The following is a 68224-nucleotide window of genomic DNA, read 5'->3' as shown; positions in this document are numbered from 1 at the left end:
GGGACTGGGAGGGCAATGGTGCAGAACCTGGTTAAGGGGAAGAGGTTCCACAAGCAGATCAACTACAATGAGGCCACCCAGGAGGACCAAGGTGGGCACTGGGAGGGCACTGGGATGAACTGGGAGACACTGGGATGAACTGGGAGGGCACTGGGATGAACTGGGAGGGACTGGTGAAGAACCTGGGCAAGTGTGTCCACAAGTAGGTCAATTACAACGACACTGCCCAGGAGGACCAAGGTGGGCACTGGAAGGGACTGGGATGAACTGGGAGGCACTGGGATGAACTGGGAGACACTGGTAGGGACTGGGAAGCATTAGGAAGGGACTGGGAGGGACTGGTGAAGAACCTGGTCGAGGGGAAGAGGCTGCACAGGGGGATCAATGACAATGAGGCCGCCCAGGAGGACCATTGTGTGTACTGGGAGGGACTGGGACAAACTGGGAGGGCACTGGGATGAACTGGGAGGGACTGGGAGACACTGAGAGGCATTAAGAGGTACTGGGGGAGACTGGGAGGGACTGGTGAAGAACCTGGTCAAGGGGAAGAGGCTGCACAGGTGGGTCAATGACAATGATGCTGCCCAGTAGGACCAGGGTGGGCACTGGGAGGGACTGAGAGGCACAGGGTGGGCACTGGGAGGGACTGGGAGGCTCTGGGGGGGCACTGGGAGGCACTGGTCCGAACTGGTGTGACCGGGAGCCCGCGCTGCTCTCCCCAGACAACCAGTCCGAGTACTCGGTGGGATCCGAGGAGGAGGACGAGGATTTTGACGAGCGGCCCGAGGGTCAGTGCCAGCGGGAAACCCTGTCCCCGTGTCACCCGTGTCACTGTGTCACCCGTGTCACTGTGTCACCCGTGTCACTGTGTCACCCGTGTCCCCATGTCCCCCTGTCCCCATGTTCCCATGTCCCAGTGACCCCAAGTAACCCCCAGGTGCTCCCAGGGTCCTAGAGCCCCCCAGTGACCCCCAGGGTCCTAGAGTCCCCCCAGTGACCCTGAGTGATCCCCAGGGTCCTAGAGTCCCCCCCAGTGACCCTGAGTGACCCCCAGGGTCCTAGAGTCCCCCCCAGTGACCCTGAGTGACCCCCAGGGTCCTAGAGTCCCCCCCAGTGACCCTGAATGATCCCCAGGGTCCTAGAGTCCCCCCAGTGACCCCGAGTGACCCCCAGGGTCCTAGAGCCCCCCAGTGACCCCGAGTGACCCCCAGGGTCCTAGAGTCCCCCCCAGTGACCCTGAATGATCCCCAGGGTCCTAGAGTCCCCCCAGTGACCCTGAGTGACCCCCAGGGTCCTAGAGCCCCCCAGTGACCCCGAGTGACCCCCAGGGTCCTAGAGTCCCCCCCAGTGACCCTGAATGATCCCCAGGGTCCTAGAGCCCCCTCCAGTGACCCTGAGTGACCCCCAGGGTCCTAGAGTCCCCCCCAGTGACCCTGAGTGACCCCCAGGGTCCTCGAGTCCCCCCAGTGACCCCCAGGGTCCTCGAGTCCCCCCAGTGACCCCAAATAACCCCCACGGTCCTAGAGCCCCCCAGCGACACTCAGTGACCCCCAGGGTCCTAGAGTCCCCCCCAGTGACCCTGAGTGATCCCCAGGGTCCTAGAGTCCCCCCAGTGACCCTGAGTGACCCCCAGGGTCCTAGAGCCCCCCAGTGACCCTGAGTCACATCCCCATGTCCCCATATATGCCCCGGTATATGTCCCTCCATGTGTCCCTGAGTCCCCCCACGTCCCCATTGTGTCCCCTCCATGTCCCCTGGTGTCCCCAAGCCCCCTCCCCCATCTTGGGTGGGGGGCGGGGGGGGGTGGGTGCTGGGGGGGTTTCAGGATGGGGGGGACAGGTGCTGGGTGGGGGGTCAGGGTGGGGGATGGGTGGGGGATGATAGGGAATGGGTTCGGGAGGGATGGGGGGGGAAATGGGTGCTGACTCTGCCCCTCCCCCCAGGCCGCCGTCAGTCCAAGCGGCAGCTGCGCAACGAGAAGGACAAACCCCTCCCCCCACTGCTGGCCCGCGTGGGGGGCAACATTGAGGTGACTTCTGTCCCTATGTCCCCCTGTCCCTATGTCCCCCTGTCCCTATGTGCCCCTGTCCCTATGTCCCCCTGTCCCTATATCCCCATATCTCCCATATCCCCCTGTCCCCATGTCCCCCATATCCCCTGTCCCTATGTCTCCGTGTCCCCATATCCCCATGTCCCAGTGACCCTGAGTGACCTGGAGATGCTCCCAGGGTCCTAGAGCCCCCCCACTGGCCCTGAGTCATGTCCCCATGTCCCCATATCACTGTGACCCCCCCCCTGCCCCCTAGTCCCCCTGTCCCCCCAAGTGTTGGGGTTCAATACCCGGCAGCGCAAGGTGTTCTTCAACACTGGGGGTGTCACCCCATGTCACACCGTGTCCCCCTTGTCCCCTCGTGTCCCCGCAGGTGTTGGGGTTCAACACCCGGCAGCGCAAGGCGTTCCTCAACGCCGTGATGCGCTGGGGGATGCCGCCCCAAGACGCCTTCACGTCCCAGTGGTTGGTGCGGGATCTGCGGGGGAAGAGCGAGAAGGAGTTCAAGTGGGTGACAACAGGGACACTGGGGACCTTGGGGACATTGGGGGCCTTGGGGACATTGGGGTCACTGGGGGCAATGGGGACATTGGAGGCATCAGGGACGTTGGGGGCATTGGGGTCATTGGGAGCATTGGGGATATTGGAGGCGTTAGGGACATGGGGGGTCATTGGGGGCAATGAGGGCGTTGGGGATATTGGGGTCAATGGGGACATTTGGGACATTGGGGGCGTTGGGGACATTGGGACACCAGGACAGGTGGGGACACTGAGGACAGGTGGTCACATTAGGGATGGCTGGGGCAAGATGGGGGGTGCCCATGTGTGTGTCCCATTGTCCTGTGTCCCCATGGTGTCCCCATATGCCCATGTCCCCATATCCCAGTGACCCCCAGGGTCCTAAAACCCCCCCAGTGACCCTGAGTGACCCCCAGGGTCCTAAAGCCCCCCCAGTGACCCCCAGGGTCCTAAAACCCCCCCAGTGACCCTGAGTGACCCCCAGGGTCCTAAAGCCCTCCCAGTGACCCCCAGGGTCCTAAAGCCCCACCAGTGACCCTGAGTGACCCCCAGGGTCCTAAAGCCCTCCCAGTGACCCAAGTCATATCCCCATATCTCCGTGATGTCCCCACGGTGTCCCCACGATGTCCCCTGTCCCCACCGTGCCACATGATGAGCCCTTACTCAGCCGAGCGCCGTCCCCATCGGGTTCCTGGGGAGCGGCCGAGCCCCCGTGTCCCCCTCGCCCCGACGCACAGTGACCCCCGGGTGTCCCCAATGTCCCCTCGGGGGGTCGAGCTCCGGCACAGGGGACGCCAGAGCGATGGCGGCTCCGGCTGGAACCGGCACAACCAGGACACGGCGCGGTGACATGGGGATGGCTGATGGCACTGGGACAGAGGGACATGGGAATATGGGGACATTGGGACATTGGGATAGGGACATGGGGACAGGGGGATATGGGGACATTTGGAACATGGGGGACACGGGATGTTGGGGACATCAGGGACGTTGAGGACATTATGGGCAATGGGGACATTGGGGTGTTGGGGACATTGGGGACAGAGGGGATGGGGACACGTTCTATGGGGAGAATGGACCTTGGGGACAGGGGACACTGGGGACAAGGACCCTGGGGGTGGGATCTATGGGGATAAGGGACACTGGGAATGGGATCCAGGTGTGCTGGAAGGACATGGGAGTTTTGGGGGGGGCGGGGGAACCAGGAGTTCAGTGGGGACCCAGGAGTCCGGGGAGGGACCCAGGCGTTCGGGGAGTGACAGTGACAGTGTCGGTCGGTGTCCCCAGGGCCTACGTGTCCCTGTTCATGCGTCACCTGTGTGAACCGGGGGCTGATGGCTCCGAGACCTTCGCAGACGGGGTCCCACGCGAGGGGCTGTCGCGCCAGCAGGTCCTGACCCGCATCGGGGTCATGTCCCTCGTCAAGAAAAAGGTACCACGCCCCCGGACGCCTGGGTCCCTCCCCGGACGCCTGGGTCCCTCCCCGGATACCTGGGTCCCTCCCCGGATACCTGGGTCCCTCCCTGGATACCTGGGTCCCTACACAGACACTTGGGTTCCCCCCGAATTCCTGAGTTCCCCCAAGTTCTTGAGTTCCCCTGGATGCCTGAGGCTCTTTGGATACCTGGGTCCCCCCCGAACTCCAGGGTCCCCCCCGAACTCCAGGGTCCCCCCTGAACTTCTGGGTCCCTCCCAACTTCTGGGTCCCTCCCAAACTTCTGGTTCCCCCAAACGCCTGGGTCCCTCCCGAACTCCTGGGTCCCTCCTGAACTCCTGGGTCCCCCCAAACTCCTGCGTCCCCCCCGAACTCCTGCGTCCCCCCCCGATCTCCTGGGTCCCTCCCAAACTCCTGCGTCCCTCCTGAACTCCTGGGTCCCCCCCCGAATACCTGGGTCCCCCCCCGAATACCTGGGTCCCCCCCCGAACGCCTGGGTCCCCCCCCGAACGCCTGGGTCCCTCCCAAATTCCTGGGTCCCTCCCGAACGCCTGGGTCCGCAGGTGCAGGAGTTCGAGCACATCAACGGGCGCTGGAGCCTCCCGGAGCTGCCGCCCGAGTCGCGCCCGGAGTCCAAACGCTCGTCCCGCGCGTCGTCCCCGGCACGAACCGGCCCCCCCAGCCCCGAACACAGCGGCCCCCCCAGCCCACGGCCCCCCACACCCGGTACGGGGACAGGGGGACATGGGGACAGGGGATATGGGGGACAGGGGGATATGGGGACAGGGGGACAGGGGGACATGGGGATATGGGGACCATGGGGACATGGGGACAGGAACATGGGGACATGGAGACGGGGGGACATGGGGACAGGGGATATGTGGGACAGGGGGACAGGGGGAATATGGGGACAGGGGGACATGGGGACGGGGGGATATGGGGGACAGGGGGACATGGGGACGGGGGGACAGGGGGACAGGGGATATGGGGACAGGGGGATATGGGGACATGGGGACAGGGACATGGGGACGGGGGGACATGGGGACAGGGAACATGGGGACATGGGGACGGGGGGACAGGGGGACAGGGGGACATGGGGACATGGGGACGGGGGATTTGGGGACAGAGGGACATGGGGACAGGGGGATATGGGGACATGGGGACGGGGGACATGGGGACAGGGGACAGGGGGACATGGGGACGGGGGGACAGGGGACAGGGGGACATGGGGACATGGGGACATGGGGACGGGGGATTTGGGGACAGAGGGACATGGGGATATGGGGACAGGGATTTGGTGACAGGGAGACATGGGGACAGGGGGACATGGGGACAGGGGGATATGGGGGCAGGGGGATATGGGGGCAGGGATTTGGGTACAGGGGGACGTGGGGACATGGGAACAGGGGGACATGGGGATGGGGGATATGACTTGGGTCACTGGGGAGCTCTAGGACCCTGGGGGTCACTGACATATGGGGACAATGGGGACAGGGGGACATATATGGGGACATGGGGCCATGTTTGATGTGTCCCCTGTCCCAGCCACTCCAGCCCCCAGCGACCGGGGGGACCCTCCGGGGCCGCCCCCCGACAGGGACGACGGTGACAGCAGGGACGACAAGGAGCCCAAAGGGACCGAGAAGATGGAGACTGAGGTGGGTGACGAGGTGAACCCACAGTGTCCCCAAGTGTCCCCGATAGTGTCCCCAACAACGTCCCCAACACTGTCCCCATCTCCATCATCTCTGTCCCTGTCCCCAGTCATGTTTTTGTCCCCAAATCTGTCTCGTCCCTGTCCCCATCCCGTCCCCATTGTCCCCACCTCCTCTCCTCTCCCTCATTGTCCCCCGTGTTTGTCAGTGTCACCCCAGGGGGGACCCAGGCGTCCGGGAGGGACCCAGGCGTCCAGGGTTGGAACCCAGGCGTCCAGGGGGGGACCCAGGTGTCCGGGGGAGGACCCAGGTGTCCGGGGCAGGACCCAGGCATCCGGGCTGACCCCACCGTGTCCCCCCAGGCTCCTGTCCCCGAGGCGCCGCCGTCCCCAAGCGCCACCAGCGAGGCCGAGGGGCCGCACAAGGGGGACGACGAGGGACCCGCGAACCCCGAGGCCGAAGGGGACCCGCCAGGTCAGCCGCTCCCCTGCCCCGCGGGGACCCAGGCATCCGGGGGGGACCCAGGCGTCCGGGGGACCCCCAAATGTCCTCGTCCTCCCCCATAGATCCTGACAAGGGACCCGACAAAGGTGACGAGAAACCCCCTGAGGACGAACCCAGAGAGCGACCAGGGGGGGACACGGACCCAAAACGAGGTGCTGGGGGGTGGGGCTTAGTCTGGGGGTGGGGCCTGGGGCACCCGGGGGCGTGGCCAAGCCACAAGGGGCGGGGCTTAACCAAAGGGATGCACCTGGAGTGATGGGCTCTTAATTGTGGTGCGTTCACTCTGAAGCCTACTGATGGCTTCCAACAGCTACCAATGGCTGCCAATGGCTCCCAATGGCTTTTGTCTTCTTGTGGGAGTGTGGCCAAAGCAGAGGGGGCGGGGCTTAACCAAAGGGGCACACATGGAGCAACGGGCTCTTAATTTTGTGGCGTTCACTCTGAAGCCTACTGGTGGCTGCCAATGGCTTCCAAAGGCTCCCAATGGCTTTTGTCTTCTTGTGGGGGTGTGGCCAAAGCAGAGGGGGCGGGGCTTATCCAAAGGGGCACACATGGAGCAATGGGCTCTTAATTTTGTGGCGTTCACTCTGAAGCCTACTGGTGGCTGCCAATAGCTCCCAATGGCTTCCGGCTTCCTGGAGGGGTCCGGGGGTGGTTTGGGGGGGTCTGAGGCGGGGGGAGTACCAACATATCACTGATCCCCCCAAACCGACCCCCCGCGCAGAGGACCCCAAAGCCGAGAAGGAGCCCAAAGCGGAGCCGCGCGCCAACGGCCGGCGGGACGAGCGGCCCGAGAAGCCGCGGTTCATGTTCAACATCGCGGACGGCGGCTTCACGGGTGAGCGGGACGCGGGGGGGCCGGGGCGGGGGACGCTTTGGGGGGGTCCCCACCCCCTCCTGACGTTCCCCCCCCCAAAAACCCCCACAGAGCTGCACACGCTGTGGCAGAACGAGGAACGAGCCGCCATCTCCTCGGGGAAGCTCAACGAGATCTGGCACCGGCGCCACGACTATTGGCTGCTGGCCGGGATCGTCCTGTATCCGCCCGAACGCCTGGGTCCCCCCCCCCAGGACGCCTGGGTCCCTCCCAGGCTCCTGGGTCCCCTCCCCGGATGCCTGGGTCCCCCCCCGGAGTACTGAGTCCCTCCCGGATGCCTGGGTCCCCTTCCAAACGCCTGGGTCCTTCCCAGTCTCCTGTGTCCCTCCTGGACTCCTGGGTCCCTCCTGAACTCCTGGGTCCCTCCCGAACTCCTGGGTCCCTCCCGAACTCCTGGGTCCCCCCCGGATGCCTGGGTCCCCTTGAACCCTTGGTTATGGGGGTGAGGGGAACACTGGGGACACTGGGGACACAGTGGTGGTGACGCTGGTGACAATAACGATCCTTAGTGCTCAGCCATGGGTACAAGGGATGTTGGGGACATCGGATCCCTGCCCGGACTCCTGGGTCCCTCCCGAACTCCTGGGTCCCTCCCGGACGCCTGGGTCCCCCTGAACTCTTGGTTATGGGGATGTTGGGGACACAATGACAGTGACACTGGTGACACTGGTGACAATGATGTTCTTTAGTGCTCAGCCACGGGTACAGGGATGTTGGGGACATTGGATCCCTCCCAGACTCCTGGGTCCGCGCCCGAACTCCTGGGTCCCTCCCGGACGCCTGGGTCCCCCTGAACTCTTGTTTATGGGGATGTTGGGGACATGGTGACAGTGACACAGGTGACAATGACATTCCTTAGCTGTCAGTCACGGGTCCGTGTGCTGGGTATGGGGGACGCTGGGGACACAGGGTCTGCACCCGAACTCCTGGGTCCCTCCCGGACGCCTGGGTCCCCCTGAACCCTTGTTTACGGGGACGTTGGGGACACAGTGACAGTGACACTGGTGACACTGGTGACAATGATGTTCTTTAGTGCTCAGCCACGGGTACATGGATGTTGGGGACATTGGATCCCTCCCAGACTCCTGGGTCCCTCCCGAACTCCTGGGTCCCTCCCGGACGCCTGGGTCCCCCTGAACTCTTGTTTATGGGGATGTTGGGGACACAGTGACAGTGACACTGGTGACAATGATGTTCTTTAGTGCTCAGCCACGGGTACAGGGATGTTGGGGACATTGGATCCCTGCCCGGACTCCTGGGTCCCTCCTGAACGCCTGGGTCCCTCCCGGACGCCTGGGTCCCCCTGAACTCTTGGTTATGGGGATGTTGGGGACATGGTGACAGTGACACAGGTGACAATGACATTCCTTAGTGCTCAGTCGCGGGTCCGTGTGCTGGCTATGGGGGACACTGGGGACATAGGGTCCGCGCCCGAACTCCTGGGTCCCTCCCGGACGCCTGGGTCCCCCTGAACCCTTGTTTACGGGGATGTTGGGGACACAGTGACAGTGACACTGGTGACACTGGTGACAATGATGTTCCTTAGTGCTCAGCCACGGGTACAGGGATGTTGGGGACATTGGATCCCGCCCAGACTCCTGGGTCCCTCCCGAACTCCTGGGTCCCTCCCGGACGCCTGGGTCCCCATGAACCCTTGTTTATGGGGATGTTGGGGACATGGTGACAGTGACACAGGTGACAATGACGTTCCTTAGCTGTCAGTCACGGGTCCGTGTGCTGGGTATGGGGGACGCTGGGGACATAGGGTCTGCGCCCGAACTCCTGGGTCCCTCCCGGACGCCTGGGTCCCCCTGAACTCTTGTTTATGGGGATGTTGGGGACACAGTGACAGTGACACTGGTGACAATGATGTTCTTTAGTGCTCAGTCACGGGTACAGGGATGTTGGGGACATTGGATCCCTGCCCGGACTCCTGGGTCCCTCCCGAACTCCTGGGTCCCTCCCGGACGCCTGGGTCCCCCTGAACCCTTGGTTATGGGGATGTTGGGGACATGGTGACAATGACACAGGTGACAATGACATTCCTTAGTGCTCAGTCACGGGTCCGTGTGCTGGGTATGGGGGACGCAGGGGACATAGGGTCCGCGCCCGAACTCCTGGGTCCCTCCCGGACGCCTGGGTCCCCCTGAACTCTTGGTTATGGGGATGTTGGGGACATGGTGACAGTGACACAGGTGACAATGACATTCCTTAGTGCTCAGCCACGGGTACAGGGATGTTGGGGACATTGGATCCCTCCCAGACTCCTGGGTCCCTCCCGAACTCCTGGGTCCCTCCCGGACGCCTGGGTCCCCCTGAACTCTTGTTTATGGGGACGCTGGGGACACTGGGGACACAGCGGCGGTGACACAGGTGACAATGACGTTCCTTAGCTGTCAGTCACGGGTCTGTGTGCTGGCTATGGGGGACACTGGGGACATAGGGTCTGCACCCGAACTCCTGGGTCCCTCCCGGACGCCTGGGTCCCCCTGAACTCTTGTTTATGGGGATGTTGGGGACACAGTGACAGTGACACTGGTGACAATGATGTTCCTTAGTGCTCAGCCACGGGTACAGGGATGTTGGGGACATTGGATCCCTCCCAGACTCCTGGGTCCCTCCCGAACTCCTGGGTCCCTCCCGGACGCCTGGGTCCCCATGAACCCTTGGTTATGGGGATGTTGGGGACATGGTGACAGTGACACAGGTGACAATGACATTCCTTAGTGCTCAGTCACGGGTCCGTGTGCTGGGTATGGGGGATGCTGGGGACATAGGGTCTGTGCCCGAACTCCTGGGTCCCTCCCGGACGCCTGGGTCCCCCTGAACTCTTGGTTATGGGGATGTTGGGGACATGGTGACAGTGACACAGGTGACAATGACATTCCTTAGTGCTCAGCCACGGGTACAGGGATGTTGGGGACATTGGATCCCTCCCAGACTCCTGGGTCCCTCCCGAACTCCTGGGTCCCTCCCGGACGCCTGGGTCCCCCTGAACTCTTGTTTATGGGGACGCTGGGGACACTGGGGACACAGCGGCGGTGACACAGGTGACAATGACGTTCCTTAGCTGTCAGTCACGGGTCTGTGTGCTGGCTATGGGGGACACTGGGGACATAGGGTCTGCACCCGAACTCCTGGGTCCCTCCCGGACGCCTGGGTCCCCCTGAACTCTTGTTTATGGGGATGTTGGGGACACAGTGACAGTGACACTGGTGACAATGATGTTCCTTAGTGCTCAGCCACGGGTACAGGGATGTTGGGGACATTGGATCCCTCCCAGACTCCTGGGTCCCTCCCGAACTCCTGGGTCCCTCCCGGACGCCTGGGTCCCCATGAACCCTTGGTTATGGGGATGTTGGGGACATGGTGACAGTGACACAGGTGACAATGACATTCCTTAGTGCTCAGTCACGGGTCCGTGTGCTGGGTATGGGGGATGCTGGGGACATAGGGTCTGTGCCCGAACTCCTGGGTCCCTCCCGGACGCCTGGGTCCCCCTGAACTCTTGGTTATGGGGATGTTGGGGACACAGTGACAGTGACACTGGTGACAATGATGTTCTTTAGTGCTCAGCCACGGGTACAGGGATGTTGGGGACATTGGATCCCTGCCCGGACTGCTGGGTCCCTCCCGAACTCCTGGGTCCCTCCCGGACGCCTGGGTCCCCCTGAACCCTTGTTTATGGTGACGTTGGGGACACTGGGGACACAGCGGCGGTGGCAGCGGTGACAATGACGTTCCTTAGCTGTCAGTCACGGGTCTGTGTGCTGGCTATGGGGGACGCTGGGGACATAGGGTCCGTGCCCGAACTCCTGGGTCCCTCCCGGACGCCTGGGTCCCCCTGAACCCTTGTTTATGGTGACGTTGGGGACACTGGGGACACAGCGGCGGTGGCAGCGGTGACAGTGACGTTCCTTAGCTGTCAGTCACGGGTACGCGCGCTGGACGGACGTGCAGAACGACGGCGCCTTCGCGCTGCTCAACGAGCCGTTCAAGGGCGAGGCCGCCAAGGGGAACTTCCTGGAGATGAAGAACAAGTTCCTGGCGCGGAGGTTCAAGGTGAGCGCACGAGGGTTCGCACGAGGGCTTGCACGAGGGTTTGCACGAGGGTTCGCACGAGGGTTTGCACGAGGGTTCGCACGAGGGTTCGCACGAGGGTTTGCATGAGGGTTCACACGAGGGTTTGCATGAGGGTTCGCACGAGGGTTCGCACGAGGGCTCGCACGAGGGTTCGCACGAGGGTTTGCACGAGGGCTTGCACGAGGGCTTGCACGAGGGCTTGCACAAGGGTTCGCACGAGGGTTCGCACGAGGGCTCGCACGAGGGTTCGCACAAGGGTTTACACAAGGGTTTGCACGAGGGTTCGCACAGCGGTTGCACAAGCATTTTCATGAGGGGTTGCACGAGGGGTTTGCACGAGGGTTTGCACGAGGGGTTCGCACGAGGGTTCGCACGAGGGCTCGCACGAGGGTTCGCACGAGGGTTTACACGAGGGTTTGCACGAGGGGTTCACACAAGGGTTTGCATGAGGGGTTCGCACGAGGGTTCGCACGAGGGTTTGCACGAGGGTTCACACGAGGGTTTGCACGAGGGTTTGCACGAGGGTTCACACGAGGGTTCACACGAGGGTTCGCACGAGGGTTCGCACGAGGGTTCGCACAGCGGTTGCACAAGCATTTTCATGAGGGGTTCACACGAGGGTTTGCACGAGGGGTTTGCACGAGGGTTCGCACGAGGGTTCGCACAAGGGCTTACACGAGGGCTTGAACGAGGGCTCGCATGAGGGTTTGCACGAGGGTTCGCACGAGGGTTCACACAGCGGTTGCACAAGCATTTTCATGAGGGGTTGCACAAGGGTTTGCACAAGGGGTTTGCACGAGGGTTCGCACGAGGGGTTCGCACAAGGGGTTCGCACGAGGGCTCGCACGAGGGGTTCACACGAGGGTTTGCACGAGGGTTTGCACGATGGTTCGCACGAGGGTTCGCACAAGGGCTTGCACGAGGGCTTGCACGAGGGTTTGCACGAGGGTTCGCACAAGGGCTTGCACGAGGGCTTGCACGAGGGTTTGCACGAGGGTTCGCACGGGGGTTCGCACGAGGGTTCGCACAGCGGTTGCACAAGCATTTTCATGAGGGTTTGCACTAGGGGTTCGCACGAGGGCTTGCACAAGGATTTTTATGGGGGATTGCACGAGGGTTCGCACGAGGGTTCACACAAGGGTTCGCACGAGGGTTCGCACGAAGGTTCGCACGAGGGCTCGCATGAGGGTTTGCACGAGGGGTTCGCACGGGGGTTCGCACGAGGGTTCGCACGAGGGTTTACACGAGGGTTTGCATGAGGGGTTCGCACGAGGGTTCGCACGAAGGTTCGCACGAGGGCTCGCATGAGGGTTTGCACGAGGGGTTCGCACGGGGGTTCGCACGAGGGTTCGCACGAGGGTTTACACGAGGGTTTGCATGAGGGGTTCGCACGAGGGTTCGCACAGCGGTTGCACAAGCATTTTCATGAGGGGTTCACACGAGGGTTTGCACAAGGGCTTGCACGAGGGCTCGCACGAGGGTTCGCACGAGGGTTCGCACGAGGGTTCGCACGGGGGTTTGCACGAGGGTTCACACAGCGGTTGCACAAGCATTTTCATGAGGGTTCGCGCGAGGGTTCGCGCGAGGGTTCGCACGAGGGTTCGCACGAGGGTTCGCACGAGGGCTTGCACTAGGGGTTCGCACGAGGGCTTGCACGGGGGTTTGCACGAGGGTTTGCACAAGGATTTTCATGGGGGATTGCACGAGGGTTTGCACGAGGGTTCACACAGCGGTTGCACAAGCATTTTCACGAGGGTTTGCACGAGGGTTTGCACGAGGGTTTGCACAAGGATTTTCATGGGGGATTGCATGAGGGTTTGCACGAGGGTTCACACAGCGGTTGCACAAGCATTTTCACGAGGGTTTGCACGAGGGTTTGCACGAGGGTTCACACAGCGGTTGCACAAGCATTTTCACGAGGGTTTGCACGTCCCGCGCCTGGGTCCCTTTTCTTCAACTTCCCCCCCGCGACCTCCACAAGCCGCCCTCCCCCCGCGTCCCCTGCATCCCCCTTTGTCCCCACGTCCCCCACACTGTCCCCGTTGTCCCCGCAGCTCCTGGAGCAGGCGCTGGTGATCGAGGAGCAGCTCCGCCGCGCCGCCTACCTGAACATGACGCAGGACCCCGGCCACCCCGCCATGGCGCTCAACTCGCGCTTCGCCGAGGTCGAGTGCCTGGCCGAGAGCCACCAGCACTTGTCCAAGGAGTCGCTGGCGGGCAACAAACCCGCGAACGCCGTCCTACACAAGGGTAAGAGGCGGGGGCGCCGGCCCCGGCGCGGCCGCCCCCTCCTGTAGCGCCCTCGGCTGCCTCTGTACCCCCCTTTATGCAATTAAAGTGGGGTTCGCCCTCCCAACCGCCTCCCCGTGTATCCTTTTGCGTGGCCTTTTTTTTGGTTTGGGGGCTTTTTTTTTTGGCTTTTGGGGGGGTCTTAAAGGGCGCTGGGGGTGGCGGGGAAGCGGCCGGAGGTCCCTGAGGGGGTTTTGGGGGTGTGAGTAACCTCGGAGTAACCTCGGAGTAACCTCGGAGTAAGCTCTGAGTAGGCCCAGGACAGCCCCCATTGAGTAACCAACATGCCCACTCCCTGTAGGTTCTGGATAAGCTCTGAGTAACCTCTGAGTAGCCTCAGAGTAACCTCTGAGTAGGCATGGGACGGTGCCCCATTGACCCCGCCCCACTCCCTGTAGCTTCTGAATGAGCTCTGAGTAACCTCTGAGTAACCCCCAAGTAACCTGTGAGTAGCCTCTGAGTAAGCTCAGAGTAACCTGTGTGTATTCACAGGATGGCTCCCCATTGATTAGCCCCCACTCCCGCTCCCCTGTAGCTTCTGAATAAGCTCTGAGTAACCTCTGAGTAAGCTGTGAGTGGCCTCTGAGTAAGCTCAGTGTCAGCCCAGAGGGAGGCGGGCGCAGCTCGGGGCTCCAGGGGGCGCCGGGGGCCTCTGTCGCTTTGCGCTTGCGCTGTGTCCGCTGAGTATCTGTCGCGTAAACCCCGAGTAAGTCGCTGCTGCATCGCGGGCGCTTCCCGACCCCAACCCCGAGTAGGGAGGAAGGAGGACGGTGGGAGCAGCCCCGGTGCATGCTGGGAGTGGGAGAAGGAATGGAGTATCCCCGGAGTAGGACCCGCGGTTTTCCCAGCGTCCTCCTGTGTGTCTCCCCCGAGTAGCTCTGGTGGGTTTGATGAGTAAACCCCGAGTAGCTCCGGTGCATTGAACGGCGTCACCAGTTGTAGCGCCGGAGCGACCCCCGAGTGTCCCCAGATTGTGAGGAGTAAACCCAGAGTATCCCCGGAGTAAACCTGAAGTATCTCTGCTGTGTCTAGAGAGTAAACCCTGAGTAAATGGGCTCGGACGAGTAGCCCTGGGGGCGTCAGGAGGATCCCAGAGTGGGTCAAACACCCCCCAGTGTGTAGGTGGAGTAACCCTTGAGTAGCTCCTCAGGCTTCCCCTTCCCCTCCCTCTCCCTTCCCTGCTCCCCGTAGCCTGAGTAGCCTCTGAGTAACCTGCGAGTAGGTGCGAGAGGACTCCCCATTGCTTCCCCACCCCCTCCCCGTTCCCCATAGCCCGCGGAGCTTCTGAGTAAGCTCTGCGTAACCTATGAGCAGCCTATGAGTAACCCATGAGCAACCCCAGGGATGGTTCCCCATTGAGCATCCCACCCTCTCCCCACTCCCCATAGCCCAGATAGGCTCTGAGTAACCTATGAGTAAGCTCTGAGTAATCTGTGAGTAGGCTCAGGATGGCTCCTCATTGATTTCCCAACCCCCTCCCCGCTCCGCATTGCCTGAATAAGCTCCAATTAACCTCCAAGTAACCTATGAGTAACCTGTGAGTAGACTCGGGAGGGCTCCCCATTGGTTTCCCAACCCTTCCCTGCTCTGTAGAGCCTGAGTAAGCTCCAATTTAGCTCCGAGTAGCCTATGAGTAATGTATGAGTAACGTATGAGTAGGCTCGGGACAGCTCCCTGTTGATTTCCCAACCCTTCCCTGCTCCATAGAACCCCAGTAAGCTCCAATTTAGCTCCGAGTAACCTATGAGTAATGTATGAGTAACATATGAGTAGGCTCAGGACAGCTCCCTGTTGATGTCCCAACCCTTCCCTGCTCCATAGAACCCAAATAAGCCCCAATTAAGCTCCGAGTAACCTATGAGTAACCTATGAGTAACCTATGAGTAGGCTCAGGAGGGTCCCCCGGTGCTGACGGGCCCCCCCCGGCCCCTTTTTGTGTCTCCCCGCCCCCTTTCTCCAGTGCTGAACCAGCTGGAGGAGCTGCTGAGCGACATGAAGGCGGACGTGACGCGCCTGCCGGCCACGCTGTCGCGCATCCCGCCCATCGCCGCCCGCCTGCAGATGTCCGAGCGCAGCATCCTCAGCCGCCTGGCCAGCAAGGGCACCGAGAGCCACCCCCCGCCCGTGAGTCACCCGCGCGGGGACCTGGGGACACCCCGGCGCTGGGGGACATTGGGGACATTGTGGCCCTGGGGACATGGATGGGACTTGGGGGATTCGTGGCTTTGGGGACATCACTGGGACTTGGGAATGTCATTGGGACTTGGGGACGTCATTGGGACTTGGGGACATCGTTGGGACCTGGGGACACCCCGGCGCTGGGGGACATTGGGGACATTGTGGCCCTGGGGACATTGATGGGACTTGGGGACATCACTGGGACCTGGGGACATCCCAGCCCTGGGGGACATTGGGGACATTGTGGCCCTGGGGACATTGATGGGACTTGGGGACATCACTGGGACCTGGGGACATCCCAGCCCTGGGGGACATTGGGGACATTGTGGCCCTGGGGACATTGATGGGACTTGGGGGATTCGTGGCTTTGGGGACATCACTGGGACTTGGGGACATCCCAGCCCTGGCCCAGTTCTGGCCCTGGGGACCTTGATGGGACTTGGGGACATCACTGGGACCTGGGGACATCCCAGCCCTGGGGGACATTGGGGACATTGTGGCCCTGGGGACGTGGATGGGACTTGGGGGATTCGTGGCTTTGGGGACATCACAGGGACTTGGGGACATCCCAGCCCTGGCCCAGTTCTGGCCCTGGGGACCTTGATGGGACTTGGGGACATCACTGGGACCTGGGGACATCCCAGCCCTGGGGGACATTGGGGACATTGTGGCCCTGGGGACATGGATGGGACTTGGGGGATTCGTGGCTTTGGGGACATCACAGGGACTTGGGGACATCACAGGGACTTGGGGACATCCCAGCCCTGGGGGACATTGGGGACAATGTGGCCCTGGGGACATTGATGGGACTTGGGGACATCACTGGGACCTGGGGACATCCCAGCCCTGGGGGACATTGGGGACATTGTGGCCCTGGGGACATGGATGGGACTTGGGGCATTCGTGGCTTTGGGGACATCACAGGGACTTGGGGACATCCCAGCCCTGGCCCAATTGTGGCCCTGGGGACCCTGATGGGACTTGGGGACATCACTGGGACCTGGGGACATCCCAGCCCTGGCCGAATTGTGGCCCTGGGGACCTTGATGGGACTTGGGGACATCACTGGGACCTGGGGACATCATTGGGACCTGGGGACATCCCAGCCCTGGGGGACATTGGGGACATTGTGGCCCTGGGGACATGGATGGGACTTGGGGGATTCGTGGCTTTGGGGACATCACAGGGACTTGGGGACATCAGAGGGACTTGGGGACATTGGTGGGATTTGGGGACATTGTTGGGATATGGGGCCACTATTCACTGGGACTTGGGGATAGTCTGGGAGGGGGCACTCGGACGCCTGGGTCCATGGGGGGGGGGGGACACATCTGGGTCCCTTTTTGGGGGGGTTCCAGACACCTGGGTTCTTAGGTGGGGCATTCCTGGGTCCCTTTTTGGGGGTCCCAGGATACCTGGGTCCCCGGGTCAGGGGGACACCTGGGTCACTTTTCTGGGATTCCCTGGGTGTCTGGGTCCCTTTTGGGGGTTCCCGGACGCCTGGGTCCCTGGGTGGGGGGCACTCCTGGGTCCCTTTTGGGGGTTCCCGGACGCCTGGGTCCCTGGGTGGGGGGGGACTCCTGGGTCCCTTTTGGGGGTTCCTGGACGCCTGGGTCCCTGGGTGTGGGGACTCCTGGGTCCCTTTTGGGGGTTCCCGGATGCCTGGGTCCCTGGGTGGGGGGGGACTCCTGGGTCCCTTTTGGGGGTTCCCGGATGCCTGGGTCCCTGGGTGGGGGTACTCCTGGGTCCCTTTTGGGGCTTCCCGGATGCCTGGGTCCCTGGGTGGGGTGTCAATGGGGGGGTTCCTTCCCCCGGCCATCGCTCTGACTTGGGGACAATGTGGCCCTGGGGGAGGTGACAGTGGGGACAGGAGGTGACCCCCATGTCCCCCCCCCCACCCCAGACGTTCCCGCCGGGTCCTTACGCCACCCCCCAAAGTTACGGGGGCACCTTTGGGACCCCCCCGGCCGGACCCCTCCCCCCCGGGGGCGCCAACTACAGCCAAATGCCACCAGGGTCCTTCATCACCGGTGAGCGCCCGGACGCCTGGGTCCATGGGTGGGGGGCACGCCTGGGTCCCTTTGGGGTTCCCGGACGCCTGGGTCCATGGGTGGGGGGCACGCCTGGCTCCCTTTGGGGTTCCCGGACGCCTGGGTCCATGGGTGGGGGTCATGCCTGGGTCCCTTTGGGGTTCCCGGACGCCTGGGTCCATGGGTGGGGGGCACGCCTGGCTCCCTTTGGGGTTCCCGGACGCCTGGGTCCTTGGGTGGAGGGGACACCTGGGTCCTTTTGGGGGGTCCTGGACACTTGGGTCTATGGATGGGAGTCCCGGACGCCTGGGTCCATTTTTTGAGGGGGGGGACGCAGACACCGGGGATCACGGGTTGGGGGGACACCTGGGTCCCATTCGGGGTGGTCCCGGATGCCTGGGTCCCTTTTTGGGCTTCCCGGACGCCTGGGTCCCTGGGTGTGGGTGTCAATGGGGGGGGGATTCAGAGGTTCAGTACCTGACCCCCCCCGGACGCCTGGGTCCCTTTTTGGGGTTCCCGGACTCCTGGGTCCCTTTATGGGGTTGGGTAGGGGTCCCCCGATGCCTGGGTCCCTTTTTGGGGGGGGGTAGGGGTCCCCGGATGCCTGGGTCCCTTTTTAGGGTCCCGGACGCCTGGGTCCCTTTTTGGGGTTCCCGGACTCCTGGGTCCCTTTATGGGGGGGGGTAGGGGTCCCCGGATGCCTGGGTCCCTTTTTGGGGTCCCGGACGCCTGGGTCCGTTTTTGGGGATCCCGGACGCCTGGGTCCCTTTTTGGGGATCCCGGACGCCTGGGTCCCTTTTTGGGGGGGGGTAGGGGTCCCTGGATGCCTGGGTCCCTTTTTGGGGATCCCGGACGCCTGGGTCCCTTTTTGGGGTTCCCGGACTCCTGGGTCCCTTTATGGGGTTGGGTAGGGGTCCCCCGATGCCTGGATCCCTTTTTAGGGTCCCGGACACCTGGGTCCCTTTTTGGGGATCCCGGATGCCTGGGTCCCTTTTTGGGGGGGGGTAGGGGTCCCCGGATGCCTGGGTCCCTTTTTAGGGTCCCGGACGCCTGGGTCCCTTTTTGGGGGGGGGTAGGGGTCCCCGGATGCCTGGGTCCCTTTTTAGGGTCCCGGACGCCTGGGTCCCTTTTTGGGGTTCCCGGACGCCTGGGTCCCTGGGTGTCTATGGGGGGGGTTCAGGTGTTCAGTACCTGACCCCCCCCCTTTCTCCCGGACGCCTGGGTCCCTTCCCCCCCCTCCCCCGCAGCCGCCGCCAACGGGCCCCCCCCGGTGCTGGTGAAACGGGAGCGCGAGGCCGAAGGCCCCGAGAAGAAAGAACCGCGGGGGGGGGAGGTGATTTGTATCGACGACTAAAACGGGGGGGGGGGGGGGGTCCCCAAAACCCCCCCATCCCCCCCCCCACCCCCCCTCCCTTTTTGGGGGGGGGTGGTGGGGCCCCCACTGCCAGAAATGCCTCGTTTCACCCCAAAAATGGGTGCTGAGGGAAGGGGGGGGGGGGGAGGGGGGGGGGCAGCACCCATGGGTGGGGGTGGCGCTTTTTTTTTTGGGTGGGGGGGTGACGAGGACCACTGCAATTATAAATATGAATATATATATATATATCCCGGGGGGGGGGGAATGGGGGATGGGGGGGGAGGGGACAACGGTGTCCCCAGGGTGACCCCGGTGTCCCCTCCCCCCCCCACTAAGTGTCCCCAAACCCCCCCCCAGTGTCCCCTCCCCCCCCACAATGGGGCACGTGTTTAATCGCAGCTCAATAAAACGGTTCCTGTCAACACGTGTCCGAACTCCTGGGTCCCTCCCGAACTCCTGGGTCCCTCCTGGACTCCTGGGTCCCTCCCGAACTCCTGGGTCCTTCCCGGACTCCTGGGTCCCTCCCCGAACTCCTGGGTCCCTCCCCGAACTCCTGGGTCCCTCCCCGAACTCCTGGGTCCCTCCCAAATCCTGGGTCCCCTGAACTCCTGGGTCCCTCCCGAACTCCTGGGTCCTTCCCGGACTCCTGGGTCCTTCCCGAACTCCTGGGTCCCTCCCAGACTCCTGGGTCTCTCCCGGACGCCTGGGTCCCTCCCGAACTCCTGGGTCCCCCCGAACTCCTGGGTCCCTCCCGAACTCCTGGGTCCCCCCGAACTCCTGGGTCCCCCCCGAACTCCTGGGTCCCTCCCGAACTCCTGGGTCCCTCCCGAACTCCTGGGTCCCCCCGAACTCCTGGGTCCCCCCCGAACTCCTGGGTCCCTCCCAAATCCTGGGTCCCCTGAACTCCTGGGTCCCTCCCCGAACTCTTGGGTCCCTCCCGAACTCCTGGGTCCCTCCCCGAACTCCTGGGTCCCTCCCCGAACTCCTGGGTCCCTCCCAAATCCTGGGTCCCCTGAACTCCTGGGTCCCTCCCGAACTCCTGGGTCCTTCCCGGACTCCTGGGTCCTTCCCGAACTCCTGGGTCCCTCCCAGACTCCTGGGTCTCTCCCGGACGCCTGGGTCCCCCCGAACTCCTGGGTCCCTCCCGCACTCCTGGGTCCCTCCGAACTCCTGGGTCCCTCCCCGAACTCCTGGGTCCCTCCCGAACTCCTGGGTCCCTCCCCGAACTCCTGGGTCCCTCCCGAACTCCTGGGTCCCTCTAATACTCCGGAAAATTCCTCTGTCACCTTCATGTGACCTTGAAACTCATCCCGGGGGGGGGGAGGGGAGGGGAGGGGGGGACCCAGGCGTCCGGGAGGGACCCAGGAGTCCGGGGGGGGGGGGGGGAGGGGCACCATCTGTCTCGGATCAGGGGGGATTTCCACCCCTGTGGGTCATGGGGGGGGGGGGGGGGGGGGTTAATTAAGGGGGATTTAATTAATTAAATGATAATTAGGAGCGTTTACAGGGGTTGATTACGGGTGGTTAATGAAAGGGGTTAATGAATGGGGGTTAATTAATGGGGGTGTAATGAATGGGGGTTATTAAATGGGGGTTAATTTGGGAGGGTCGTTAACTGGGGGGTGGTTAATTAGGATCCTCTATTAGGGGCTGTTAATTGGGCTTGTTAATTAGAGGGGCTCTATATTAATGGTGTAATTAGGGGGATCGTTATTACAGAGTTAATTTGTGCTCTGTAATTAATAACGATTAATTAATAGCCTTTATGGTTCTTCATTGGCGCATTAATTAGAGCAAATTGTTAATTAGCGGGATCTGAGGGGTTAATTATTGGGGGCTGTTAATTGGGGGTCATTATTAAGGGTGGTTAATTGGGGTGTTAATTAGAGAGATCTCTATTAGGGAACATTAATTGGGGTGTTAATTGGGGGTCATTATTAAGGGTGGTTAATTGGGGTGTTAATTAGTGGGGTCTCTATTGGGGCTGTTAATTGGTTTGTTAATTGGGGAGGGTCTATCAGAGGATCTTCATGGGGGGTATTAATGGGAGGTGTTAATTGCGGGTCATTAATTAGGGGGCTGTTAATTGGGGAAGTTACGGGGGGTGTTAATTACTGACCTTTTTAATTGGGCTGCGTTAATTGGGGCGGGGGCTCTTAATTAGGGGTTAATTAGCGGAGTTAATTTGGGGCAAATCGGGGGGGATTTTGGTGTTTTTCCCCTCCCCCCTCCCCCCCGTGACGTCATCAACGTGGCCCCGCCCCCTCCCGGACGCCTGGGTCCCTCCCCGGACGCCTGGGTCCCTCTGCCAAAAGCGGGGGGTGAAAGGGACCCAGGCGTCCGGGCAGGCGGCCTAACGAGCTCGTCAGGCTCATTAACAACCCGTGGCCTAATTACCACCTCCCCTCCCCCCCCCACCAATCACAAGAGGGACCCAGGCGTCCGGGGGAGGGGGAGGGGCCCAACTGCCCCGAGAGGCCCCAGGAATGAAAAAAATGGGCAAAAATGGGGAAATTCACCCAAAAAAAGGTTCGGCCGCCTCCAAATTAACACCCGGAGGAGCCAAAAAGCCCTAAATTCACCCCAAAAAAAGAGGGGGGCCAAGATGGCCGCCGGGCCCTCCTATGGGCCATAGGATTCAAGATGGCCGCCCAACCAAGATGGCCGCCGGGCCCTCCTATGGGCTATAGGATTCAAGATGGCCGCCCAACCAAGATGGCCGCCGGGCCCTTCTATAGGCCACGGGATTCAAGATGGCCGCCCAACCAGCTGGCGGCCATCTTGGTTGGGCAGCCATCTTGAATCCCGTGGCCTATAGGAGGGCCCGGCGGCCATCTTGGCCTGGCGGCCATCTTGAATCCCGTAGCCTATAAGGGCCTGGCGGCCATCTTGGTTGGGCAGCCATCTTGAATCCCGTGGCCTATAGAAAAGGCTGGCAGCCATCTTGGTTGGGCAGCCATCTTGAATCCCGTGGCCTATAGGAGGGCCCGGCGGCCATCTTGGTTGGGCAGCCATCTTGAATCCCGTGGCCTATAGAAGGGCCCGGCGGCCATCTTGGCCTGGCGGCCATCTTGAATCCCGTAGCCTATAAGGGCCTGGCGGCCATCTTGGTTGGGCAGCCATCTTGAATCCCGTGGCCTATAGAAAAGGCTGGCGGCCATCTTGGCCTGGCGGCCATCTTGAATCCCGTGGCCTATAGAAGGGCCTGGTGGCCATCTTGGTTGGGCAGCCATCTTGAATGGCGGCCATCTTGAATGGCGGCCATCTTGAATGGCGGCCATCTTGATCCTCTTCCACTCAACCATTGGCGGCCATCTTTCTCCTTTTCCACTTGACCAATGGCGGCCATCTTGTTCCTTATCTGTTCAACCAATGGCGGGCCCTCTTGCTCACTGTCTATTCACCCAGTGGCGGCCATCTTGGTCTCCATCTGTTCAACCATTGGCGGCCATCTTGTTCCATTTCCACTCAACCAATGGCGGCCATCTTGGGCCCGAACTGTCCAACCAATGGCGGCCATCTTGGGCCTGAACTGTCCAACCAATGGCGGCCATCTTGGGCCCGAACTGTCCAACCAATGGCGGCCATCTTGGGCCTGAACTGTCCAACCAATGGCGGCCATCTTGGGCCCGAACTGTCCAACCAATGGCGGCCATCTTGCCCTGCCCCCCCCCCCCCAAATAAGGCCAAATTTTGGGGTGAAACACGAGTGTTTTGGGGAGGAAACCCTAGCGCAGCGTTTAATAATTATAATAGTATAAAAATATCTATGTACATTTATTATTCTTATATTAGGAGCGGGGGGGGAAATTAGACCCGACACGGAGGGAAATGGGGGGAAATGGGGGGGAAATGGGGGAAATTGGGGAAATTGGGGGAAATTGGGGGGAAATGGGGGGAAATTGGGGGGAAATGGGGGGAAATTGGGGGGAAATTGGGGAAATTGGGGGAAATTGGGGGGAAATTGGGGGGAAATGGGGGGAAATTGGGGGAAATGGGGGAAATTGGGGGAAATTGGGGGAAACTGGGGGGAAATGGGGGGAAATTGGGGGGAAATGGGGGGAAATTGGGGGGAAATTGGGGAAATTGGGGGAAATTGGGGGGAAATTGGGGGGAAATGGGGGAAATTGGGGGGAAAATGGGGGGAAATTGGGGGAAATTGGGGAAATGGGGGGAAATTGGGGGGAAATGGGATTTTTTGGGGGAAATGGGGGTTTTGGGGGAGGAAATAGTGAAATTTGGGGGGAAATGAGGATTTTTGAGGTGAAATTTGGGGGAAACAATTATGATTTTTAGGTGAAATTTGGGGCAAAACATGAAGATTTTTTAGGTGAAATTTTGGGGGAAAATGAAGATTTTTAAGGTGAAATTTTGGGGAAAATGAAGATTTTTAAGGTGAAATTTTGGGGCAAAAATGAGGATTTTTAGGTGAATTTTTTTGGGAAAAATTACAATTTTTTCGGTGAAATTTGGGGGGAAAATCACGATTTTTTCGGTGAAATTTGGGGCAGAAAATGAGGATTTTTAAGGTGAAATTTGGGGTGAAAAATATAATTTTTGGAGTGAAATTTGGGGGAAAATGTGAAATTTGGGGGAAAATTACAGTTTTTCGGTGAAATTTTAGGGGAAATGAGGAATATTTTTAGGTCAAATTTGGGGGGAAAATGAGGAGTTTTAGGTGAAATTTGGGGGAAATTGTGAAATTTGGGGGGAAAAAAATCACCATTTTTTGAGTGAAATTTGGGGGAAAATGTGAAATTTGGGAGAAAAATTAGAATTTTTCTCTGAAATTTTGGGGGAAATTTGGAATTTTTTAAATTTGGGGGGAAATGACGATTTTGAGGTGAAATTTGGGGCAAAAATGAGGATTTTTTTAGGTGAAATTTGGGGGAAATTGTCAAATTTGGGGGAAATTAGGAGGTTTTAGGTGAAATTTGGGGTGAAAAATGACAACTTTTTAGGCGAAATTTGGGGGAAATTACAATTTTAAGGTGAAATTTGGGGCAAAAATGAGGATTTTTAGGTGAAAATTTTGGGGAAAAATTACAATTTTTTCGGTGAAATTTGGGGGGAAAATCACGATTTTTTCGGTGAAATTTGGGGCAGAAAATGAGGATTTTTCGGTGAAATTTGGGGTGAAAAATGCCAACTTTTTAGGTGAAATTTGGGTGGAATAATGCGGATTTTTGAGGGGAAAATCAGGTTTTCTGGCGGCCAGGGGACAGTTTGGGGGGGGGGGGGGACTCGGGGTGGGGGGGTCGGGAGGTTTTGGGGGTTTTGGGGGATTTTGGGGGGTTTGGGGGGTTTTGGGGGGATTTGGGGGGGGTTGGAGGTTTTGGGGGTTTTGGGGGGTTTGGGGGGCGTTTGGAGGGGTCTTGAGGGGTTTTGGGGGGTTTTGGGGGTTTATGGGGGGTTTTGGGGGGTTTTGGGTGGTTTTGGGGGGTTTGGGGTGGGTTTTGGAGGGTTTATGGGGGGTTTATGGGGGGTTTTGGGGGTTTTGGGGGATTTTGGGGGGGTTTTGGGGGGTTTTGGGGCGGTTTTGGGGGGTTTTGGGGGGTTGTGGGGGTTTTTGGGTGGGTTTGGGGGGTTTTGGGGCGGTTTTGGGGGGTTTTGGGGGGTTTTGGGGGGTTTGGGGTGGGTTTTGGGGGGGTTTTGGGGGGGTTTTGGGGGTTTGGGGGGTTTTGGGGGGTTTATGGGGGGGTTTGGGGCGGTTTTGGGGGGTTTTGGGGGGTTTGGGGTGGGTTTTGGGGGGGTTTTGGGGGGTTTGGGGGGGGTTTTGGGGGGGTTTGGGGGGTTTTTGGGGGGTTTTGGGGGGGTTTTGGGGGGTTTGGGGGGGTTTTGGGTGGTTTTGGGGGGTTTTGGGTGGCTTGTGGGTGGGTTTTGGGGGGTTTTGGGGGGTTTTGGGGGGTCTTGGGGGGTTTTGGGGGGGTTTTTGGGGGGTTTTGGGGGGTTTTGGGGGGTTTGGGGTGGGTTTTGGGGGGGTTTTGGGGCGGGTTTGGGTTGTCTTGGGGGGTTTTGGGGGGTTTGGGGTGGGTTTTGGGGGGGGTTTGGGCGGTTTTGGGGGGTCTTGGGGGGTTTTGGGGGGGTTTTGGGTGGTTTTGGGGGGTTTGGGGTGGGTTTTGGGTGGTTTTGGGGGGTTTGGGGTGGGTTTTGGGTGGTTTTGGGGGGGTTGGGGTGGGTTTTGGGGGGGTTTTGGGGGTTTTTGGGGGGTTTAGGGGGGTTTTGGGGTCTGGGGCTCATTCGCGGTTGATGCGCAGGCGGAAGGCGACGCGGCCGGCGAACTTGTCGCGCTCGTCGTGCGGCCGCAGCCCCTCGGCGCGCAGGCGACACTCCACGTGGTGATCCACGTTGGACGTGGCGTTGGTGAACAGAACGGCCACCACGGGCTGCGTGTAGTTCACCTGCGGACACGGGAGATCGGGGGGACCCAGGAGTTCGGGGGGGACCCAGGAGTTCAGGGAGGGACCCAGGAGTTCAGGGAGGGACCCAGGAGATCGGGGAGGGACCCAGGAGTTCGGGGGGGGACCCAGGAGTTCGGGGGGAACCAGGAGATTGGGGGGACCCAGGAGATCGGGGGGACCCAGGAGTGGGGGTGGGGACCCAGGAGTGCTGGGGGGGGACCCAGGAGTGCAGGGAGGGACCCAGGAGATCAGGGAGACCCAGGAGTTCAGGGGACCCAGGAGTGAGGGGGGGGACCCAGGAGTGCTGGGGGGACCCAGGAGTTCGGGGGACCCAGGAGTGCGGGGAGGGACCCAGGAGTTCGGGGGGGACCCAGGAGTTCAGGGGGATCAAGGAGATCGGGGGGACCCAGGAGATCGGGGGGACCCAGGAGTGCTGGGGGGGGGACCCAGGAGTGCAGGGAGGGACCCAGGAGATCGGGGAGACCCAGGAGTTCAGGGGACCCAGGAGTGAGGGGGGGGACCCAGGAGATCGGGGGGGGGACCCAGGAGTTCGGGGGACCCAGGAGTGCGGGGAGGGACCCAGGAGTTCCGGGAGGACTCAGGAGTTCAGGGGGATCAAGGAGTTCGGGGAGGGACACAGGAGATCGGGGGGGGACCCAGGAGATCGGGGGGGGACCCAGGAGTTCGGGGGGGACCCAGGAGATCGGGGAGGGACCCAGGAGTTCGGGGAGGACTCAGGAGTTCAGGGGGATCAAGGAGTTCGGGGGGATCAAGGAGTTCGGGGGGGGGACCCAGGAGATCGGGGGGGGGACCCAGGAGTTCGGGGAGGGACCCAGGAGATCGGGGAGGGACCCAGGAGTTCAGGGGGATCAAGGAGTTCGGGGAGGGACCCAGGAGATCGGGGAGGGACCCAGGAGTTCGGGGGGGGACCCAGGAGTTCAGGGGGGGACCCAGGAGATCGGGGGGGGACCCAGGAGATCGGGGAGGGACCCAGGAGTTCGGGGAGGACTCAGGAGTTCAGGGGGATCAAGGAGTTCGGGGGGATCAAGGAGTTCGGGGGGGGACCCAGGAGATCGGGGAGGGACCCAGGAGTTCGGGGGGGACCCAGGAGATCGGGGAGGGACCCAGGAGTTCAGGGGGGGACCCAGGAGATCGGGGGGGGACCCAGGAGATCGGGGGGGGACCCAGGAGTTTGGGAGGGGGAGAGTTCAGGGGGGACCCAGGAGTTCGGGAGTTTGGGAGGGGCAGAAGAATTGGAGGGACCCAGGAGTTCAGGGGGGACCCAGGAGTTCGGGGGGGGACCCAGGAGTTCAGGGGGGGACCCAGGAATTCGGGAGGATCAAGGAGTTTGGGGGACCCAGGAGTTCGGGGGGATCCAGGAGTTCAGGGGACCCAGGAGTCCAGGAGGGGACCAACGAATTCGGGGGGAACGCAGGAGTTTGGGGGACCCAGGAGTTCAGGGGGGACCCAGGAGCTTGGGGGGGACCCAGGAGTTCGGGAGAGATCAAGGAGTTTGGGGGACCCAGGAGTTGGGGGGGACCCAGGAGTTGGGGGGGGACCCAGGCGTCCGGCTCACATGGACTCTCTTGCCGTAGTAGGGGAAATACATGAGGTCGATGGAGCCGTTGGGGGGGAAGAGCTGGAGGGGCCCCAGGAGGGCGGCGTCCTCCTCGCGCTGGGGGGGGGACATGGGGTGGTCACCCCTGTCCCCTGGGGGTGACACCCCCACCGACCCCCCCACTACTCCCTTAGACACCCCCCCTCAAAAGTCCACCCTCCAGGGCCCCTTTAAATACCCCCCCTAAATATCACCACCACCCCACGCCCCGGACGACCCCACCACTCTCAGGGCGGCCTCATCTACCCCGTATACCCCGCAGGGCTGTACTCCATATAACCACCCCCCCACCCCCACCCCCCCCACCCTTCTCGAACCGCAAATATCCCAATTGACACCCAAATAGCTCCCAAGACCCCCATATACCCTTCCCTTAAATACGTCCGGGGACCGCCCTAATTACACCCCATACCCCTCCAGGGTGGCCCCGTCTACCCCAATATAATCTCAGGGCAGCCCAATCTACCCCATCTACCCCCTTAACACCCCCCCCGCCCAGTGCTGCCCTGTCTACCCCCATCTAAACCCCCTTAAATACCCTCCCTGAACCCCAAATACCCCTTTGGGACCCCCCGAATTTTCCCCCAAACACCCTCCAATCCCTCCCTTTCCCTCCCCTTAAATACCCCCCGAGACCCCTTCTAAATACTGCCCCTTCACTCAGGGCTGCCCCGTCTACCCTCATGTACCACCCCCACCCCCCACCCCCACCCCTCCCACCCCCCCACGGGAGGCCCCGTCTATCCCCATCTAAACCCCCTTAAATACCCTCCCCGAACCCCAAATACCCCCAAATAGACCCCCAAATATCCCCCAAAACCCCCCATATACCCTCCCTTTATATAACCCCTGGACCACCCTAAATACACCTCTCCCCCCTGGGTGGCCCCGTCTACCCCCATCTAGTCCCAGGGTGTCTCCATCTACCCCATAATATACCCAGGGCTCCCCCATCTATCCCCATATACCACATGACCTTCCAGGGCGGCTCCGTCTACCCCATATACCTCAGGGCGGTCCCGTCTACCCATATATAACCCCCTTAAAATACCCCCGATCCAAATGCCCCCCAGGGATCCCCCCCACCCCAAATACCCCCAGGACCCCCGGTGGTCCCTCCCGCCTCCCAGTGCCTCCCAGTTTGGCCCAGTGTCCCCCTCCCTTACGCTGGAGTCCGATTGTGCCTGTGACGGCAAAGGGGGAGAGAGAGAAATGTTGGGGACATGGGGACAGGGGGACATGGGACAGGGGGACAACAGATAACATCAGTGACCCCTTGGACACACACACACAACAGGATTTTGGGGTGAAAACAGTAAATTTTGGGGTGAAAAGAGCGGATTTGGGGAAACCCAGCAGCATTTAGGGCGTAAAACCAGCAGATTTGGGGGGGGGGGGGGGGGGTGAAACCAGCACATTTTGGGACATCTAGCAGGATTTTGGGGTGAATCTTGGCTATTTTGGGACATCTGGAAGGATTTTGGGGCGAATCTTGGCTATTTTGAGACATCTAGCAGGATTTTGGGGTGAATCTTGGCTATTTTGGGACATCTAGCAGGATTTTGGGGTGAAACAAGACTATTTTGGGGTGATTCTAGCAGATTTTGGGACAACTAGGTGGATTTTGGGGTGAATTCGGGTGATTTTGGGGCTGCCCCCCACCCCTTACCGGGTCGCCCTTCACCCGCGGCCGCTGGGGAGAGACCAGAGAGACATTGGGGACAATGGGGGACAATGGGGGACAACGGGGGACAATGGGGGCATTTGGGTCAGAGGCATTGGAGGCTCTGAGGATGTTGGGGATGTTGGGGACAATGGGGACATCGGGAGCATTGGGGACATTGGGAGCATTGGGGACAATGGGGGACAATGGGGACATGGGGGACATTTGGTGCACTGGGGACATTTGGGAACGATGGGGACATCGGGGACAATGGGGGACAATGTGGGACAATGGGGACATGGGGGACATTTGGTGCACTGGGGACATTTGGGAACGATGGGGACATCGGGGACAATGGGGACAATGTGGGACCATGGGGACATGGGGGACATTTGGTGCACTGGGGACATTTGGGAACGATGGGGACATTGGGGACAATGGGGACAATGTGGGACAATGGGGACATGGGGGACATTTGGTGCACTGGGGACATTTGGGAACGATGGGGACATCGGGGACAATGGGGACAATGTGGGACAATGGGGACATGGGGGACATTTGGTGCACTGGGGACATTTGGGAACGATGGGGACATCGGGGACAATGGGGACAATGTGGGACAATGGGGACATGGGGGACATTTGGTGCACTGGGGACATTTGGGAACGATGGGGACATCGGGGACAATGGGGGACAATGGGGACATGGGGGACATTTGGTGCACTGGGGACATTTGGGAACGATGGGGACATCGGGGACAATGGGGACAATGGGGACATGGGGGACATTTGGTGCACTGGGGACATTTGGGAACGATGGGGACATCGGGGACAATGGGGACAATGTGGGACAATGGGGACATGGGGGACATTTGGTGCACTGGGGACATTTGGGAACGATGGGGACATTGGGGACAATGGGGACAATGTGGGACAATGGGGACATGGGGGACATTTGGTGCACTGGGGACATTTGGGAACGATGGGGACATCGGGGACAAAGGGGACATTTGGGATGTTGGGGACATGAGGGACATGGGGGGCATTTGAGTCATTGGGGGCATGGGGGGCTCTGGGGACATGGGGGACAATGGGAGACATTTGGGGACGTTGGGGGCAATGGGGGCACTGAGAGGACCTTGGGGCCACACCCAGGGTGACATGGGGACACTAGGGGGGACAAATGGGGACACAAGTGACACTGGGGGGACAAATGGGAATACAAATGGGGACACAGGTGACACTGGGGGGGGACAGAAGGGAGATGTTTGGGACACTGAGGGGACACTGGGGACACTAGAGGGGGCAGAGGACACTTGGGGGGACATGGGGACACGGGGGGTGACACTGGGGTGGCATTGAGGGTGACACTGGGTGACATTGGGGTGACATTGGGGTGACACTGGGGGTGACATTGGGGGTGACATTGGGGTGACACTGGGTGACATTGGGGTGACACTGGGGGTGACATTGGGGGTGACATCGGGGTGACATTGGGGTGACACTGGGTGACACTGGGGGTGACATTGGGGTGACACTGGGTGACATTGGGGTGACACTGGGGGTGACATTGGGGTGACATTGGGGTGTCACCTTCGCCGCACACTCGACATTGATGCTCTTGTTCCTCCCTGGGAAGAAATTAATGACCTGCGGGGGAAGTGGGGGGTCAGCGCCCAGTATGGACCAGTACAGACCAGTATGGACCAGTACAGACCAGTATGAACCAGTACAGACCAGTATGAACCAGTACAGACCAGTCTGCACCAGTTTGGGCCAGTACGGACCAGTTTGGACCAGTACGGAGCAGTACAAAGCAAGGCATAGCAATTAGTGCTTCCCAGTATAGCCAGTTTATCCCAGTGCCTCCCAGTATAGACCAGTATGGACCAGTACGAAGCAAGGCCCAGCAATAAGGAAACCCCCGGTGCTTCCCAGTATCGCCAGTTTATCCCAGTACAGCCCAGTATGGACAAGTGCAAAGCAAGGCCCAGCAATAAGGAAACCCCCAGTTCCTCCCAGTATAGACCAGTATGGACCAGTATGAAGCAAAGCACAGCAATAAGGAACATCCCAGTGCCTCCCAGTACTCCCAGTGCCTCCCAGTCCCTCCCAGTCCCATTAAAACCCATACAAAGCACTGTAAGTCTTTACAATTGAACGTCCCAGTCCCTCCCAGTGCCTCCCAGTAACTCCCAGTCCTTCCCAGTGCCTCCCAGTTCAACAGAACACCACAGTTCATTGCCAAGCGCTTCCCCAGTGACCATCCCAGTCCTTCCCAGTGCCTCCCAGTCCCATTAAAATCAATACAAGAGCCCCAATACATTGAAATATGTCCCTCCCAGTGCCTCCCAGTGCTCCCAGTGCCTCCAGTGCTCCCAGTGCTCCCAGTGCTCCCAGTGCCTCCCAGTGCTCCCAGTGCTCCCAGTGCTCCCAGTGCCTCCAGTGCTCCCAGTGCCTCCCAGTGCTCCCAGTGCCTCCCAGTGCTCCCAGTGCTCCCAGTGCTCCCAGTGCCTCCCAGTGCTCCCAGTGCTCCCAGGGCTCCCAGTGCCTCCCAGTGCTCCCAGTGCTCCCAGTGCCTCCCAGTGCTCCCAGTGCTCCCAGTGCTCCCAGTGCCTCCCAGTGCTCCCAGTGCTCCCAGTGCTCCCAGTGCCTCCCAGTGCTCCCAGTGCTCCCAGTGCCTCCAGTGCCTCCAGTGCTCCCAGTGCTCCCAATGCTCCCAGTGCTCCCAGTGCCTCCAGTGCTCCCAGTGCCTCCCAGTGCTCCCAATGCTCCCAGTGCTCCCAGTGCTCCCAGTGCTCCCAGTGCTCCCAGTGCCTCCCAGTGCCTCCCAGTGCCTCCAGTGCCTCCCAATGCTCCCAGTGCCTCCAGTGCTCCCAGTGCCTCCAGTGCTCCCAGTGCTCCCAGTGCTCCCAGTGCCTCCCAGTGCTCCCAGTGCCTCCAGTGCTCCCAGTGCTCCCAGTGCCTCCCAGTGCTCCCAGTGCTCCCAGGGCTCCCAGTGCCTCCCAGTGCTCCCAGTGCCTCCCAGGGCTCCCAGTGCCTCCAGTGCTCCCAGTGCCTCCCAGTGCTCCCAGTGCCTCCCAGTGCCTCCCAATGCTCCCAGTGCTCCCAGTGCCTCCCAGTGCTCCCAGTGCTCCCAGTGCTCCCAGTGCCTCCATTGCCTCCCAATGCTCCCAGTGCCTCCCAGTGCTCCCAGTGCTCCCAGTGCTCCCAGCAGCCACTCACCCGGTTGACCTTGAGCAGGACGCAGGGCCGGCCGGTGCTGTAGCCGTAGGTGTCGTCGCCCGGGTCCCAGTCCGGCGCAGGGTCCCAGTATGGACCGGTTGAAGCGACAGGCTCGTTTGGGGTAATTGGGCACCGAGTCGTCAGGCTGCTCGTTGTAGCGCCCGGGGACGCAGGCGGCGTTGCGGGCGGCCTGGACGCTGTCGTTGTACGCTGGGGGGGCACCAGTAACACCAGTGACTCCCAGTATGCACTGGGAGACTCCCAGAGCCCTCCCAGTAGGAGTTTGGGTTGTCCCAGTATGATTTCGGGTCATCCCAGTATGATTTTGGGGTCATTGCAGTGCATTCCAGTATGAATCAGGCTCCTCCCAGTAGGGTTTAGAGTCCTCCCAGTATGGATTTGGGTCATCCCAGTAACTCCCACTATGGATTTGGGTCATCCCAGTATGATTTTGGGTCATCCCAGTAGAGTTAAGGGTCATCCCAGTGCCTCCCAATATGCATTTTGGTCATCCCAGTAACTCCCAGTATGAATAAGGGTCATCCCAGTATGAATAAGGGTCATCCCAGTACTTCCAGGTATGACTAAGGGTCATCCCACTATGAATTAGGATCATCCCAGTATGAATAAGGGTCATCCCAGTATGAATTAGGATCATCCCAGTATGAATAAGGGTCATCCCAATAACTCCCACCATGGATCTGGGCCTCCCAGTGCCTCCCAGTACAGACTGAGAGACTCCCAGTGCCCTCCCAGTAGGAGTTTGGGTCGTCCCAGTATGAGTTTGGGTCATCCCAGTATGATTTTGGGTTGTCCCAGTATGGACCAGTGCAGCCTGGACGCTGTCATTGTACGCTGGGGGGGCACCAGTAACACCAGTGACTCCCAGTATGCACTGGGAGACTCCCAGAGCCCTCCCAGTAGGAGTTTGGGTCACCCCAGTATGATTTTGGGTCATCCCAATAGAGATTTGGGTCGTCCCAGTATGAATTAGGGTCATCCCAGTATGAATTAGGGTCATCCCAGTGTCTCCCAATATGCATTTTGGTCACCCCAGTACCTCCCAGTATGAATAAGGGTCATCCCAGTACGAACCAGGGTTTTATCCCAGTAGGGTTTAGAGTCATCCCAGTATGATTTTGGGCCATCCCAGTATGGATTTGCGGCCTCTCAGCATGGACTAGGGCCACCCCAGACCCCCCCAGTCCCCCCAGTTGCCCCCCAGTTCCTTCCCAGTTCCACCCCAGTTGACCCCCAGTTCCATCCCAGTGCCCCCCAGTCCCTCCCAGCCCCTCCCACTCCCCCCAGTTGACCCCCAGTTCCTTCCTAGTCCCTTCCAGTCCCCCCAGTTCCTTCCCAGTCCCTCCCATTCCCCTCCCAGTCCCCCCAGTTCCCCCAGTTCCCCCAGTTCCTTCCCAGTCCCTCCCATTCCCCTCCCAGTCCCCCCAGTTGCCCCCCAGTTCCATCCCAGTCCCTCCCATTCCCCTCCCAGTCCCCCCAGTTGCCCCCCAGTTCCTTCCCAGTCCCTCCCATTCCCCTCCCACTGCCCCCAGTTGCCCCCCAGTTCCTTCCCAGTCCCTCCCACTCCCCCCAGTTGCCCCCCAGTTCCTTCCCAGTCCCTCCCATTCCCCTCCCAGTCGCCCCCCAGTCCCTCCCATTCCCCTCCCAGTCCCCCCAGTTGCCCCCCAGTTCCTTCCCAGTCCTTCCCATTCCACTCCCAGTCCCCCCAGTTGCCCCCCAGTTCCTTCCCAGTCCCTCCCATTCCCCTCCCAGTCCCCCCAGTTGCCCCCCAGTTCCATCCCAGTCCCTCCCATTCCCCTCCCAGTCCCCCCAGTTGCCCCCCAGTTCCTTCCCAGTCCCTCCCATTCCCCTCCCAGTCCCCCCAGTTGCCCCCCAGTTCCTTCCCAGCCCCTCCCAGTCCCCCCAGTTGCCCCCCAGTTCCTTCCCAGTCCCTCCCAGCCCCTCCCAGTCCCCCCAGTTGCCCCCCAGTTCCTTCCCAGTCCCTCCCATTCCCCTCCCAGTCCCCCCAGTTGCCCCCCAGTTCCATCCCAGTCCCTCCCATTCCCCTCCCACTCCCCCCAGTCGCCCCCCAGTTCCTTCCCAGTCCCTCCCATTCTCCTCCCAGTCCCCCCAGTTGCCCCCCAGTTCCTTCCCAGTCCCTCCCATTCCCCTCCCACTGCCCCCAGTTCCTTCCCAGTCCCTCCCATTCCCCTCCCAGTCCCCCCAGTTGCCCCCCAGTTCCTTCCCAGTCCCTCCCATTCTCCTCCCAGTCCCCCCAGTCGCCCCCCAGTTCCATCCCAGTCCCTCCCAGTCCCCCCAGTTGCCCCCCAGTTCCTTCCCAGTCCTTCCCATTCCCCTCCCAGTCCCCCCAGTTGCCCCCCAGTTCCATCCCAGTCCCTCCCATTCCCCTCCCACTGCCCCCAGTTGCCCCCCAGTTCCTTCCCAGTCCCTCCCATTCCCCTCCCAGTCCCCCCAGTTGCCCCCAGTTCCTTCCCAGTCCCTCCCATTCCCCTCCCAGTCCCCCCAGTCGCCCCCCAGTTCCATCCCAGTCCCTCCCATTCTCCTCCCAGTCCCCCCAGTCGCCCCCCAGTTCCTTCCCAGCCCCTCCCAGTCCCCCCAGTTGCCCCCCAGTTCCTTCCCAGTCCCTCCCATTCCCCTCCCAGTCCCCCCAGTTGCCCCCCAGTTCCTTCCCAGTCCCTCCCAGTGCTCCCAGTTGCTCACGCTCCAGGAACTGGTGGAGGCCGCGCACGAGGTGGCTCCAGGTCTGGCTCTGGGTGACGTTGAACGTGACGTCCAGACCCTCGGCCCGGGGGCGGATCATCATCCCTGCGCACCAGGACGGGATTTGCACGAGGGTTTGCACGAGGACGGGGGTTGCACGAGGATGGGGGGTGCACAAGGATGGGGGGTGCAAAAGGACAAGGTGTGCACAAGGACGGGATTTGCACGAGGATGGGATTTGCACGAGGATGGGATTTGCACGAGGATGGGATTTGCACGAGGACGGGGGTTGCACAAGGATGGGGGGTGCACAAGGGTGGCCCTTGCATGAGAACAGGGATTGCAAAAGTACAAGGTGTGCACAAGGACGGGACTTGCACAAGGATGGGATTTGCACGAGGGTTTGCACAAGGACGGGGATTGCACGAGGATGGGGGGTGCACAAGGGTGGCCCTTGCACGAGGACGGGGGTTGCAAAAGGACAAGGTGTGCACAAGGACGGGATTTGCACGAGGATGGGATTTGCACGAGGGTTTGCACGAGGACAGGGGTTGCACGAGGATGGGGGGTGCACGAGGACGGGGGGTGCACGAGGACGGGGGGTGCACGAGGACGGGGGGTGCACGAGGACGGGATTTGCACGAGGGTTTGCACGAGGACGGGGATTGCACGAGGATGGGGGTTGCACAAGGGTGGCCCTTGCACGAGGACGGGGGTTGCAAAAGGACAAGGCGTGCACAAGGACGGGGTTTGCACGAGGATGGGGTTTGCACGAGGGTTCGTACGAGGACGGGGATTGCACGAGGATGGGGGGTGCACGAGGATGGGGGGTGCAAAAGGACAAGGCGTGCACAAGGACGGGATTTGCACGAGGATGGGATTTGCACGAGGACGGGGGTTGCACAAGGATGGGGGGTGCACAAGGGTGGCCCTTGCACGAGGACGGGGGTTGCAAAAGGACAAGGTGTGCACAAGGACGGGATTTGCACGAGGATGGGATTTGCACGAGGGTTTGCACAAGGACGGGGATTGCACAAGGATGGGGGGTGCACAAGGATGGCTCTTGCACGAGGACGGGGGTTGCAAAAGGACAAGGCGTGCACAAGGACGGGATTTGCACGAGGATGGGGTTTGCACGAGGGTTTGTACGAGGACAGGGGTTGCACGAGGATGGGGGGTGCACGAGGATGGGGGGTGCACGAGGATGGGGGGTGCACGAGGACGGGGGGTGCAAAAGGACAAGGTGTGCACAAGGACGGGATTTGCACGAGGATGGGATTTGCACGAGGGTTTGCACGAGGACGGGGATTGCACGAGGATGGGGGGTGCACAAGGGTGGGCTTTGCACGGGGATGGGGGTTACACGGGGATGGGGGTTGCACGGGGATGGGGGTTGCACAAGGGCTTGCACGAGGATGGGGGTTGCACGAGAATGGGATTTGCACGAGGATGGGATTTGCACGAGGGTTTGCACAAGGACAGGATTTGCACAAGGACGGGATTTGCACGGGGATGGGGGGTTGCACAAGGGCTTACATGAGGATGGGGGTTGCACGTGGACCTTGCACGAGGATGAGATTTGCACGAAGATGGGGGTTGCACGAGGATGGGATTTGCACAAGGATGGGGGGTGCACGTGGACCTTGCAAAAGGACGGGGTCGCACGAGGACAAGCGTTGCACGAGGGTGGGGGTGGGGCTTGCACGAGGGCTCGCACGATGGTGGGATTTGCACAAGGACACTCACAAAGGCCCAGCTGGCACGGGGCTCACACAAGGGCCTTGCACAAGGACATACATCACACGAGGACACACCTTGCACGGGGACAAGCCTTGCACGAGGACGGGCCTTCCTTACACAGGGAGACACGTCGCACGGGGACCTTGCACGAGGACGGGCCTCGCACGGGGACCTTGAGAAAGGACACGGCTCGCACGAGGACACGCCCCGTGTGCACCCGTCACACGCGCAGCAACGTGCAAAAAGCCCTTGTGCAAACTCGCGTGCAAAGGAACCATCATGCCACCCCTCGTGCAAACGACCCCTCGTGCAAAGGGCCCCTTGGATTTCCCTCGTGCAAACCCTCGTGCAAAGAGCCTCTTGTGCAAAAGCTCGTGCAAAGGACCCCTTGTGCAAATACCCCCTTGTGCAAGCCCTCGTGCAAATGACTTCCTTGTGCCTTCTTTGTGCAAATCCTCGTGCTACCCCTTGTGCAAAAGATGCCTCGTGCAAATCCTTGTGCAAAGGGATCCTCGTGCAAACCCTCGTGCAAAGGGATCCTCGTGCTACCTCTTGTGCAAAAAGATGCCTCGTGCAAACCCTTGTGCAAAGGGATCCTCATGCAAACCCTCGTGCAAAAGACCCCTCATGCAATAAGATGCCTCGTGCAAACCCTCGTGCAAAGGGATCCTCGTGCAAACCCTCGTGCAAAGGACCCCCCTCCTCCCCTTGTGTTTCCCTTGTGTGAACCTCGATGTTTCCTCTGTGCAAACACTTGTGCAAACGACCCCTCGTGCAAACCCTCGTGCAAAGGGATCCTCGTGCAAACCCTCGTGCAAACCCTTGTGCAAAGGACCCCCCTCCTCCCCTTGTGTTTCCCTTGTGTGAACCTCGATGTTTCCTCTGTGCAAACACTTGTGCAAACGACCCCTCGTGCAAACCCTCGTGCAAAGGGATCCTCGTGCAAACCCTCGTGCAAACCCTTGTGCAAAGGACCCCCCTCCTCCCCTTGTGTTTCCCTTGTGTGAAACTTGATGTTTCCTCTGTGCAAACACTTGTGCAAACGACCCCTCGTGCAAACCCTCGTGCAAAGGGATCCTCGTGCAAAGGGATCCTCGTGCGCTCACCAGGCGTGTGCAGCCGGTCCTGGTAGGTGGGTTTGTGGGGGTCGACGCTTTGCAGCAAAACCCACATGGTGAGAGCAAAGAGCCCGGCCAGGAAGCCATAGAACACCAGGTAGAAGAGCAGGATCAGCCCTGAAAATGGGGAAAATCACGTAAAACACCCCAAAAAAACGACCCGTCAAGATGAAATAATGATCAAAGTTAAAAATCCTCCCTCCTTAGGGCCAAAAATGCCCCAAAAATGGGCAAAATCCTCCCAGAAAAGTCGCTTTAGAGGAGTAGGGTGAGATCAGGGAAATGGCGGGAAGATGGGGAAAAGGGGGGAAAGCACCCCAAAAATGACACTCCCCCCCCCAAAATAAACCCCCAGGAACAAATATAGAATCATAAAAATTAAAAACTTCCCTCGTTAGGGTCAAAAATGCCTCAAAAATGGGCAAAATCCTCCCAGAAAAGTCGGTTTAGAGGAGTAGTGTCAGGCCTGGGAAATGGCGGGAAAATGGGGGGAATGGGGAAAATGAGGGAAAACACCCCAAAAATGCCCCCCCCCCCCAATAAACCCCCAGGAACAAAAATATTGTAATAAAATTTAGAAGTCACAGGTTAATGGGGAAAAAATGGCCCAAAATGAGCAAAATCCTGTCAGAAAAGTTGGTTGTGAAGAGCAGGGTGAGGCCTGGAAAATGGCGGGAAGATGGGGGAAAGCGGGAAAATGGGGGAAAACACCCCAAAAATGATACTTCCCCCCCCCAAATAAGCCCGCAGAAACAAATATATAATCATAAAAATTAAAAACTTCCCTCGTTAGGGTCAAAAATGCCTCAAAAATGAGCAAAATCCTGTCAGAAACATCAGTTTAGAAGAGCAAGGCAGGCCTGGAAAATGGCGGGGAAATGGGGGAAAAGGGGGGAAAACATCCCAAAAATTCAGCTCTTGGCCCAAAATAACCCCCCCAGGAACAAAAATATAATAATAATAATTAAAAACTTCCCTCATTAGGGCCAAAAATGCCTCAAAAATGAGCAAAATCCTGTCAGAGACATTAGTTTAGAGAGCAGGGTCAGGCCTGGAAAATGGCGGGAAAATGGGGGAAAATACCCCAAAAAATGACCCCCCTGACCAAAAATACCCCCCAGGAAATTAAAAATTATTATAATTTTTATGTTAATGGGGAAAAATGCCACAAAAATAGGAATAAAACCTCAAAATGTATTGATTTGGAAGAGCAGGTAGGACAGCAGGCTCAGGCCTGGAAAACGGGAGGAAATGGGGAAAATACCCCAAAAAAACAGCCCCCGACACAAAATAACCCCCCAGGGGCAATAATAATAATTAAAGTAATTCTAATTCTCAGGTTAATGGGGCAAAAATGCCTCAAAAATGGCAAGAAAACCCCCAAATAAACCTATTTGGAAGAACAGGATCAGGCCTGGAAAATGGGGGAAAATGCCCCAAAATGGGAAAAGCACCCCAAAAATGGGAAAAAATACCCGCAAGGGGGTAAAAAAGACCCATAAACTGCCCTCTACTGAGTGAAAAGCCCTAAAATTGCTCCGAATTGACCCAAAAATTCACTTTATAAGAACAACAAGCAGCGCTGGAGGGGTAAAATATGGGGGAAAATACCACAAAAATGGGGGAAAATGCCCCAAAAATGGGACAAAATGCCCCAAAATGGGACAAAATACCCCCAAGGGGGTAAAAAAGACTCATAAATTGCCCCCTACTGGGTGAAAAGCCCCAAAATTGCTCCAAATTGACCCCAAAATTCACTTTATAAGAACAAGAAACAGCCCGGGGGGGGGAAAAAATATGGGGAAAATGCCCCAAAATACAACAATACCCCCAAAATGGGGCAAAACACCCCAAAAAGGGGTAAAACCCAAGGGCAGAACCGCCCCCTAGCGGGTCACCCCCCGCACTCGGGGGGGTCCCGTCGCGCCCCTCCCCCCCCCGCCCATGACCTACTTAAGCGGCCGGAACGCGACAGATGGGGGGGGGGGGGATATAAACCCACCCCCTGTCCCCCCCTAATAACCCCCCCATAGGGGGGAACCCCCTGACATTATAGAGGGGGGGGGGGCTCTGTTTAACCCCCCCACTCATTTTGCATCGATATTTGGGGGGGGCTAGAATCCCCCCCCTAAATTAAACCCCTATTGGAGCCATATGGGGGTGTCCCCTCCGCACTGCCCCCTATAGGAGCGGCCTAAACCCTCTTTAAATAAGCGGGGACCCCAAATCCCCCCCCACATCATTGCGCCCCCTATAGGAGCGCGCTTTGCACCCCGCTTAACGGGTGGGGGGGTCTCTATGCACCCCAAAGGGTGTTTCCCGCGCCATTTGCACCCTTTAAAATTATAGTGGAGGATCCCCAATCTCCCCCCCCCACCCCCCCCGACCTACCCCAACTGGTCCCAGTTCTCCCCAGGAACTGGCGGCTCCGGGGGTCCCAGATAAACTCCCGCCATTCGGCCATGATTTGCCCGCAGCTCCGCTTCTCCTTGTCCCGAGCCATGATGGGGGGTTCCCCTGTGACCCCCCCGTTAATTCGGTGTCACTCCCCCCGCTCAATTCGCTGTCACACCCCCCAAATTAAGCCGGTGTCGCTTCCCTCCGCCCGCGCCGGGACTCGAACCCGCGACTCGCAGCGGCCGCCGCCGCGCCGCCTTATATGGGTTCGGAGGCTCCGCCCACCGCCTCTTGATAACGCCCCTTATGCAAATAGAGCCTTGCAAAGCCACTTGGCCACTCCCCTTATGCAAATAGGGCGCTGTGAAGCCGCTTGGCCACGCCCCCGCGCGTCGCCACGGCTCCCGGCCAATTGAACGCGTTGGATCCACCTCGCCCCGCCTACTTATGCTAATGAGGGGGGCGGAGCGTCCCGCGGCGGTTCCCACCGGTTCCCATTGAGAGATTTGGAAAGGGGGGGGTCTTAAAGGGCCCGCTCGGGGAAGGGGGGACGGGGGGGATACTGAGGGCTGCTGGGGGCGTTACTGGGAGCACCGGAGATCACTTGGGCGGTTACTGGGAGCACTGGGGACTCCTCGCCTGGGGCGGGGCTTAAAGAGGGGGCGGAGCCGGGGAGTTCACTCGGGGTCAAGGATGTGGGGAGACACCCCCCCCCACTCCGTTCCTCCACCCGCAGGGGACCCAGGCGTCCGGGGGGGGGACCTAGGAGTTCGGGAGGGACCCAGGAGTTCGGGAGGAATCACAGAAGTTTGAAGGGACCCTGGAATTCAGGAGGGACCCAGGAGTTCGGGGGGGGCACCCAAGCGTCCGGGGGGGGGACCCAGGCGTCCGGGGGACCCAGGCGTTCCCGGCCGATCGCTCCGGGCTCCCCGGTAACGGCTCGTCCCACCGGGCAGCGCCAGCCAAACCCCCCCCGCCTTCCCCCGGACGCCTGGGTCCCTCGGACGCTTGGGTCCCTCCCCGGACGCCTGGGTCCCCTGGGGACAGTGGGGAGGGAGGGGAAAGGGGGACCGGACTCCTGGGTCCCCTGGGAACAGTTTAGGGGTGACATCCCGGACACCTGGATCCTTCGGAGGCAATGGAGGTCGGGGGTCCCGGACGCCTGGGTCCCCCATGGTGGATGTGGGGAGGGGTCCTCGGACGCCTGAGTCCTCCGGACGCTTGGGTCCCCCGGAGTCAACGTGGGGGAGTCCCGGACGCCTGGGTCCCCCATAGTCAATGTGGGGGGGGTCCCGGACGCCTGGGTCCCTCGGAGTCAATGGGGGGTGTTCCCGGACGCCTGAGTCCGTTGGGGGAGTTCCCGGACGCCTGGGTCCCCTGTGGTGAATGGAGGGGGGGCTCCCCGGACGCCTGGGTCCCCCCCCCGGTCCCGCCCCCCCCAGGGGGATTTGGTTAATCCCGGGCGGGGCTTAATCCGGGCCCGGGGCCACCGGGACCCACCGGGGACAGCGGAGCCGAGCAGGTGATGGGGGGGTTGGGGGATCCCCGAACGCCTGGGTCCCTGTCTTGGGGAGGGGGGGGTCCCGGATGCCTCGGTCCCCTGGGGTCAAGGGTCAGGGGGCTCCCTGACGCCTGGGTCCCTTTAGGGTGGGGGGTCCCAGATGCCTGGGTCCCCTTTGGGGGGTTAAAGGGAGAGTGGGGGGTCCCGGATGCCTGGGTCCCTTTAGGGTGGGTGATCCCAGATGCCTGGGTCCCCTTTGGGGGGTCCCGGACTCCTGGGTCCCTTTGAGAGTGGGGTCTCCTGGACGCCTGGGTCCCCTGGGGGCGGGTTAGGGAGAGTGGGGGTGTCCCGGATGCCTGGGTCCCTTTAGGGTGCGGGGTCCCGGATGCCAGGGTCCTTTTAGGGGTGGAGGTCTCCCGGACGCCTGGGTCCCCTGGGGTCAAGGATCAGGGGTCTTCTGGACACCTGGATCCCTTTAGATTGGGGGGTCCTGAACATCTCGGTCCCCTGGGGTCAAGAATGGGGGTCTCCCGGATGCCTGGGTCCCTTTGCGAGGGTTTGTCCCAGACACCAGGGTCCTTTTAAGGGTGGGGTCTCCCAGACACCTGGGTCCCCTGTTGAGGGTTAAAGGGAGAGTGGGGGGGTCCCGGACGCCTGGGTCCCCCAGGGTCAAGGGTCAGGGGGCTCCCGGACACCTGGGTCCCTTTAGAGGAGTGGTTCCCAGACTCCTGGGTCCCCTGGTGGTGGGTGGTCCCGGATGCCTGTGTCCCCTGTTGGGGGTTAAAGGTGGAGTGGGGGGTCCCGGACACCTGGGTCCCTTTAGGGGTGGGGTCCCCCGGACGCCTGGGTCCCCTGGGTGGAGGGGGTGTTGTGCTCACCCGGACGCCTGGGTCCCTTTAGGGGTGGGGTCCCCCGGACGCCTGGGTCCCCTGGGTGGAGGGGGTGTTGTGCTCACCCGGACGCCTGGGTCCCTTTAGGGGTGGGATCCCCCGGACGCCTGGGTCCCCTGGGTGGAGGGGGTGTTGTGCTCACCCGGACGCCTGGGTCCCTCCCCCCCATTTTGCTCCAAAGCCCCGTGGGATGGGGGGGGGGGGGGGGAGGATGAGGGGGTGGTGTTTTCTCCCAGAATCCTTTGCGGCCCCATTTTCATCCTACAGGGGGCGCTGGTGTGTGTGTGTGTGTGTGTGTCCCCACCCCGGTGCATTATGGGATAGTGGGGGGTCGGGGGGGGGGGTGTCACTTGTGCGAAGCCGCTTAATTCACGAGAAGCCGCTTTGGCCGCTAATTATAGCGCTGGCCCTTTAAGAGCCATGACCTTGGGGTTAATCCCCCCCTTTTCCCCCACCCACCCCTAAAAGGACCCAGGTGTCCGGGAACCCCCCCCCGCCCCCTTCAAGAGACCCAGGCGTCCAGGACCCCCCACTCTCCCTTTAACCCCCCACAGGGGTCTCAGGCATTCAGGAGCCCCCTGACCCTTGACCTCGGGGGACCCAGGCGTCCGGGACGCCCCACCCCTAAAAGGACCCAGACATCCGGGAACCGCCCCCAAAAAGGGACCCAGGCGTCCGGGAAGCTCCCACTCTTCCTTTAAACCCCACAGGGGACCCAGACGTCTGGGACCCCCCACCCCACAAAGGGACCCAGGCATCCGGGAGCCCCCCCATCCCCAAGCTGCTCACACCACCCCCTGGGTCACACGTGCGTCCCCCTATTGGATCCTCCTCGTGCATCCCACACGGGTCCCCCCACCCCCCCATGTGTTACACGAGGGTCCCCCCGCCCCATAGACCCCCATTAACCCCCTCGTGTGTCGCACGGACACTCAACCCCCCCATTTCCCCCGTGTCCCCCCCCCAGAATGGACATCGGCGGCCTGGAGACGGTGGTGGCCAACTCGGCCTACGTGTCGGCCCGGGGGGGCGGCGGCGGCGCCGGGGGCTCGAACCGCGACCGGCGGCAGCGCCTGCGCCTGCCCCACATCTCCCAGTGCCAGGCCCTGCGCGCCCGATTGGCCGGGGGGGCCCAAAATGGCGTCGGGGGCGCTCAAAATGGCGGCGTCGGGGGGCAAGATGGCGGCGGTGGCGGGGCCCAAAATGGCGTCGGGGGGACCCAAAATGGCGGCGGGGGGGGCGGTTCCCAAGATGGCGGCGTGGGTGGGGGCGGCCATCTTGGGGAGGACACTTCCTTCAGGTGGCAGTGCGTGGAGCAGCCAATCGGGAAGCTGCTGTTTCGGCGGTTTCTGGAAGGGGAGCCGGGATTGGCTGCGGCCGGGGCGCTGTGGGCGGAGCTGGAGGAGCTGGAGCGCTGTGAGGAGGGGGAGCGGAGTGTCATGGCCGCCGCCATCCGCAGCCGCTTCTTCACGCCGGGAGGGGCCCAGCACTGCGGCTTCCTCAGCGCCGCCGCCACCGCGCCCGCAGGTGAGCGACGCGCCCATCATGGCGGCCATGATACCTCCAGGGCGGCCATGATACCTCCAGGGAGGCCGTGAGAACAAAATGGCCGCCACGACACTCCATGGTGGCCATGAGGCCAAAATGGCTGCCATGAGGCCAAAATGGCAGCCATGACACTCTGTGGTGGCTGTGAGAACAAAATGGCGGCCATGATGGTTCCAGTGGTGGCCATGAGACCAAAATGGCAGCCATGACACCCCAATGGCGGCCATGATATTTCCGGCAGCCATGAGACCAAAATGGCGGCCGTGAGACCAAAATGGCCGCCATGAGGAATCTGGTGGCGGCCATGACACCCCAGTGGTGGCCATGATACCTCCAGGGCGGCCATGATACCTCCAGGGCGGCCATGACAGCCCAGTGGTGGCCATGATACCTCCAGGGCGGCCATGACACCTCCAGGGAGGCCATGATACCTCCAGGGAGGCCATGAGGCCAAAATGGCCGCTTTGAGGCCCAATGGCGGCCATGATACCTCCAGGGTGGCCATGACACCCCAGTGGTGGCCATGATACCTCCAGAGTGGCCATGACACCACAATGGCGGCCATGAGACCTCCAGGGCGGCCATGACACCCCAGTGGTGGCCATGATACCTCCAGTGCGGCCATGACACCCCAGTGGTGGCCATGACACCCCAATGGTGGCCATGATACCTCCAGGGCGGCCATGATACCTCCAGAGTGGCCATGACACCCCAATGGTGGCCATGATACCTCCAGGGTGGCCATGACACCCCAATGGTGGCCATGATACCTCCAGTGCGGCCATGACAGCCCAGTGGTGGCCATGATACCTGCAGGGCGGCCATGACACCCCAATGGTGGCCATGATACCTCCAGGGCAGCCATGATACCTCCCCCCCTCACCCAGGCGACGCCGTCTCCCCCCACGACTTCTCGCTGGCGCGCCGCGAGCTGCTGCGGCACCTGGAGGCGGCGGCGTGGGGCCCGTACCGCGCGTCCCCCGAGTTCGGGCGCTTCGTGCAGTTCAAGTGGCTGGAGGAGCAGCCGGTGGGCGCCGAGGCCTTCGCCGAGTTCCGCGTGCTGGGCAAGGGCGGCTTCGGCGAGGTGTGCGCCTGCCAGCGCCGCGCCACCGGCAAGATGTACGCCAACAAGCGCCTCAACAAGAAGAGGCTCAAGAAGCGGCGCGGATACGAGGTGGGGACGCGGGGACGCGCGGGGACGGGGAGGGGGGTGTCCGTGGGGTCCCAAATCCAGCCCTGTGTCCCCAAATCTGGTCCCAAATCCAGCCCTGGGTCCCCGAATCTGGTCCCAAATCCAGCCCTGAGGCTGCAAATCCAACCCTGTGTCACCAAATCTGGTCCCAAATCCATCCATGTGTCCCCAAATCCATCCCTGTGTCCCTGAATCTGAGCCCAAATCCAGCCCTGTGTCCCCAAATCTGGTCCCAAATCCATCCATGTGTCCCCATATCTGGTCCCAAATCCAGACCTGTGTCCCCAAATTCATCCCTGTGTCCCCGAATCTGGTCCCAAATCCAGCCCTGTGTCCCCAAATCCAGCCCTGTGTCCCCAAATCTGGTCCCAAATCCAGCCCTGTGTCCCCAAATCTGGCGCCAAATCCATCCATGTGTCCCCAAATCCAGCCCTGTGTCTCCAAATCTGGTCCCAAATCCAGCCCTGTGTCCCCGAATCTGGTCCCAAATCCAGCCCTGGGTCCCCAAATTCATGCCTGGGTCCCCAAATCTGCTCCCAAATCCATCCATGTGTCACCAAACCCATCCCTGTGTCCCCAAATCTGGTCCCAAATCCATCCCTGAGGCTGCAAATCCATCCCTGGGTCCCCAAATTCATCCCTGTGTCCCCAAATCTGGTCCCAAATCCAGCCCTGTGTCCCCAAATCCAGCCCTGTGTCCCCAAATCCAGCCCTGTGTCCCCAAATCTGGTCCCAAATCCAGCCCTGTGTCCCCAAATCCAGCCCTGTGTCCCCAAATCCAGCCCTGTGTCCCCAAATCTGGTACCAAATCCATCCCTGTGTCCCCAAATCTGGTACCAAATCCAGCCCTGTGTCCCCAAATCTGGCCCTGAATCCAGCCCTGGGGCTGTAAATCCATCCCTGTGTCCCCAAATCCATCCCTATGTCCCCAAATCTGCTCCCAAATCCACCCCCATGTCCCCAAATCGATTCTTATGTCCCCAACTCTGTCCCTCTGACTTATCAGTCCCCAAATCCATCTCCCCGCCATGTTCTCCTCCCCATGTCCCTCGTGTCCCTGTCCCCCCGTCCTGTCCCTGTCCCCCCATTATGTCCCCCCCATGTCCCTGGTGTGTCCTTGCCGTGTCCCCAGCGATGTGTCCCACCCGGGTCTTGTCTTTGGCATCTCCCACCTGTGTCCCCGTCCCGTGTCGCTGTCACGCTGTCCGTGTCCCTGTCCTGTATCGCTGTCACGTGGTCCCGTGTCCATCCTGTGTCACTGTCACGCGCTCCGTGTCCATCCCGTGTCACCGTGCCATGTCCGTGTCCGTCCCGTGTCACTGTGCTGTGTCTGTGTCCATCCCGTGTCACCGTCACACCGTCCCGTGTCCATCCCGTGTCACCGTGTCCATCCCGTGTCACTGTCACACTGTCCCATGTCCATCCCGTGTCATCGTGCCGTGTCCATGTCCATCCCGTGTCACCGTCGCGTGTCCGTGTCCGTCCTGTGTCACTGTCACGTGTCCATCCGGTGTCACCGTGCCGTGTCCATGTCCATCCCGTGTCACCATGCCGTGTCACCGTCCCGTGTCACCGTCACACCATCCCGTGTAACCGTCGCGTGTCCATCCCGTGTCACTGTCCCGTGTCACCGTGCCGTGTCCGTGTCCATCCCGTGTCACCGTGCCGTGTCACCGTGCCGTGTCACTGTCCCGTGTCACCGTCCCGTGTCACCGTCCCGTGTCACCGTCCCGTGTCACCGTGCCGTGTCACCGTCCCGTGTCCGTGTCCGCCCCGTGTCACCATCACACCGTCGCGTGTCCGTCCCGTGTCACCGTCCCGTGTCACCGTGCCGTGTCACCATGCCGTGTCACCGTGCCGTGTCACCGTGCCATGTCACCGTGCCGTGTCCGTGTCACCGTGCCGTGTCACCGTGCCATGTCCGTGTCATCATCCCATGTCACCGTCCCGTGTCACCGTCCCGTGTCACCGTGCCGTGTCCGTGTCACCATCCCGTGTCACCGTGACGTGTCACCGCCCCGTGTCACCGTGCCGTGTCCGTGTCCGTCCCGTGTCACTGTGACGTGTCACCGCCCCGTGTCACCGTGCCGTGTCTGTGTCCATCCCGTGTCACCGTCGCGTGTCCATCCGATGTCACCGTGCCGTTTCCGTGTCCATCCCGTGTCACCGTCCCGTGTCACCGTGCCGTGTCCATGTCCGTCCCGTGTCACCGTCCCGTGTCACCGTCCCATGTCACTGTGCCGTGTCCGTGTCACCGTGCCGTGTCACCGTGCCGTGTCACCGTGCCGTGTCACCGTGCCGTGTCCGTGTCCGTCCCGTGTCACCGTGCCGTGTCACCGTGCCGTGTCACCGTCCCGTGTCCGTGTCACCGTGCCGTGTCCGTGTCCGTCCCGTGTCACCGTCCCGTGTCACCGTCCCGTGTCACCGTCCCGTGTCCGTGTCACCGTGCCGTGTCCGTGTCACCGTGCCGTGTCACCGTGCCGTGTCCGTGTCACTGTGCCGTGTCACCGTCCCGTGTCACCGTGCCGTGTCACCGTCCCGTGTCCGTGTCCGCCCCGTGTCACCATCACACCGTCGCGTGTCCGTCCCGTGTCACCGTCCCGTGTCACCGTGCCGTGTCACCGTGCCGTGTCACCGTGCCGTGTCCGTGTCACCGTGCCGTGTCACCGTGCCGTGTCACCGTGCCGTGTCCGTGTCACCGTGCCGTGTCACCGTGCCGTGTCCGTGTCACCGTCCCGTGTCACCGTGCCGTGTCACCGTGCCGTGTCCGTGTCACCGTGCCGTGTCCGTGTCACCGTGCCGTGTCACCGTGTGTCCCGGCGCAGGCGGCGCTGGTGGAGAAGCGCATCCTGGCCCGTGTCCACAGCCGCTTCATCGTCTCGCTGGCCTGCGCCTTCCAGACCAAGAGCGACCTCTGCCTGGTCATGACGCTCATGAACGGCGGGGACCTCAGGTCCGTGCCACCGGCTGTCCCCAGTGTCCCCAAGGGTCCCAAATGTGTCCCCAAGGGTCCCCAGGGTTCCCCAGGGGTCCCCAACAGGTCACCGATGTGGCCCCAATATGGTCCCAATGTGTCTCTGATGGTCCCCAGGTGTCCCCAAGTGACCCCGATGTGTCACATGTGTGTCCCTGATGTGTCCCCAAGTGTCCCCAGGTGTCCCCAACTGTCCCCAAGGGTCCCAAATGTGTCCCCAAGGGTCCCCAGGGTTCCCCAGGGGTCCCCAACAGGTCACCGATGTGGCCCCAATATGGTCCCAATGTGTCTCTGATGGTCCCCAGGTGTCCCCAAGTGACCCCGATGTGTCACATGTGTGTCCCTGATGTGTCCCCAGTGTCCCCAGGTGTCCCCAACTGTCCCCAAGGGTCCCAAATGTGTCCCCAAGGGTCCCCAGGGTTCCCCAAGGGTCCCCAACAGGTCACCGATGTGGCCCCAATATGGTCCCAATGTGTCTCTGAGGGTTCCCAGATGTCCCCAAGGGACCCTGATGTGTCACATGTGTGTCCCTGATGTGTCCCCAGTGTCCCCAATGTGTCCCCAACTGTCCCCAAGGGTCCCCAGGGATCTCCAGGGGTCCCCAAGGGTCCCCAACAGGTCCCCATTGTGGCCCCAATATGGTCCCAATGTGTCTCTGAGGGTCCCCAGGTGTCCCCAAGGGACCCCGATGTGTCACATGTGTGTCCCTAATGTGTCCCCAATGTGTCCCCAACTGTCCCCAAGGGTCCCCAGATGTCCCCAAGGGTCCCCAGGGATCCCCAGGGGTCTCCAAGGGTCCCCAATGTGGCCCCAATATGATCCCAATATGTCTCTGAGGGTCCCCAGGTGTCCCCAAGTGACCCCGATGTGTCACATGTGTGTCCCCAATGTGTCCCCAAGTGACCCCGATGTGTCACATGTGTGTCCCCAATGTGTCCCCAAGTGGCCCAAGGGTCCCCAGGGGTTCCCGATGTGTCACAAGTGCATCCCCAATGTGTCCTTGAGGGTCCCCAAGTGACCCCAATGAATCCCCAAGGGTCCCCAACGTGTCCTTAAAGGTCCCCAATGTGTCATGTGTGCCCCTGATGTGGTCCCAACTGTCCCCAATGGTCCCCAGGGGTCCCCAACAGGTCCCCAATGTAGCCCCGATATGGTCCCCATGTGTCTCTGAGGGTCCCCAAGTGTCCCCAAGTGACCCTGATGTGTCACATGTGTGCTCCTGACGTGTCCCCAAGTGTCCCCGATGTGTCATATGTGTGTCCCCAACGTGTCCCCAAATGACCCCAATGTATCCCCAAGTGTCCCTGACGTGTCCCCAATGTGTCCCTAACATATCCCTGACATGTCTCCAATGTGTCCCCAAGTGTCCCCGAGTGTCCCTGACATGTCCCCAATGTGCCCCCGAGGGTCCCCAAGGGGTCCCCAAGGGGTCCCCAGTTGTCCCCAAGTCCTTATCATGTCCTTAGCGTGTCCAGATGCCACATTGAGACCATGAGGACGAGGCCACCCCTTGGGTTCCCCCCAAGTCATGATGTCCCCAAGTGTCCCCAATGTGTCCCCAAGGTGTCCCCGAGGTGTCCCCAATGTGTCCCCAATGTGTCCCCAGGTCCTTATCATGTCCTTAGCGTGTCCAGATGCCACATTGAGACCACGAGGACGAGGCCACCCCTTGGGTTCCCTCCAAGTCGTGATGTCCCCAAGTGTCCCCAAGGTGTCCCCAAGGGGTCCCCAATGTGTCCCCAATGTGTCCCCAAGTCCTTATCATGTCCTTAGCGTGTCCAGATGCCACATTGAGGCCACGAGGATGAGGCCACCCCTTGGGTTCCCCCCAAGTCATGATGTCCCCAACGTGTCCCCAATGTGTCCCCAATGTGTCCCCAGGTGTCCCCAAGTCCTTATCATGTCCTTAGCGTGTCCAGATGCCACATTGAGACCATGAGGATGAGGCCACCCCTTGAGTCCCCCCCAAGTCGTAATGTCCCCAAGTGTCCCCAACGTGTCCCCAAGGGGTCCCCAATGTGTCCCCAAGTCCTTATCATGTCCTTAGCATGTCCAGATGTTGCATTGAGGCCACGAGGACGAGGACACCCCTTGAGTCCCCCCAAGTCATGATGTCCCCAAGTGTCCCCAACGGGTCCCCAAGTGTCCCCAGGTGTCCCCAAGTCCTGGCGTGTCCTTAGCGTGTCCTTATCATGTCCTTAGCGTGTCCAGATGCCACATTGAGACCATGAGGATGAGGCCACCCCTTGAGTCCCCCCCCAAGTCGTAATGTCCCCAAGTGTCCCCAATGTGTCCCCAAGGGGTCCCCAATGTGTCCCCAAGTCCTTGTCATGTCCTTAGCATGTCCAGATGCCACATTGAGACCACGAGGATGAGGCCACCCCTTGGGTTCCCTCCAAGTCGTGATCTCCCCAAGTGTCCCCAATGTGTCCCCAAGGTGTCCCCAAGGGGTCCCCAATGTGTCCCCAAGTCCTTATCATGTCCTTAGCGTGTCCAGATGCCACATTGAGGCCACGAGGACGAGGCCACCCCTTGAGTACCCCCAAGTCGTAATGTCCCCAAGTGTCCCCAACGTGTCCCCAAGTGTCCCCAAGTGTCCCCAGGTCCCTAGCGTGTCCTCAGCGTGTTGTTGGCGTGTCAGGTACCACATCTACAACGTGGACGAGGAGAACCCCGGGTTCGCGGAGCCGCGCGCCGTGTTCTACGCGGCACAAATCCTGCTGGGTTTGGAGCATCTGCACCAGCACCGGATCATCTACCGGGACCTGAAACCAGAGAACGTCCTGCTGGACGACGCCGGTGACGCTGGGGACACGGGGACATTGTGGGGACATTGTGGGGATGGGGGATATGGGGACATTGTGGGGATGGGGGGATGTGGGGAGATGGGGATAGGGGGACAGGGGGATATGGGGACAGGGGGATATGGGGACATTATGGGGACATTGTGGGGATGGGGGATATGGGGACATTGTGGGGACATTGTGGGGATGGGGGATATGGGGTTATGGGGATGTGGGGACATGGGGACAATGGGACATGGGGACAATGGGACATGGGGATGTGGGGACAGGGGGATATGGGGATATGGGGACAGGGGGACAGGACATATGGGGACATGGGGACAGGGACATGGGGACAGGGTGACATGGGGACAATGGGACATGGGGACATGGGGACATGGGGACATGGGGACAGGGGGATATGGGGACAAGGCAACATGGGGACAATGGGACATGGGGATATGGGGACAGTGGGACAGGGGGATATGGGGACAGGGGGACAGGGGGATATGGGGACAGGGGGACAGGACATATGGGGACATGGGGACAGGGACATGGGGACAATGGGACATGGGGATATGGGGACATGGGGACAATGGGACATGGGGATATGGGGACATGGGGATATGGGGACAGGGGGATATGGGGACAGGGGGACATGGGGACAAGGGAATATGGGGATATGGGGACAGGGGGACGGGGGATGTGGGGATATGGGGACACATGGATATGGGGACAGGGGGACATGGAGGGACAGAGAAGGCTATAGAAGGACATGGAGGTACACAGGAGTTACTGGTGGTTACTGGTGGATACTGGTGCCACAGGCCACGTCCGTCTGTCTGACATGGGTCTGGCCGTGGAGCTCAAGGACGGACAGAACAAAACCCGCGGCTACGCCGGGACCCCGGGTAGGGGACATGGGGGACACCCTGGTCACCCGGGTCCCCCCCGGACGCCTGGGTCCCCTCCTGAACACCTGGGTCCTCCCCCTGAACTCCTGGGTCCCTCCCGAACTCCTGGGTCCCCTGGACACCTGGGTCCTTCTGGAAACCTGGTATTCCCCCCGGACGCCTGGGTCCCTCCCAGACACCTGGGTCCCCCCAAACTCCTGGGTCCCCTCCTGAACTCCTGGGTCCCTCCTGGACACCTGGGTCACCCCGAACTCCTGGGTCCCTCCCGAACACCTGGGTCCCTCCCGGACGCCTGGGTCCCCGCAGGGTTCATGGCGCCCGAGGTGCTGAAGGACGAGGAATACGATTGGGCCGTCGATTACTTCACGCTGGGGGTGACGCTCTACGAGATGCTGGAGGCCAAGGGCCCCTTCCGGCGGCGGGGGGAGAAGGTCCCAGTAACCCCAGTAACCCCCAGTAACCCCCAGTATCCCTTAGGGACTCCCCACATATCATCCCAGTACTTCCCAGTAACCCCCAGTAACTCCAGTAACCCCCAGGTACTCCCCAAGTATCATCCCAGTGCCTCCCAGTAACTCCCAGTAACCCCCAGAGACTCCCCAAGTATCATCCCAGTAACCCCCAGTACCTCCCAGTAACCCCAGTAAGTGGATTCAGTACCTCCCAGTAACCTCCAGGGACTCCCAGTACCTCCCAGTAACTCCCAGTAACCCCCAGTAACCCCCAGGGACTCCCCAAGTATCATCCCAGTAACCCCCAGTAACCCCCAGTACCTCCCAGTAACCCCAGTAAGTGGATCCAGTACCTCCCAGTAACCCCCAGTAACCCCCAGTACCTCCCAGTAACTCCAGTAACCTCCAGGGACTCCCCAAGTATCATCCCAGTAACCCCCAGTAACTCCAAGAACCCCTAAAACCCCCCAAGAACCTCCGGGGAACTCCCAAGAACCTTCTAGAACCTCCAAAATCCACCTCAAGACTCCCCAAGAACCTTCTAGAAACCCCAGGAACCACCTCGAAACCCCCCAAGAACCCCATCAAGATCCTTCTAGAACGCCCAAGAACCCCAAGGAGACCCCAAGAACCTTCCAGAACCCCCAAGAACCACCTCAACCCCCCCCAAGAACCCCCTCAAAACCCCCCAAGACCCTTCTAGAACCCCCAAGAACCCCAAGGAGACCCCAAGAACCTTCTAGAACCCCCAAGAACCTTCCGGAACCCCCAAGAACCACCTCAAAGCCCCCCAAGAACCCCCTCAAGACCCTTAAAGAACCCCCAAGAACCTTCCAGAACCCCCAAGAACCACCTCAAAACCCCCCAAGAACCCCCTCAAGACCCTTAAAGAACCCCCAAGAACCCCAAGGAGACCCCAAGAACCTTCTAGAACCCCCAAGAACCTTCCAGAACCCCCAAGAACCACCTCAAAGCCCCCCAAGAACCCCCTCAAGACCCTTAAAGAACCCCCAAGAACCCCCTCAAGACCCTTAAAGAACCCCCAAGAACCTTCCAGAACCCCCAAGAACCACCTCAAAGCCCCCCAAGAACCCCCTCAAGACCCTTAAAGAACCCCCAAGAACCCCCTCAAGACCCTTAAAGAACCCCCAAGAACCTTCCAGAACCCCCAAGAACCACCTCAAACCCCCAAGAACCCCCTCAAGACCCTTAAAGAACCCCCAAGAACCTTCCAGAACCCCCAAGAACCCCCTCAAAACCCCCCAAGAACCCCCTCAAGACCCTTCTAGAACCCCCAAGAACCCCCAAGGAGACCCCAAGAACCTTCTAGAACCCCCAAGACCCTCCAGGAACCCCCCAAACGGCAGGTGGAGAACAAGGAGGTGACGCGGCGCATCCTCCACGACGCCGTCGCCTACTCGGAGCGGGTGGGCCCGGCGGCGCGGGCGGCGTGCGAGGGGCTCCTGGCCAAGGACCCCGGCGACCGGCTCGGCTTCCGCGGCCACGACTGCGCCCAGCTCAAGGCCCACCCCGTGTTCGGGGCCGTCAACTGGGGGAGGCTGGAGGCCGGTAACGCCACCCCGGGGACCAACGGGGGGGACGGGGTGGGAGGGTGAGGGGGGTCCAATGGGCGGTGGGTGCTCAAGAGTTGGGTCCCAATGGGCGCTGGGTGCTCAACAATGGGGTCTACGATGACCTTTGGGTGATCAAGAGATGGGGTCTCCAATGGGTGTTGGGTGGCCAAGAGATGGGTCTTCATTGACCATTGGGTGCTCAAGAGTTGGGGTCCCAATGAGCGTTGGGTGCTCAAGAGCTGGGGTCTTCATTGACCATTGGGTGCTCAAGAGTTGGGTCCCAATGGGCGCTGGGTGCTCAACAATGGGGTCTACGATGACCATTGGGTGCTCAAGAGTTGGGTCCCAATGAGCGTTGGGTGCTCAAGAGTTGGGGTCTTCATTGACCATTGGGTGCTCAAGAGTTGGGTCCCAATGAGCGTTGGGTGCTCAAGAGTTGGGGTCTTCATTGACCGTTGGGTGCTCAAGAGTTGGGTCTCAATGAGCGTTGGGTGTTCAGGAGTTGGGGTCTCCAATGGGCATTAGGTGCTCAAGAGTTGGGGTCTTCATTGACCATTGGGTGCTCAAGAGTTGGGGTCTCCAATGGACAATGGGTGCTCAAGAGTTGGGTCCCAATGAGCGTTGGGTGCTCAAGAGTTGGGGTCTTCATTGACCATTGGGTGCTCAAGAGTTGGGTCCCAATGGGCGTTGGGTGCTCAAGAGATGGGGTGTACAATGGGTGTTGGGTGCTCAAGAGATGGGGTGTACAATGGGTGTTGGGTGCTCAAGAGATGGGGTCTCCATTGGATGTTGGGTGCTCAAGAGTTGGGTCTCCAATGGGTGTTGGGTGCTCAAGAGTTGGGGTCTCCATTGGATTTTGGGTTCTCAAGAGTTGGGTCCCAATGAGCGCTGGGTGCTCAAGAGTTGGGGTCTCCAATGGGCATTGGGTGCTCAAGAGTTGGGGTCTCCAATGGGCGTTGGGTGCTCAAGAGTTGGGGTGTCCATTGGATGTTGGGTGCTCAGGAGTTGGGGTCTTCATTGACCATTGGGTGCTCAAGAGTTGGGTCCCAATGGGCGTTGGGTGCTCAAGAGATGGGGTGTACAATGGGTGTTGGGTGCTCAAGAGATGGGGTGTACAATGGGTGTTGGGTGCTCAAGAGATGGGGTCTCCATTGGATGTTGGGTGCTCAAGAGTTGGGTCTCCAATGGGTGTTGGGTGCTCAAGAGTTGGGGTCTCCATTGGATTTTGGGTTCTCAAGAGTTGGGTCCCAATGAGCGCTGGGTGCTCAAGAGTTGGGGTCTCCAATGGGCATTGGGTGCTCAAGAGTTGGGGTCTCCAATGGGCGTTGGGTGCTCAAGAGTTGGGGTGTCCATTGGATGTTGGGTGCTCAGGAGTTGGGGTCTTCATTGACCATTGGGTGCTCAAGAGTTGGGTCCCATTGGGCGTTGGGTGCTCAAGAGTTGGGTCCCAATGGTTGTTGGGTGCTCAAGAGTTGGGGTCTCCAATGGATTTTGGGTTCTCAAGAGTTGGGTCCCAATGGGTGTTGGGTGCTCAAGAGTTGGGGTCTTCATTGACCATTGGGTGCTCAAGAGTTGGGTCCCAATGGTTGTTGGGTGCTCAAGAGTTGGGGTCTCCAATGGGCGTTGGGTGCTCAAGAGTTGGGGTCTCCATTGGATTTTGGGTGCTCAAGAGTTGGGGTCTTCACTGACCATTGGGTGCTCAAGAGATGATTTGGGGCCCTGCACGGGGGACTTAGGGGACCCCCCAATTTTGCATGTCCCCCCAGGTTTGGTGCCCCCCCCGTTCGTCCCGGACCCCCGCCGGGTTTACGCCAAGGACCTGGGGGACGTGGGGGCGTTCTCGACGGTGCGGGGGGTGGAACTGGACGGGGGGGACGCGGATTTCGGGGCGACCTTCGCCACCGGGACCGTCCCCATCCCCTGGCAGGAGGAGCTGATCGAAACCGGGGTGTTCGGGGAGCTCAACGTTTGGGGACCCCCCGGGAGCCTCCCCCCGGATCTGGACCCCAATAGCGCCCCCGGGGGGGGGGTGAAGTCGGGGACGTGTGTTGTGCTCTAAGGGGGGGGACCCCGAAACTGGAGGGGGTGGCTCAAGTTTGGGGGACCCCACCATTATATGGAATGAGGGGGATTGAAAGTGGGGGACCCCCAAACTGGGATATGGGGGGGTGCTCAGAATTGGGGGGGGTCCCTACATTGGGGTATTCAGGGGGGGTCTCACAATTGGGGGGTTCCCATTGAATAGATGGAATAGGGGGGCAAAATTGGGGTGCCCTAAATTGGGGTACGGGGGGAGCTAAAACGTGGGGGTCCCCATTGAATATATGGAACGGGGGTGGCTTAAAATTGGGGTGCCCTAAATTGGGGAATATGGGGGAAGTTTAATATTGGGGGGGTCCCTAAATTGGGGGGGGGGGGGGCTGGAGATTGGGGTCCCCATTGAATACATGGAAGGGGGGGGGGGCTCAAATTTGGGGGTCCCCATTGAATATAAGGAATGGGGGGGATTGGAAGTGGGGGACCCCAAATTGGGGTATGGGGGCTGGGAAGTGGGGGGGGGGTTCCCATTGAATATATGGAATGGGGGGGGGGTTAAAATTGGGGTGCTCTAAATTGGGGTATGGGGGGGGCTGGAAATTGGGGTCCTCTAAATGGGGGGAGCTAAAAAGTGGGGGTCCACATTGAATATATGGAATGGGGGGGTTAAAATTGGGGTGCCCTAAATTGGGGAATGTGGGGGAAGTTTAATATTGGGGGGTTCCTAAATTGGGGTATTGGGGGGGGGCTTAAAATTGGGGGTCCCCATAGAATATATAGAAGGGGGGGGTTAAAATTGGGATGCCCTAAATTGGGGTATTGGGGGGTTCCTAAATTGGGGTATGAGGGGGGGTCTCACAATCGGGGGTCCCCATTGAATATATGGAATGAGGGGGGGTAAAACTGGGGTGCCCTAAATTGGGGTGTTGGGGAGGAGCTAAAAAGTGGGGGGTCCTGAGATTATAGGGAATGGGGGGGGGGCTTAAAATTGGGAGTCCCCATTGAATATATGGAAGGGGGGGGTCGAAAGTGGGGGGTCCCCAAATTGGGATATGAGAGGGGCTTAAAATTGGGGGACCCCATTGAATATATGAAAGGGGGGGGGGACACACATACATAAAATTGGGGACCCCCAAATTAGGGTATGGGGGGGGCTGGAAAGTGGGGGGACCCCAACATTAGATGGAATGGGGGGCTGGAAATTGGGGGACCCCCCCCCCAAAACCCAACACAATCCCCACCCAGGGAAAGGGGGGGGACACCCTAATAGTTGGGGGGGACCCCAAAACATGAGCCCCCCCCCCAAATTTAACCCACTACACTTGTTGTCACTTGGGGGGGTCCCCAAAAAAAGGGGGACCCCCCCTGTGTATAAATAAATTGTGGTTGTTGTGGCTCCGTGTTGATTTTGGGGACCCCCCCCATGTCCCCCAATATCCCCAGACACCCCAAAACCATCAAAACCCTTTTTATTCAATTTTTGGAGGGGGGTGGGACCCCCTGACAGGGTTTGGGGGTCCCGGGGGGTTTTGGGGACCCCCCCTCAAGTTTTGGGGTTCAGGGAGTTGAAACAGGGGAACCCCCAAATGAAGGTTCATGGGGGTTTGGGGTTCATGGGGGGGGCAGCGCATTTTGGGGGGTCCCATTGAAATTTGGGGGGTCACAGAGATTTGGGGCTCCCAGGGGGGGTTCAGGGGTGTCTGGGGGGTTCAGGGGTGTATTGGGACCCCCCCAAGTTTTGGGGTTCAGTTGGGAGGGGTGTTACATTAGGGGAGACCCCAAATGAAGGTGTTGAGGTGGGAGCATAACAAGGGGGGGGGGGGGCAGCGCATTTTGGGGGGTCCCATTGAAATTTGGGGGGTCGCAGAGATTTGAGGCTCCCAGGGGGGGTTCGGGGGTGTCTGGGGGGTTCAGGGGTGTATTGGGACCCCCCCAGGTTTTGGGGTTCAGTTGGCAGGGGTGTTAAATTAGGGGAGGCCCCAAATGAAGGTGCTGAGGTGAGAGCAGGCCGGGGGGGGGGGCAGCGCATTTTGGGGGGTCCCAAAGGAATTTGGGGGGTCGCAGAGATTTGGGGCTCCCAGGGGGGGTTCAGGGGTGTCTGGGGGGTTCAGGGGTGTATTGGGACCCCCCCAGGTTTTGGGGTTCAGTTGGGGGGGGCGTTGAATTAGGGGAGGCCCCAAATGAAGGTGTTGAGGTGGGAGCAGGCCGGGGTGGGGGGGTGCAGCGCATTTTGGGGGGTCCCAAAGGAATTTGGGGGGTCGCAGAGATTTGGGGCTCCCAAGGGGGGTTCGGGGGTGTCTGGGGGGTTCAGGGGTGTATTGGGACCCCCCCAAGTTTTGGGGTTCAGTTGGGAGGGGTGTTACATTAGGGGAGACCCCAAATGAAGGTGTTGAGGTGGGAGCATAACAAGGGGAGGGGGGCAGCGCATTTTGGGGGGTCCCAAAGGAATTTGGGGGGTCGCAGAGATTTGGGGCTCCCAAGGGGGGTTCGGGGGTGTCTGGGGGGTTCAGGGGTGTATTGGGACCCCCCCAAGTTTTGGGGTTCAGTTGGGAGGGGTGTTACATTAGGGGAGGCCCCAAATGAAGGTGTTGAGGTGGGAGCAGGCCGGGGTGGGGGGGGGGCAGCGCATTTTGGGGGGTCCCAAAGGAATTTGGGGGGTCGCAGAGATTTGGGGCTCCCAGGGGGGGTTCAGGGGTGTCTGGGGGGTTCAGGGGTGTATTGGGACCCCCCCAGGTTTTAGGGTTCAGTTGGCAGGGGTGTTAAATTAGGGGAGGCCCCAAATGAAGGTGCTGAGGTGAGAGCAGGCCGGGGGGGGGGGCAGCGCATTTTGGGGGGTCCCAAAGGAATTTGGGGGGTCGCAGAGATTTGGGGCTCCCAGGGGGGGTTCGGGGGTGTCTGGGGGGTTCAGGGGTGTATTGGGACCCCCCCAGGTTTTGGGGTTCAGTTGGGGGGGGCGTTGAATTAGGGGAGGCCCCAAATGAAGGTGTTGAGGTGGGAGCAGGCCGGGGTGGGGGGGGGCAGCGCATTTTGGGGGGTCCCAAAGGAATTTGGGGGGTCGCAGAGATTTGGGGCTCCCAGGGGGGGTTCGGGGGAGTCGGGGGGACACGATGGGGGGGTTTTGGGGTTCACGTGGGGCGGGGGTTGAAATAGGGGAGCCCCCGAATGAAGGCGTCGAGGCGGGAGCGGAACAGGTCGCTCTGCACCGGCTGCCGGGGGGGGCACAGGGGGTTCTTCACCACCAGCTCCACAAACAGCTGTTGGGGGGGGGGGACACCCCAAAAATGTCACTTGGGGGGGTCCCCGAAGCGACACAGGGGATTGGGGACCCCCCCCGAATACAGAGACCCCCCCAAAATGTCACCCAGGGGGACCCTGATATTGGGGACCCCCCCCAGAACCCAGAGACCCCCCCCCTAGAATCCAGGGACCCCCCAAAATGTCACCCAGGGGGACCCTGATATTGGGGACCCCCCCAGAACCCAGAGACCCCCCCCTAGAATCCAGAGACCCCCCAAAATGTCACCCAGGGGGACCCTGATATTGGGGACCCCCCAGAACCCAGAGACCCCCCCCTAGAATCCAAGGACCCCCCAAAATGTCACCCAGAGGGACCCTGATATTGGGGACCCCCCCAGAACCCAGAGACCCCCCCCTAGAATCCAGGGACCCCCCAAAATGTCACCCAGGGGGACCCTGATATTGGGGACCCCCCTAGAACCCAGAGACCCCCCCCTAGAATCCAAGGACCCCCCAAAATGTCACCCAGAGGGACCCTGATATTGGGGACCCCCCCAGAACCCAGAGACCCCCCCCTAGAATCCAGAGACCCCCCAAAATGTCACCCAGGGGGACCCTGATATTGGAGACCCCCCCAGAACCCAGAGACCCCCCCAAAATCCCACCTGGGGGGACCCCGGTGTCCAGGCCCAATTTTAGGCCTCAGGGGCAGATTTGGGGGCTCAGGGGCTGATTTTTGGGGTGATTTTGGGGGGGTTTGGGGTCAGGGGATTTGGGGGTGAAATGTGGGGGTTCAGGACAATTCAGGGCGCAGATTTTGGGGGTTCAGGTGGTTTTGGGGTCCCCTCATAGGGCTGGAGATGTGGGGCAGGTTTGGGGCCTAAGGCCCAAATTTTTAGGCCTCAGGGGCTGGGTTTGGGGTGTTTTTTGGGGTTCAGGGGCATTTTTGGGTGCAGATTTTTGGGGTTCAGGGCAATTTTTGGGTGCAGATCTTTGGAGTTCATGTTTTTTAGGGTCCCTTCACATGACTGTAGATGTGGGGCACATTTTGGGGCTGATTTTGGGGTCCAAACGCTGATTTTTGGGGCTATTTTTTGTGTCCAGGGGCTGATTTTTAGGCCTGTTTGGGGGGCCTGGTTTTTGGGTGCAGATTTTTAGGGTTCAGGGCATTTTTGGGTGCAGATCTTTGGGGTTCATGGTTTTTAGGGTCCCCTCACATGACTGTAGACGTGGGGTTGATTTTGGGGTTAATTTTTGGGTCCAAACGCTCATTTTTGGGCTGTTTTTGGTGCCCAAGGGCCGGTTTGAGGGCAGATTTGGGGCCTATTTTGGGCCTGATTTTGGGGTGCAAGCGCTTTTTGGGGTGCACATTTTTGGGGTTCACGGTTTTTAGGGTCCCCTCACATGACTGTAGACGTGGGGTTGATTTTGGGGTTGATTTTTGGGTCCAAACGCTCATTTTTGGGCTGTTTTTGGTGCCCAAGGGCCGGTTTGAGGGCAGATTTGGGGCCTACTTTGGGCCTGGTTTTTGGGGCCTTTTTGGCTTTTGGGGTACAGGCGCTTTTTGGGGTGCACTCTTTTGGGGTTCAGGGGTTTTGGGGGTCCCCTCACATGGCTGTAGATGTGCTGTAACGCCTCCCGGGCCGACGTGACCCCCGGGTCCGTATTGAGGACCAGCCGCAGCCCCGTGGGCGTCTCGTAGTAATGGAGCCGGTACTTGCTGGTGAGGAAGGACACGAAGCCGTCCCGCCTGCGCGGTAAGGACCCCAACGGCACGGGGGGGACCCCCAAACCCACAGGGGGTCCCCCAAAGCCATGGGGTCACCCCAAAACCCACACGGTCACCCCAAAGCTCTGGGGTCCCCCCCAAACCCCCCAGAGCCACCCAAATGCCTCAGGGAACTCCCAAATCCTTGGGGTCCCCCCCCAAATGTTTCAGGGACCCCTAAACCCTGGGGGTCACCCCAAAACCTACAGGGGGTCCCCCAAACCCATGGGGTCACCCCAAAGCCCACACGGTCACCCCAAAGCTCTGGGGTCCCCCCCAAACCCCCCAGAGCCACCCAAATGCCTCAGGGAGCTCCCAAATCCTTGGGGTCCCCCCCAATATTCCCCAAGAACCCCAACAACAAACAGGGGCCCCCAAACCTACAGGGGGTCCCCCAAACCCATGGGGACACCCCAAAGCCCACACGGTCACCCCAAAGCTCTGGGGTCCCCCCCAAACCCCCCAGAGCCACCCAAATGCCTCAGGGAGCTCCCAAATCCTTGGGGTCCCCCCCAATATTCCCCAAGAACCCCAACAACAAACAGGGGCCCCCAAACCTACAGGGGGTCCCCCAAACCCATGGGGACACCCCAAAGCCCACACGGTCACCCCAAAGCTCTGGGGTCCCCCCCAAACCCCCCAGAGCCACCCAAATGCCTCAGGGAGCTCCCAAATCCTTGGGGTCCCCCCCAATATTCCCCAAGAACCCCAACAACAAACAGGGGCCCCCAAACCTACAGGGGGTCCCCCAAATCCATGGGGACACCCCAAAGCTCTGGGGTCCCCCCCAAACCCCCCAGAGCCACCCAAATGCCTCAGGGAGCTCCCAAATCTTTGGGGTACCCCCGAATATTCCCCAGGGACCCCTAAATCCTGGGGGCCACCCCAAAACCTACAGGGGGTCCCCCAAACCCATGGGGTCACCCCAAATCCATGGGGACACCCCAAAGCTCTGGGGTCCCCCCCAAACCCCCCAGAGCCACCCAAATGCCTCAGGGAGCTCCCAAATGCTTTGGGGTCCCCCTAAATCTTTGGGGTCCCCCCCCAAGTTCCCCAAGAACCCCAACAACAAACAGGGGCCCCCAAACCTACAGGGGGTCCCCCAAATCCACAGGGTCACCCCAAAGCTCTGGGGTCCCCCCCAAACCCCCCAGAGCCACCCAAATGTCTCAGGGAGCTCCCAAATCCTTGGGGTCCCCCCCAATATTTCCCAGGGACCCCTAAATCCTGGGGGTCACCCCAAACCCACAGGGGGTCCCCCAAATCTATGGGGTCACCCCAAAACCCACAGGTTTACCCCAAAGCTCTGGGGTCCCCCCCAAACCCCCAGAGCCACCCAAATGCCTCAGGGAGCTCCCAAATCCTTGGGGTCCCCCTAAATGTTTGGGGTCCCCCCCAATATTCCCCAGGGACCCCTAAACCTTCGGGATCACCCCAAACCCACAGGGGGTCCCCCAAACCCATGGGGTCACCCCAAAGCCCACACGGTCACCCCAAACCCCCCAGAGCCACCCAAATGCCTCAGGGAGCTCCCAAATCTTTGGGGTACCCCCGAATATTCCCCAGGGACCCCTAAATCCTGGTGGCCACCCCAAAACCTACAGGGGGTCCCCCAAACCCATGGGGTCACCCCAAAACCCACAGGGTCACCCCAAAGCTCTGGGGTCCCCCCCAAACCCCCCAGAGCCACCCAAATGCCTCAGGGAGCTCCCAAATCCTTGGGGTCCCCCTAAATCTTTGGGGTCCCCCCCAATATTCCCCAGGGACCCCTAAACCCTGGGGGTCACCCCAAAACTGACAGGGGGTCCCTCAAGTCCCCAGGGTCATCCCAAAACCCACACGGTCACCCCAAACCACCAGGGTCCCCCCATATCTATGGGATTCTCCCCCAAAACCCCCAAGATGAAAAACCTTGGGGTCCCCCCAAATGCCCCCAATTCCTTGATGTCCCCTCTGTGTCCCCAACACCCCCGGGGTCCCCCAAGTCCCTGGTGTCCCCCCAATTGAGAGGACACCCCCAAATCCAATGGGGGGGTCCCCAAAAAGTGGATACATGTCGGTCGGGCTCATCTTGGCCACGAAGGAACGGAGGGAGAAAAGCATCCCGAACATGAGCTTGAACTCCTGGGGACATCGGGGACATTGGGGGGACATGGGGACACTGGGGGGACATGGGGACACTGGGGGGACAGGGGGACATTGGGGGGACAGGGGGGTCAGGGGATATGGGGACAGGGGGGCTTTAGGACCCTGGGGGTCACTGGGAGGGGTTTTAGGACCCCGGGGGTCACTCGGGGGGGTCTTAGGACCCTGGGGGTCACTGGGAGGGGTTTTAGGACCCCGGGGGTCATTCAGGGGGGTCTTAGGACCCTGGGGGTCACTTGGGGTGGGGGGTTTTAGGACCCTGGGGGTCATTCAGGGGGGTCTTAGGACCCTGGGGGTCGCTGGGAGGGGTTTTAGGACCCTGGGGGTCACTGGGAGGGGCTTTAGGACCCTGGGGGTCATTCAGGGGGTCTTAGGACCCTGGGGGTCACTGGGAGGGGCTTTAGGACCCCGGGGGTCACTCGGGGGGGTCTTAGGACCCTGGGGGTCACTTGGGGGGGGGTGGGGGCGTTAGGACCCTGGGGGTCACTGGGTGGGGGGGTTTAGGACCCTGGGGGTCACTCGGGACAATGGGCAATGTCCCATTGCTCCCACTATCCCCTAGTGCAGCCCAGTATCCCCCACAACCTCCCAGTACATCCCAGTGCCCCCCAGTATCTCCCAGTCCCATTGCTCCCAGTATCTCCCAGTGCCCCCCAGTATCTCCCAGTTCCATTGCTCCCAGTATCTCCCAGTGGCCCCCAGTATCTCCCAGTCCCATTGCTCCCAGTATCTCCCAGTGGCCCCCAGTATCTCCCAGTCCCATTGCTCCCAGTATCTCCCAGTGCCCCCCAGTACCCCCAGAGCTCCCAGTGCCCCCCAGTAGCTCCCAGTGCCCCCCAGTAGCTCCCAGTCCCATTGCTCCCAGTATATCCCAGTGCCCCCCAGTATCTCCCAGTCCCATTGCTCCCAGTATCCCCCAGTGCTCCCCAGTACCCCCAGAGCTCCCAGTGCCCCCCAGTACCTCCCAGTTCCATTGCTCCCAGTATATCCCAGTGCCCCCCAGTATCTCCCAGTCCCATTGCTCCCAGTATCCTCCAGTGCCCCCCAGTACCCCCAGAGCTCCCAGTGCCCCCCAGTATCTCCCAGTTCCATTGCTCCCAGTATATCCCAGTGCCCCCCAGTATCTCCCAGTCCCATTGCTCCCAGTATCCTCCAGTGCCCCCCAGTACCCCCAGAGCTCCCAGTGCCCCCCAGTATCTCCCAGTTCCATTGCTCCCAGTATATCCCAGTGCCCCCCAGTATCTCCCAGTCCCGTTGCTCCCAGTTTCCCCCAGTGCTCCCCGCTGGGAAATGGGGATATGGGACTGGAGGTCACTGGAGGATACTGGGGGACCCCGGTACCGGGGGACAGTGGGGGGCAATGCGACTGGGTATACTGGGAGCAATGGGACTGGGGGATACTGGGAGGTACTGGGGGCACTGGGAAATACTGGGGAGCACTGGGGGATATTGAGAGGTACTGGGATATACTGGGAGGTAATGGGGGGCACTGGGGGATACTGGGGGGCACTGGGGGATATTGGGAGGTACTGGGATATACTGGGAGGTAATGGGGGGCACTGGGACCAACAGGGGGCACTGGGGGATATTGGGGGGCATTGGGGTGCACTGGGAGATACTGGGAGGCACTGGGGCCACTGGGAAATATTGGGAGGTACTGGGGGATACTGGGAGCAATACAACATTGCCCATTGTCCCCAGTGACCCCCAGGGTCCTAAATCCCCCCCCAGTGCCCCCCAGGGTCCTAAATCCCCCCCCAGTGACCCCCAGGGTCCTAAATCCCCCCCCAGTGCCCCCCAGGGTCCTAGAGCCCTCCCAGTGACCCAAGTCATGTCCCCAGGTCCCATGTCCCCATATCCCCCCATGCCCCCTTGTCCCCCCAGGGTCCCCTTGTCCCCCCTGCCCCCCCACCCCCCCAGTGTCCCCTTGTCCCCCCCGTGTCCCCCTGTCCCCCCGTCACCTCCTCCCGGGGGATCCCCGTCCCCCTCCTCCGGTGCCATTCGCTGTAGTGCAGACACGTCCCCCCCCGGTCAAAGATGTACAGGTTGTGGATCGTCATCTGCGGGACACCAGTATGGACCAGTATGGACCAGTCCCAGCACCCCCAGTCCACCCCAGTACCTCCCAGTATCCCCCATTCCCATTGCTCCCAGTATATCCACTCGCATTGCCCCCCAGTGCTCCCAGTATCATCACCCCCAATACCTCCCAGTATCATCACCCCCAATACCTCCCAGTATGCCCCAGTCCCAGTGTCGCCCAGTACCTCCCAGTATATCCCAGTGCCTCCCAGTATCCTCCAAAGTCCCCCAGTACCTCCCAGTGCCCCCCAGTATCCTCCAGAGTCCCCCAGTATCTCCCAGCGCCCCACAGTATCTCCCAGTCCCAGTGCTCCCAGTATCCCCCAGTGCTCCCGGTATCCCCCCAGTATCCCCCCAGTCACCCTCAGCCCCTCCCAGTCTCCCCAGTATCCCCCAATATCCCCCAATATCCCTCCAGTATCCCTCCAGTATCCCCCAGTTCCCGCACCTCCGCACCTCCGCCCTCACTTCCGCCCGGCCCCGTCGCCGCCGCCGCTTCCGCTTCCGCCCTTACCCAACATGGCGCCGCGGTCGCGTCGGGCGGGAAGGGGCGTGGTCACGAGGAGGGGGCGTGGGCGTAGCCCCGGGAGGGCGGGGTCGAGCGGAGGGGGGCGTGGCGGTCGCAAGAAGGCGGTGTGGTCAGGGCGGTGATTGGCGCGCTGCAAGCGTGGGGGGCGTGGTCTGGCAGCGAGGGGGCGTGGTCGGGCCTTGAGTGACAGGCGGGGGCGCTTCGGGGCTGAAATCAGCGATTTTAGGGCTGAAAACGGCGATTTTGGGGCTTCTGCTGGGAACTGGAGGGGCGGGATCACACAAGGGGGGGGCCGAGGTCCCTGTGTCCCCCGCATTGTTCCCATTGTCCCCATGTCCTCCCGACAGGTGCCACCGTCTGTCCGCCCCCCCCCCCCAATCCCCGTCTCATTAAGCTGATTAACACCCACATGGGGGGGGCTGGTTGGCTGGTTGGGGGGGGGGATTAGGGCCCCCCCCCCGCTCAGGCCGCACACGGAGCTGGTGGCCGTGGGGGCACCCTGGGGACCCAGGCGTCCGGGGGGGACCCAGGCGTCCGGGGGGGGGCAACGGATCCTCCCCCCCCAACCCTGCCCCCCCCCCCCCAGCACCCACCCAGCGGGGCCTGGGGACAGGTAAGGGACCCCCCAACCCCCACCCTGCCTTCTGGGCCCCCGCCTGGACGCCTGGGTCCCCACCCGGACGCCTGGGTCCCTTCCTGAGGTATTCGGGTCACATATTGGGGTCCCTACCCGGACACCTGGGTCCCTTCCTGGACGCCTGGGACCCCTATTGGGTTATTGGGGGGGTCCCTTCCTGGATGCCTGGGTCCTCCTTTGGGGTCCCCACCCGGATGCCTGGGTCCCTTCCCGGGGTATTAGGGTCCTGTATTAGGGTCCCCACCCGGACGCCTGGGTCCTCTATTGAGGTGTGTGTCACCCCCACCCGGATGCCTGGGTCCCCTATTAGGGTTCCTTCCCAAACACCTGGGTCCCTTATTGGGGTCCCCTCCCGGACACCTGGGTCCCTTCCTGGGGTATTAGGGTCCCCCCCCCCAGATGCCTGGGTCCCCTATTAAGGTCCCCTCCCAAACACGTGAGTCCCTTATTGGGGTCCCCCCCACCCAGATGCCTGGGTCCTCTTTTGGGGTATTAAGGTTCCCTATTGGGGTCCCCCACCCCGGACGCCTGGGTCCCTTCCTAGACACCTGGGTCCCCTATTGGGGTCCTGGGGTTCCATCCACCCGAACACCTGGGCCCCTCCCTGGTGCATTAGGGTCCCCTATTGGGGTTCCCCCCTCCGGACGCCTGGGTCCCCTATTGGAGTCCTGGGGTTCTGACCTCCCGGATGCCTGGGTCCCTTATTATTGTCCCCTCCCGGACACCTGGGTCCCCACCCGGACGCCTGGGTCCCTTCCTGGGGTACTAGGGTCCCCTATTAAGGTCCTCTCCCGGACACCTAGGTCCTTTCCCAGATGCCTGGGTCCCTCCCGGATGCCTGGGTCCCTTTCTAGGGTCCCCACCTGGACACCTGGATCCCGTATTGGGGTGTTAGTGTCTCCACCCCTCGGATGCCTGGGTCCCTCCCGGATGCCTGGGTCCCTTTTTAGGGTCCCCACCCGGACACCTGGGTCCTTTATTGGGGTGTTAGGGTCCCTGCCCCCTGGACACCTGGGTCCCTCCCGGACGCCTGGGTCCTTTTCTGGGATATTAGGGTCCACTATTAAGGTCCCCTCCCGGACGCCTGGGTCCTCTCCCAGACGCCTGGGTCCCTCCTGAACACCTGGGTCCCTTATTGGGGTATTAGGGTCCCCTATTAGGGTCCCCCTCCGGATGCCTGGGTCCCTCCCGGACGCCTGGGTCCCTGTCCCCCGTGTGTGTGTGCGACACGTGTCCCGTTCACACGCGTGTGTGACAATGTCGGTGTCACACGGGGTGACCCGTCCGCGGGGGATGAAGGTGACAGAAATAACCGGGGGGGGGGGAGGGGGAGGGGATTATTGGGGGGGGGGTGACGTGTCCCCTCCCCTCCCCCCACCCCGTCCCCGCACGTGGCCTCGGGGGGGGGTGGGGGAGGGGCGGATAATCCCGGTTTTAAACCCCCCCTCCCCCCCAGGGGGATTAACGAAGCCGCGGGGGATGATGGGGAAGGGAGGGGGAGGGGCTGAGCTGGCTCCGCCCCCTCCCCCCCTTGTGAGGACCCAGGCGTCCGGGAACCCCCATAAGGGACCCAAGCATCCAGGAACACCATAAGGGACCCAGGCGTCCGGGGACCCTCCAAAAGGGACCCAGGCATGCAGGGACCCCCATATGGATCCCAGGCGTCTGGGAACCCCATAAGGGACCCAGGCGTCCGGGGATCCCCATATGGGACCCAGGCATCCAAGGACCCCCATACGGGACCCAGGCGTCCGGGGAACCTCCAAAAAGGGACCCAGGCGTCCGGGAACCCCATAAGGGACCCAGGCGTCCGGGCGCCCCCCTGACCCCCACCCTCTCTCCCAGGTGACGTCCCATCATGGTGACATCGTCCCCGCCGTCCCACCATGGTGACATCGCCCGAGGCCACCGGACCCCCCCGGGCGTGAGGACCCCCCGACCCGACGTCCCCAATGTCCCCAACGATGTCCCCAAGGACCCCAACGATGTCCCCAACGTCCCCAACGATGTCCCCAACGTCCCCAACGATGTCCCCAAGGACCCCAACAGTGTCCCAAATGGCCCCAACGATGTCCCCAACGTCCTCAACGATGGCCCCAAGGACC

The 68224-nt window shown here is 61.0% G+C and overlaps 5 protein-coding genes and 1 long non-coding RNA gene across 10 annotated transcripts in view; 4 read left to right on the top strand and 2 right to left on the bottom strand.

Annotated features, from left to right (window-relative positions):
- Nucleotides 1-19105, top strand: part of CHD3 (chromodomain helicase DNA binding protein 3) — a 45875-nt gene extending 26770 nt beyond the window's left edge. The window contains 15 exon segments of the mRNA XM_065044196.1: nt 723-788; nt 1944-2029; nt 2424-2557; nt 3857-4001; nt 4568-4730; nt 5550-5662; nt 6022-6133; nt 6226-6315; nt 6888-7001; nt 7092-7200; nt 10970-11102; nt 13178-13373; nt 15373-15536; nt 17494-17620; nt 18868-19105. Coding sequence (XP_064900268.1) covers nt 723-788; nt 1944-2029; nt 2424-2557; nt 3857-4001; nt 4568-4730; nt 5550-5662; nt 6022-6133; nt 6226-6315; nt 6888-7001; nt 7092-7200; nt 10970-11102; nt 13178-13373; nt 15373-15536; nt 17494-17620; nt 18868-18974 — 1859 coding nt within the window. The 3' untranslated portion in view covers nt 18975-19105.
- A 4057-nt stretch (nt 19106-23162) lies between these two features.
- LOC135576897 (uncharacterized) lies at nt 23163-23984 on the top strand. The gene is made up of 2 exons (XR_010468573.1): nt 23163-23337; nt 23370-23984. It is a non-coding gene; the product is annotated as an uncharacterized LOC135576897 (long non-coding RNA).
- Nucleotides 23985-25147: 1163 nt separating this feature from the next.
- On the bottom strand, nt 25148-40103 carry ATP1B2 (ATPase Na+/K+ transporting subunit beta 2). The gene is given in 8 exon segments (XM_065044192.1): nt 25148-25375; nt 26952-27050; nt 30249-30305; nt 31881-31946; nt 31948-32090; nt 34602-34706; nt 37448-37576; nt 39851-40103. Coding segments are annotated over 8 exon segments (876 nt in total). The 5' UTR covers nt 39963-40103; the 3' UTR covers nt 25148-25210.
- Nucleotides 40104-40449: 346 nt separating this feature from the next.
- On the top strand, nt 40450-55904 carry LOC135576895 (rhodopsin kinase GRK1-like). Of its 4 annotated transcripts, XM_065044189.1 has the most exons (9): nt 40456-41378; nt 43215-43774; nt 44683-44969; nt 47813-47940; nt 50603-50760; nt 51572-51655; nt 51965-52089; nt 53478-53679; nt 55451-55903. In XM_065044189.1, exons 2-9 carry the CDS (start codon nt 43216-43218, stop codon nt 55741-55743), a joined length of 1836 nt encoding a protein of 611 aa, XP_064900261.1. In that variant the 5' UTR covers nt 40456-41378; nt 43215; the 3' UTR covers nt 55744-55903. The 4 variants fall into 4 exon arrangements, 3 of the variants coding, with proteins under 3 accessions (XP_064900261.1, XP_064900262.1, XP_064900263.1); XM_065044190.1 differs by lacking the exon at nt 40456-41378 and having other exon boundaries at nt 42989-43774; nt 55451-55904; XM_065044191.1 differs by lacking the exons at nt 40456-41378; nt 47813-47940 and having other exon boundaries at nt 42991-43774; nt 55451-55901.
- A 1269-nt stretch (nt 55905-57173) lies between these two features.
- TRAPPC1 (trafficking protein particle complex subunit 1) lies at nt 57174-65461 on the bottom strand. 2 transcript variants are annotated; one of them, XM_065044194.1, is made up of 5 exons: nt 65410-65461; nt 64833-64931; nt 62780-62850; nt 60570-60708; nt 57174-58975 (listed from the first exon to the last, which is right to left on the bottom strand). In XM_065044194.1, the coding sequence occupies exons 2-5, from the start codon at nt 64929-64931 to the stop codon at nt 58847-58849; spliced, it is 438 nt and encodes a 145-aa protein (XP_064900266.1). In that variant the 5' UTR covers nt 65410-65461; the 3' UTR covers nt 57174-58846. The 2 variants fall into 2 exon arrangements, with proteins under 2 accessions (XP_064900266.1, XP_064900265.1); XM_065044193.1 differs by having other exon boundaries at nt 65402-65456.
- A 2515-nt stretch (nt 65462-67976) lies between these two features.
- The window catches only part of LOC102095707 (retinal guanylyl cyclase 1-like), a 28191-nt gene continuing 27943 nt past the window's right edge, over nt 67977-68224 (top strand). Inside the window, exon 1 of the mRNA XM_065044188.1 lies at nt 67977-68224. This exon is cut by the window's right edge and continues 2451 nt beyond it. Coding sequence (XP_064900260.1) covers nt 67978-68224 — 247 coding nt within the window. The 5' untranslated portion in view covers nt 67977.

The sequence above is a fragment of the Columba livia genome, chromosome 33 (genome assembly GCF_036013475.1).
Source record: "Columba livia isolate bColLiv1 breed racing homer chromosome 33, bColLiv1.pat.W.v2, whole genome shotgun sequence".
Taxonomy (NCBI): domain Eukaryota; kingdom Metazoa; phylum Chordata; class Aves; order Columbiformes; family Columbidae; genus Columba; species Columba livia.
This window is presented reverse-complemented; position numbering and strand designations above follow the sequence as displayed.

Bases quoted from the DNA above. Each gene is read 5' to 3' on its own strand.
- LOC135576895 (XM_065044190.1), top strand. From the start codon at position 43,216: ATGGACATCGGCGGCCTGGAGACGGTGGTGGCCAACTCGGCCTACGTG. The intron at 43,775-44,682 runs GTGAGCGACGCG...CCCCTCACCCAG, and splicing joins CGCCGCCACCGCGCCCGCAG to GCGACGCCGTCTCCCCCCAC. The intron at 47,941-50,602 runs GTCCGTGCCACC...TTGGCGTGTCAG, and splicing joins ATGAACGGCGGGGACCTCAG to GTACCACATCTACAACGTGG.
- TRAPPC1 (XM_065044194.1), bottom strand. From the start codon at position 64,931: ATGACGATCCACAACCTGTACATCTTTGACCGGGGGGGGACGTGTCTG. The intron at 62,851-64,832 runs GTGACGGGGGGA...CGATGTCCCCAG, and splicing joins CGGGGATCCCCCGGGAGGAG to GAGTTCAAGCTCATGTTCGG. The intron at 58,976-60,569 runs GTGAGGGGACCC...CCCCCCCAACAG, and splicing joins TACAGCACATCTACAGCCAT to CTGTTTGTGGAGCTGGTGGT.